Genomic DNA, 72,089 nt, shown 5'->3' with positions numbered 1-72,089 from the left:
CTGTTACCCTTCTACTTATAAATGGGGTCAAACAGCCCTCCATTCATTTTCCTCCCTTGCCTTCTCGTCTTCTTCTTCCTCTCGCGTCTCCTCTGCCGCCTCGAGCTTTGCCGCCGCCATCCTCTGACTATTGCACCAACTCTGTCGGCGTTCTGCGAATGGGGGTCCCCAGACTTGCCTGCCTGCGGATTGCGGCGTGGCTCAAGTGGAGGCCCAGTGCAGCCCAACTTCATCAGCTCAAGCTGAAGACCCTCGCGAGGGGCCAAGCCTCACAGGGCGGATGACAAGAAGCTTCCTCAGGAGCAGCCTCATCAGGTGGGCTCACGAGGAGGCGGAGATATCAAGGCAGGGGTAGCTCGCGAGGTGCCCGTGACGCAAGCCATGACGACCAAAGCCAGGCAGGCGCCAGGCGGGCGCCGGCCTGCGCAGAGTCCTTGTTTCCCCATCAGTGCAAAGGGGGCAAGCACAGGCCAAGGCATCACACAAAGGTTACCGTTTTGGTGCAACAAGACCAAGACCAGCGGAACGGCAAGATGTAGGTCACCGTGGAGCCCAAGACAGCGTCTCTATAAATGTCTTTGGCAGTCAAAGACCAACTTTAGTCAGGATAAGTGTACTAGATGTTCCCCTTCAAAATGGCCAATTGTTGGCGCCCTTCCCGCTCAATATTTGGGAAGAGGACCAGGGCCTCTCTCTATATATAGGACTAGCCACCACAGTAGGGGGGGCGAACGAAGAAGAAACCCAACCCTTCTGAAGAGGCAACACCACCACAAGAAGATCCCTCACGAGGCTGTTATTCCTTTGTATTGTTCATCATCAGCCCTTGAGGCAATCCACCACACCACACACTGGAGTAGGGTATTACACCACAATGGTGGCCTGAACGAGTATAAACCTCGTGTCCCCTGTGTGCTCTTCTTCCTAGCCTAGATTCCTTGCGAGGCTTCAAGACGTGAGTTGGTAGGAGAGAGATCTTCGCGCGCACCCTAGAGTTCGAACCTCAAGGGTCTGCCGGAACCCGAAATCCGAGATTTGGCGCGCCAGGTAGGGGTGCACCGTGGCTCTCCCTTTCATCGACCCGTTCCCCACCGACACCGCGCTCTACCTTCATGGCGGTCAGCGCACCGCCCCCTCGAGCCATCAGCGCCGGCGCGGAGACCAGGGGGCTCCGAGCCCTGGTCGACGCCTTGCGACAGGTGCAGTGGCCGCGCGAGGTCAAGCCGAACATGCCGCCGTGCTACGGCGGCATGGCCGACCCGCAGGCCTTCCTGCTAGCGTATGAAGAAGCCGTCCTCAAGGCCGGGGGCGACGATAAGGCCATGGCGAACTGGTTGCCCATGGACCTCACCGGCGTCTCGCGCATGTGGCTGCTCCACCTGCCAGCGGCTTCTGTGGCCTCCTGGGAGGAGTTACGCGACCTCTTCCTTGCCCGCCATGCCGCGCCGGCACCCCCAGTCGTCGTAGCCATCCTGGGTGGATCACAGGCACCACCTTCGAGCCGCCATGTCAAGCCGTTCGCCCGCCAGATCGGCGCCGCCTTCAAGCACCAAGAAGCCCCCTCGGGCTGGGTGGCACCCAATGCCGATCTGACCTTCAGCTCGGATGATCACCCCTCCAACCCCGCCTGTTCGGGCGCGCTCCCGATGCTATGCACCCCCACCATCTACCAAGTGGCTGTCACCAGGACCCTCATCAAAGGTGGTGCCGGCCTCAACGTGCTCTCGGTGGAGGCCTTCAGCCTCCTCCACGTGTCGCTAGAATGGCTTCAGCCCAGCAGGCCCTTGTCGGGCATCGGAGGCGATTCCACCGGCCCCTTGGGATAGATCCGCCTCCCGGTGACCTTCGGCACTCACGACAACTTCCACACGGATCTGGTCGACTTCGACATCGCCCCCATCGGCCTCCTATACAACGCCATCCCCGGCTACCCAGCCTTGGCCCAGTTCATGGCAGCGACTCACCCGGCATACAACCTCATGAAGATGCCCGGGAGCAACGGCATCCTTACCATGTCCGGAGACATCGGGGATGCATTGCAGGCGCTCAAGCTTGATTTCAAGACGGCCGCGGTGGCGCAGCCCGCCAGCGCAGATGTCCTCGAGCACAAGGGGGCTGCGCCAGCTAAGAAGAAACAACTATTCAACCAAGACAAGGCGGAGACCAAGCAGGTACCGGTCGACGAGGATGGATCTGCTGGCGCCGCCTTCACCATAGGTGCCAACCTTGAGCCTGCGCAGGAGAAGGCCTTGATCAGGTTCCTGCGCGCTAACAAGGAGGTGTTTGCGTGGGAGCCTGATCAGCTGGCAGGAGTCCCAAGGGATGTGATTGAACATCATCTCAACGTATGCCCCAACGTGCGCCCCATGAAGCAGAAGGCAAGGCGGCAGTCCACTGAAAAGCAAGCTTTCATCATCCAAGAGACCCGCAAGTTAGAGGCAGCAGGGGTTATTCGTGACGTCCGCTACCCAGATTGGTTGGCCAACCCGGTTGTCGTGCCGAAAAAGGGAGGAAAGGAACGCATGTGTGTCGACTTCACCAACCTCAACAAGGCTTGCCCGCAGGATCCATTTCTACTCCCTCGCATCGACCAGATCGTCGACTCTACCGCTGAGTGTGACCTATTGTGCTTCTTGGATGCCTTCTTGGGCTATCATCAGATCAAGATGGTAGTAGAAGACGTGAAGAAAATGACTTTCCCGACCCCATGCGGAGTGTACTGCTACACCTGCATGCCGTTTGGGCTGCGCAACGCAGGAGCGACCTTTCAGCGGCTGATGCACATCGCCTTGGGCTGGCAGCTCGGGAGAAACGCTGAAGCTTACGTCGATGACATTGTGGTGAAGTTTCGGGAGGCGAAAACCCTGATACAGGACCTGGAAGAAACCTTCGCGAGCCTCCGTGAGGTAAATCTGCGGCTCAATCCGGAGAAGTGTGTATTTGGGGTCCCTTCGGGAAAGCTCTTCGGCTTCCTCGTGTGCCACACGGGCATCGAAGCCAACCTAGAGAAGGTCAATGAAGTCGAAGACATGATCCCTCCGAAGACCCTCAAAGAAATGCAGAAGCTCACCGGGTGTGTAACCGCACTAGGACGCTTCATCTCCAGGTTGGGGGAGCGGTCACTGCCCTTCTTCAAGCTGGTTGAAGAAGAAGGGCCCGTTCGAGTGGACTGAAGAGGCCGACAGGGCATTCCAAGATCTCAAGAAGTACCTTACCAGCCCTCCGGTGATGGTGGTTCCACGGCCTCGGGAGCCCCTCGTGCTTTACCTTGCAGCCACCCCCTATTCCGCCAGCGCAGCCCTTGTGGTGGTTAGAGAGGAGCGCAGGACCAAGGCCGCAGCCGTCGTCCCATTCGAAGCAGAGCAAGGGCAAGAAGGCCTCGCGGAGACCATGACCTCAGCAGAAAAGGATCAACCTCAGCAAGGGAGCACACCCAGAGCGGAAGAGGCCTCTCCAAGTGACTGAGCGCTGGGGGCTCGTCGCCTCAGGAGGCACCTCAACCCCTGAAGGACACGGGCGGTGCCAGCACCCTCAACCTCGTCGAGCACCCTATCTACTTCGTGAGCACGGTGCTACGGGACGCGAGGGCACGGTACCCCATGCCCCAAAAGCTCCTCGTCGCACTGTTAGTGGCCTCGCGCAAGCTGCGGCACTACTTTCAAGGCCATCCCATCAAGGTCATCTCGGCATATCCCTTGGAAAGGGTACTCAGGAGCCCCAACTCAGCTGGGAGGGTCGCTGAATGGAACATCGAACTACAAGCGTTTCAGCTAGAATTCAGCACGACTAGGGTCATCAAGGGAGCCGCACTTGCAGATTTCGTGGCGGAGTGGACAGAGGCACCGGGGCTCAAAACGGGCAAGGACCGGTCGCTCTCCCCGGGAAGTGAAGCACCGGACGGCTGGGTCATGTACTTCGATAGAGCGTTCTCACGACAGGGCACGGGGGCTGGCGCAGTGCTCATATCTCCCACTCAGGACAAGCTCTACTATGTTGTCCAGCTCTGCTTCCAGCATGCAGAGAAGGTCTCCAACAACATAGCGGAGTACGAAGGCCTGATAGCGGGCTTGAAAGCTGCAGTCACCTTGGGGGTAAAGCGCCTCATCATCAAGGGCGATTCACAACTCCTCGTCAATTTCTCCAACAAAGTATACGAGCCAAAGGACGAGCACATGGAAGCGTATCTCGCGAAGGTCCGCAGGATGGAGAAACAGTTTTGGGGGCTGGAGTTGCAACACGTGCCTCGCGGCACCAATCAAGAGGCTGATGACATCGCCAAGAGGTCATCTAGGCGGCTGCCTCAGGAGCCTGGCGTCTTCGAGGAGCGACTCTTCAAACCCTTGGCGGCGCCATCACTATCAAGCACGGCACAGCCTAGGGAGGAGCTCCCTCAGCCGCCTGCCTCAGGAGCCCCAGCCTGTGGCCCAACCTCAGGGGCACGCTTGCTCCTGGCGCTGGAACCTCAGGAGGGATGTTGGACCGTAGAGTTCAAGGATTACTTGGCGCAAGGGACCCTGCCGGAGAAAGAGGAGGGCACGAAGCACGGCAGGCCACAACCTACTGCATCCAAGACGGAGAGCTCTACCCGAAGCGACCAAGCGACGTGTCCCTACGTTGCATTTCTAGGGAGCAAGGGAAGGAGCTGTTGGCAGACATACACGGTGGAGACTGTGGGCACCACTCATCATCACGAACCCTCGTTGGCAAGGCGTTCTGCAGCGGGTTCTATTGGCCCACTGCACTCAACGACGCCGTCGAGCTGGTGAAGGCTTGTGAAGCCTGCCAATTCCATGCCAAGCAGATCCATCAACCGACACAGGGCCTGCAGACCATACCCCTCTCATGGCCATTCGCGGTTTGGGGGCTGGACATTCTGGGCCCGTTTCCTCAGGCGCCAGGGGGCTATCGCTACCTCTACATTGACGTGGACAAATTCACCAAGTGGGCTGAGGTGGAAGCAATCCGCACCATCCCAGCGGGCTCCGTGGTCAAGTTCATCAGGGGCCTCGTGAGACGATTCGGGGTGCATAACCACATCATCACCGACAATGGTTCGCAATTCACTAGCAATCTCTTCAAAACATATTGTGCTAACCTTAGAACGCAGATATGCTATGCTTCGGTAGCACACCCCCAGAGCAATGGCCAGGCTGAGCGAGCCAACGCGGAGGTCCTGAGGGGCCTCAAAACCAGGACCTTCAAGAAGAAGCTGGAGGCCTGCGGCAGGGGCTGGTACGACAAGCTCCAGTCTGTGTTGTGGTCTATCCGCACGATCGCGACCAAGTCGACTGGTGAAACCCTGTTCTTCCTCGTCTACGGAGCTAAGGCCTTCCTCCCTCACGAGGTCAGACGTCGTTCCGCGCGGGTCCTAGCGTTCGATGAGGCGCAGTAGGACGCCATTCGGGGGCCGAATCTCATGCTGGGGGAGGAATGCCGTCGAGAGGCCGCGCTGCGGGCGGCAAGATATCAACAGGCGCTGCGACCATACCACTGCCGCAACATCCGCCCAAGAACTCTTGAGGTAGGAGACCTCGTGCTCAGACGGGTCCTCTCCAAGGAGGGGCTGCACAAGCTCTCTCCCATGTGGGAGGGCCCATTCAAGGTTGTTCATGTTTCCAGGCCCGGCTCCGCGCGCTTGGAGACCCAGGAGGGGGTGCCCATCTCGAACGCGTGGAACATTCAACACCTCCGGAGGTTCTACCCTTGAGCGAGGCCCAGTGCCTATGAAAAGGCCCGAAGCCTGTGAAGAAGGCCAATGCCTGTGAAGCTTGCCACTTTTGGGAAAAGGCCCGGTGCCTGTGAAGCTCGCTCCCCCCTCAAGAAAAGGCCCGGTGCCTGTGAAGAAGGCCAATGCCTATGAAGCTTGCCGCCCGTGACACTCTCACGTAATAATGAGTGGGGTTGTACACGCCCCGGAGTCTCCGGAGTGCCGCCCCTGGGCCTCAGGGGCTCCCGCCCACGCCCAGTGGCAGCACTTAGCTCCGCGCTGGTGAGAAGACGTCGAAGACTAGATTAGGTGTCGGATGCAGCTTTTCATTCGCTTTCTGCAGTTGGTTAGTTCTTCTTTGTTCGAAGCTTTAGTTGGAGTTGCTTTCAGTGCTGTGCGGTGCCCAGCCCGTTTTTTCTGTCTTTGCCCTTCGCTTGAACCTGCTTTCCTTTCGTGACCCTCGCGAGGGAGGCTGCGCGGGCACCCTCGCGAGCGTCGCCTGGTTTAATTTCGCGAGGTTCCCCGGCCTAGGTTCGCAGCGGGAGCACTCCTCCCAGTCAATTTCCCTCGGGCATCACGATGCGAATGCCGGGCTCAAGCTGGCCACCCCCGCGGCCGGGGGCTGAAACCTAACCATCCAACAAGTTTCTTCTTACAGGCCTCGAAGACCCATGACAAGGCCTCCGGCCGAAGCCTCCCGAGGCTAGCGCCACAACGAGTCCCTCCTACCGAGCTAAGATGTTCGTACGCATGAGCATGCAGCACCATAGCATGGCACGAAGATAGAAGGAACAACATGATAATTAAAAGCAATAGTCTAGCACGCCCCCGCGGGGCTCCATACTTCTCTCCCTATGTAGATGAAGCAAAATAGGCACGGCCCGACCGTCTACAGCATGAAGAAGAAGATCTGTGTCATCTTACGGAGCTGAGGTGGTCTCCTCTTCACGCTTCACCTAGGCACGGTGGTGGGACGATCCACCTCCCCCCTTGAAGCGAGCACGACGGCGCGGTGGCTGGTCACGGCCACCGCTGGAGGAGCTGCCATCGGAAGGAGAGTCGCCGAAGCTTGAAGAGCTGCAGGCGCCACCGGGCGCATGCCCGACCTCGTCTTCGCCGTTGTCGTCGCCAAGGATGAGCAGTCGGCCATCGTCGTCACCTTCGGGGCAGCACCCAGTGCGGCGGTCATCTCCTCCGAACACCCTCATGAAGAGGGTGGCGTCGCCGTCAAACTTGAAGTGGAGAGTGTATCGCTGGCCAAGACCACACGCGCGGGCAAATGTCTGCCAGCCGCGAGTCAACGGCATGTTCCCGGCAACGGAAACTTCCACCGCCACCCAAGAGGCCCTGCTGCAGCAGCCATCCTCCTGGAGCCAGAGCCCGCTCGTGGCACCAGCTGGCAGCTTGCCGGCGAAGAAGCGAGGGAGCTGAAGCCAAGTACCAGCCGGATCCTTCGACCAGACGATGAACTCCAACAACACCTCCGCAGAATGGAATCGAGGGCGGGGAGGCCGCGCAGCCACGACGCATCTCCCCCCACCGATCAAGCGGCCTCTGCCGAGGCCTCGGGTAGTCTTCGCGGGAGTCACGGGATGCTTGCGGGGGCGGCCCCGGCCGCGCTTGGCTGGAGGAGAGTCAGGCCCCTCCCGGCGGGCCTTCCCCTTCTCCGTGGCCGAAAACCTCTTCGTGGGCGCCATGGGGCACGACGAGCAAAGGGGGAGAGGTGAAGAAGAAGAGGCAGAGCAGGGAGAGATGGACTGGAAGGGCTCACGCCATTCCATACTTATAGCCGGAGGAGGCCAACCGTCGGCCTCCATGATCACAGGTAATCATGACCCATTTTGCATGCAGGGACTAGTCACGTTGGGACGATTGCCGAGGCGTCATGGGGAAGCGGAGACGCCCACGTCCAATCAATCGCCACGCGGCACCCAAGGCCGCAGGCTATTGGGGCCCGCGGCGCTTCGCACTTGCCCCTTCACTTCTCTACTAAGCCAAGTCCGGGCGCGCCTTGGGCCCGGGGGCTACTGTCGGTGTTCTGGGAATGGGGGTCCACAGACTTGCCTACCTGCGGCTTGCGGGGTGGCTCAAGCGGAGGCCCAGTGCAGCCCAGCTTCATCAGCTCAAGCTCAAGACCCTCGCGAGGGGCCAAGCCTCGCGGGGCGGATGATAGGAAGCTTCCTCACGAGCAGCCTCATCAGGCGGGCTCGCGAGGAGGCGGAGAGATCAAGGCAGGGGTACCTCGTGAGGTGCCCTGACGCAAGCCATGACGACCAAAGCCAGGCGGGCGCCAGCCTGTGCAGAGTCCTTGTTTCCCCTTCGGTAAAAAAGGGGGCAAGCACAGGCCAAGGCATCAGGCAAAGGTTACCGTTTTGGTGCAACAAGACCAAGACCAGTGGGACGACGGGATGGAGGTCACCATGGAGCCCAAGACAGCGTCACCGTCAGAGTCTTTGGCAGTCGAAGACCAACTTTAGTCAGGATAAGTGTACTAGATGTTCCCCTTCAAAATGGCCAATTGTTGGCACCCTTCCCGCTCAATATTTGGGAAGAGGACCATGGCCTCTCTCTATATATAGGACTAGCCACCACAATAGGGGGGGCGGGGCGGACGAAGAAGAAACCCAACCCTTCCGAAGAGGCAACACCACCACAAGAACATCCCTCATGAGACTGTTCTTCCTTTGTATTGTTCATCATCAGCAACTGAGGCAATCCACCACACCACACACTGGAGTAGGGTATTACACCACAATGGTGGCCTGAACCAGTATAAACCTCGTGTCCCCTGTGTGTTCTTCTTCCTAGCCTAGGTTCCTTGCGAGGCTTCGAGACGTGAGTTGGTAGGAGAGAGATCTTCACGCGCACCCCAGAGTTCGAACCTCAAGGGTCTGCCGGAACCCGAATTCTGACAAACTCAGGCTGCTGCATCAACCTGATTGGTCCAGAAAACATCGGCGGTCCACCACAGTCCATCTGCATATGTAAGTGTTCATCTCCCTCTGTGTCAGATCTGCATTAGGGTTAGCCTTGTTCTTCATTGTTCTTCACTGTACCTCTAGTCAGTCCTTGGTTAGATCCAAATATGTCCTTTAAGACGCGCGGAATCTGTTTCTACTCCTTCTCTTATCACAAAACTTGCTCATAGATGCAGAAATCTTGCCCTTGTGCTAGTTCCTCTGCTACTGCAATATTTAGGTTTTAATTTATTTTCTTTTTTCACACAACGCTAGATCCAAATCACCTGCTCCAGTCTGTAAAAGCCTGTTTTTTCAACACTTACCATATTTCACTCTTGATAGATATCAATCTGGTCATGGCGGCTTACATCACCAGTTCTAACTAGTCATATACCATTAGGCCCCTTTTAATCCGCCATTCTGAATATATACTGTAGCGTTTTACTTCCGGCTTAACGAATGAACTTAAACCGGCAAAAATGTTCTTTCTTTTAGGCTTCTTTCTTCACAATCCCGCCGAAGACATCCACTTCCTGTAATTGGGTTCCCTCCATTGTCACTGAGGACAAACTCAAAGACTTTGTCAAAACCGACTATTTACCAGAAAAAACTGTCATGCATTATCACGCCCCCAATCCAGAAGAAGAAAGACCTCAGCCAAATGATGATGAGGTCATTGTTTTTACTGATCACATGAATCGGGGCTTCTCACCGCCCGATTCTAAATTTTCCGAGATGTTTTGCACTTCTTTCAGCTTCATCCTCAAGACATCAGACTCAATTCCATGTCAAGCATCTGCAACTTTCAAGTTTCCTGCAAAGTATACCTTCAAGTGGAGCCCAGTGTTGAACTGTTTAGGGAATATTTTTATTTGAACTGCCAAAATGAGTTTACGAATGGACTCAGCTTGGAACTTGGCGGAATGTCAATTCAACGAAGAAGAGATGCCATCTTCCCCTATGCTTGCTTGCCGAGTCACCCCAAAGATTGGAACCAAACATGGTTTTATTGCAAAGATACCTCTCCGGCTAATGAGAATCCACTGTCGGGTTATCGTGCCCAGTGTCTTGACCGAAAACATCATCTTCTGAAAAGCTCACCACTGTTGAACGTGCAAAGCTTGCCCCCACCATTTCAAAGGTCAAGGCTCTGCTGGAAAACGGTTTAACTGGCATTGAGTTGGTTTGATGCTAGGTTTCTTGGCGAATCATACCCTTGAGTCGCCGCTCCGGCTTAATGTGCACTTAAACAGGTGGTAAAAAGGATCCACTATGTCACAACTCCGCGTGTTTAACTGATGAGGCAATCAACGAAATGACAAAGAGCCTTCTGAATGAAGACACGAAAGACTGCAACAAAGTGGGTCTGAACCCTTTCTGCAAATGAACTCGCCACCAGATGTGAGTCTTTAAATTACTTACTTTTACCTTCATCACTCCAATATTCTATTAACTCAACTTTGGTGACTTTCACAGCCTGATTCTGATTTTTGGAAGAAGAAATATAACCATGAAGCTACCAAAAAGGCCAGGGCTGCCAAGAAAGCCGGCAAGAAAACCACCACGAAGAATAAAAAGAAATCCAGTACTTCTTAGCTGTTTGAACTGGCCGACAGCTCTGAGTCAGAGGTAGCTCTTGATTCTCATGGCTCCTTTTTCAACTATCTTTTTGACATTGATTATTATCAGGATGACATGGTGGCCAATCAAGCTGGCGAGGATGAGGTAACTATCATTTCCTCCAACTTCGAGCCTTTGCCAAGACAAAAAATTCGAAGAGTAACCCGGAAAATAAGCTTTTCACACCCCTTAGCTCATATGGATCCTCACTTTCTTTAGAAGCAACAGCAGCACGAGAGCCGGTGACAGACTCGGACCAGTGGAGGTGAAGAAATATTTTCCGTCTTACCGAACACTCCAAGAAACGTCGAAACGAGGTCATCCCCGATTTAAACTCTTCTTATCCTCTAGCGGGTCTCATCCGCCGACCACTTAATTCTTCCGATTCAAATTATCAGGAGACCTCTCGCTCCTCTTCAGGCGACTCATCAAAGTCTCATCTGCCGGTTTCAAAACTGCTCCTGGGTAACTACAATTACTTATTATTTGCTTCCTCCTCAGGTTCTTATCTTTGTACTGACTTCTCATAACTCATGCAGTGGAAAAGCAAAAACTAGCAAGAAGGCAAAGGTGACTAAGCTGGTCGAAGACCCCAAAGTCCATGAACTCCGCACCACAGCAAGAAGAATCTGTTCTTGACATTCCACCAGAAATTCCTGACTCTTCTGTTGACCAGACAAATAATCCTTTGAATACTGAATCATCAAGCCCAATTAAACCGGCTGAAACACATGCCGATGACGTGATGATTACTGGCGCCGGCTTTAGAGAGCCGGGAAGACCTACCGTCTTGGCCAAGCACTCCGCCAAACAAGAATATATTGAGAGGCGAAAAGTGAGATTTTATGTTGCCAACTACTCTCAATTGAGTGTTAGTGAAGTATTCTCTGGCTATCTCAATCAAGTGCACACCAACCGAGATCTTGAAGTTGACATGGTGAAGCAAATGCACCAGAAATATGAGGTATGAACTCCTTCTCTAATGAGTTATGCATATCTTGTCAGCCCCCAAGTCTATTGTGTATGATGGAATTGAATATGATGTAGACTTAGAATGACCATGAGTATAAATAGTACCCTTGATAGAATCTTTCGAAATCCGGTTTACACCATCCGAGTTAAAGTAGATCTTTAACACTGCATCTGTAGCCCCCAAGGGCCGGTTTAATCAGCATGAATGAGTCGGTCCTGTTCACCATAGATCAAAGCTTACTTGTGTAGCCCCCATGAACCGGTTGTGATCGTTTGCGGCACAAACGGGTCATCATAAAGTAGTAAGAAGATACAAGCGCTATGCATTAGCCCCCAAGTGCCAAGTACTCTTACTTGCAAATAGCTTGGGACTTATTCACATAAGCCGTTGTATGGGTAATTTTTTTGGCAGGCATTAGCCCCGAAGTGTCAAGTGTTGTTGCTTGCAAAAGGCTTGGGACTTCATTTCTGTAACCCACATAATTTTGAACCGGTGTATGTACAGGATACCACTGCTCAACTTCAATCGCAATTGACGGATGTGAAGACCCGACTAGAGCACCAAGAATCTGAGACCTGGAAAGCAGACTCAAAATTACAATTTAGCTTGGCTGAAACGGAAAAACTGAAGACCAGCTTTGAGGTTGAAAGAAACGCCTGGGCTGAAGAAAAACCTGCCTTGATACAGCGGGCTGAAAAGGCGGAGGCGGCTCTTCAGGAGGTGACCAATGAGCTGACTGGTTTAAAACACCGTGTAACCTAGATGGTTTCTGCTATCTTTGGTGAGTCGTCTTGTTAGTAGCAAATTTGAATATCTTCCTTGATGGTATAAACCACCTCTAACCAATCCATAATTATGATGCAGGTCCTAGGAGTAACAATCTGAGTCAGGAGATTCTTGTGAAGCTCAAGGTTGTTTATACACTTGTTGAACAGTTATATACTGGAACTCAGCGCACACTGGCCACAATTTCTCTGACTAATGAAGCACCTACTCTCTTGAGTGATGTCTTGAAAAAGCTTTATGTTCTGCCTGAGAGGACTATGAGATGAAGCGATCATCTGCAAGAGCCGGTGCTGCGACAGCTTTAAGCCGGGCCAAGGCATGGCTAGCAGAGCTAGACCCGACCGATTTAGCTACTGGGTATCCAAGCTTAAAGGAAGATGGAACTCCCTTTGAGAAGAAAGACTCTGCTGCCTGCGTGAAGGAGATACGTCCCCTGGCCAGCTTGATTGCCAATGAAACAGATCTTTCAAGATATCAACCAGCTTATGACATGGAGAATCAGAAGATGCCCACGCCGGCTTAAAAAGTGATGGATCTAATTCCCCCAATCTGTAAGCACACTTTCGCTCCTGAAGTTGAACCGCCGAGCTTATAAACGATGAAGCTGAATGATACGTCTCCAACGTATTTATAATTTTTTATTGTTCCATGCTATTATATTACCCGTTTTGGATGTTTATGGGCTTTACTTTACACTTTTATATCATTTTTGGGACTAACCTACAAACCGGAGGCCCAGCCCGAATTGTTGTTTTTGCCTATTTCAGTGTTTCAAAGAAAAGGAATATCAAACGGAGTCCAAACGGAATGAAACCTTTGGGAGCGATCTTTTTGGAACAAACGTGATCCAGGGGACTTGGATTGGACGTCAAGCAACAAAGGAGGTGGCCACGAGGGTGCCCGACGCGCCCCCCACCCTCTTGGGCCCCTCGAGCATCCACCGACCTACTTCTTCCTCCTATATATACCCATGTACCCCGAAAACATCCAGGAGCACCACGAAAACCTAATTCCACCGCCGCAACCTTCTGTATCCGCGAGATCCCATCTTGGAGCCTTTATCAGTGCTCCACCGGAGGGGGAATCGACCACGGAGGGCCTCTACATCATCTCCAAGGCCTCTCTGATGAGTTGTGAGTATTTTACCACAGACCTTCGGGTCCATAGCTATTAGCTAGATGGCTTCTTCTCACTCTCTTTGAATCTCAATACAAAGTTCTCCTCGATCTTCTTGGAGATCTATTCGATGTAACCCTTTTGCGGTGTGTTTGTCGAGATCCGATGAACTGTGGGTTTATGATCAAGTTTATCTATGAGAAATATTTTAATCTCCTATGAATTATTTTATGTGTGATTAAGTAATCTTTGCAAGTCTCTTTGAATTATCAGTTTGGTTTGGCCTACTAGATTGATCTTTTCGTGCAATGGGAGAAGTGCTTAGCTTTGGGTTCAATCTTGCGGTGACCTTTCGCAATGACAGCAGGGGCAGCAAGGCACGTATTGTATTGTTGCCATCGAGGATAAAAAGATGGGGTTTATATCATATTGCATGTGTTTATCCCTCTACATCATGTCATCTTTCTTAATGCGTTACTCTGTTCTTCATGAACTATATACTCTAGATGCAGACAGGAGTCGGTCGATGTGTGGAGTAATAGTAGTAGATGCAGAATCATTTCAATCTACTTGTTGCGGACGTGATGCATATATACATGAACATGCCTAGATAATATCATAACTATGCGCTTTTCTATCAATTGCTCGGCAGTAATTTGTTCACCCACCATAATACTTATGCTATCTTGAGAGAAGCCACTAGGGAAACCTATGGCCCCCGGGTCTATCTTTTATCATATAAGTTTACTATCAACTTTTATTTGCATCTTTACTTTTCCAATCTATATCATAAAAATACCAAAAATATTTATCTTACCATATTATCTCTGGCAGATCTCACTTTTGCAAGTGGCTGTGAAGGGATTGACAACCCCTTTATTGCGTTGGTTGTGAGTTTCTTGTTTGTTTGTGTAGGTGTGTGGGACTTCTGAGGAGCCTCCTACTGGATTTGATACCTTGGTTCTGAAAAACTGAGGGAAATACTTACGCTACTTTGCTACATCACCCTTTCCTCTTCATGGAAAACCAACGCAAGCTCAAGACGTAGCAAGAAAGATTTCTGGCACTATTGTCGTGGAGGTCTTCGCTCAAGTCAAGATATACCAAGTACCCATCACAAACTCATCTCCCTCGCATTACAATATTTGCCATTTGCCTCTCGTTTTCCTCTCCCCCACTTCACCCTTGCCGTTTTATTTGCCCTTCTTCTATTCGATCTTGTATTACCATGTGCCTTCTTTTTGCTTGCATCTTTGCTTGCTAAGATCTATGGATCCTCGTCCGCTTGCTAATCTTTTTAAGAGATCCAATTATGATGAACCAATTTCTATTGATTTGAGTGCACTAGATTTTTTTTCTGAGGTTTTGCTTGAAATTCGTGAATCTAAAAATTGTGATGAAGAAATTTATGAAGAGATTCATGATAGCTCCTTGAATAAAAAGCATTATTGCAATGATTTTACAATGAATTCTCTTGATGTCAATTGTGCTAATAATATGCAAAACCCTAAGCGTGAGGATGCTAGTTTTGCTTTGTCTATTACTTGTTGCAATGATCATGATTGGGGTGATTCTCCTTATCTTGAAAATTTATTTAAGCCACATGATGAATATGAGATTGATAATAGTGTTTGCAATAATATTGAAAGTGGGTTTGGAAGAGTGTCAACTTTATCTCCCACATATTTGGAGTATGTTCAATCTTATAATATTTTTGATAAAAGTGGGTTTAGAGAGGTCATGACTTTAGTTAATGTTAATCCCACTATCTTGGAAGAGTGTCAACTTTGCATGCATGTGGATCGTGTTAAGAATATGTTATGTGATAGCTATTTTGTTGAATTTGCCTATGATCCTACGTGTAATTATTATGAGAGAGGAAAATATGGTTGTAGAAATTTTTATCTTACTAAATTACCTCTCGTCATGTTGAGATTGCTATTGTCTCTTTCTTATTCCTTGCGTATGCTAGTTTTTTCTTGCCTTGCAAATTTGTTTGCTTATAATATGCCTATACATAGGAAGTATGTTAGACTTAGATGTGTTTGTCATGTGTTTCATGATGCTCTCTTTGCGCTTCAGTTCTTGTCTTTCATGTGAGCATCATTAAAATTATCAATGCCTAGCTAAAAGGCTTTAAAGAAAAGCGCTTGTTGGGAGACAACCCAATATTTTTCCTTGTTGTTATTCAATAAATATTTCATCTAGCCTCTGTTTAGATGTGTTTTCAAGCTTTAATTAGTGTTTGTGCCAAGTGGAACCAGAAGGATAACCTACGGTGATAGTTAATTTGATTCTGCTAAAAAAATAGAAACTTTTGCACGCAGGAAAATAATTTTAGTAATTCACAGAAACGTGTTTTTGCGTTGATTCTTTTCTCTGTAGATCAACAGACAAATTTCCCAGGACTTTCTATTTTGGTAGGATTTTTAGAGTTCCAGAAGTATTCAAGACTTACAGATTGCTATAGACTGTTCTGTTTTTGACAGATTCTTTTTTTCGTGTGTTGTTTGCTTATTTTGATGCATCTATGGATAGTATCAAGGGGTATGAACCATAGATAAGTTGGAATACAGTAGGTTTAACACCAATATAAATAAAGAATGAGTTCATTACAGTACCTTATGTGGTGGTTTTTCTTTCTTGCACTAACGGAGCTTATGAGATTTCCTGTTGAGTTTTGTGTTGTGAAGTTTTCAAGTTTTGGGTAAAGATTTGATGGACTATGGAATAAGGAGTGGCAAGAGCCTAAGCTTGGGGATGCCCATGGAACCCCAAGATATTCAAGGATAACCAAAAGCCTAAGCTTGGGGATGCCCCGGAAGGCATCCCCTCTTTCGTCTTCGTCTATCGGTAACTTTACTTGGAGCTTTATTTTTATTTGCCACATGATATGTGTTTTCCTTGGAGCATCTTGTATGATATTAGTCTTTGCTTTTTAGATTACCACAATCATCCTTTCTGTACACACCATTTGGGAGAATCCCACTTGATTTAGAATTTATTAGAATACTCTATGTGCTTCACTTATATCTTTTGAGCTAGATAATTTTTGCTCTAAGTGCTTCACTTATATCTTTTAGAGCACGACGGTGGCTTAATTTTGTAAAAATTGTTGATCTATCATGCTTCACTTATATTATTTTGACAGTCTCTTAGAACAACATGGTATTTTCTATGGTTATAAAATTGGTCCTAGAACGATGGGCATCCAAGTTGGGTATAATAAAAACTATCATAGAAAGTGAATTGGATGCTATGATCAATTTGATACTTGATAATTGTTTTGAGATATAGAGGTGGTGATATTAGAGTCATGCTAGTTGGGTAATCGTGAATTTAAATAATAATTGTGTCGAAGTTTGTGATTCCCATAGCATGCACGTATGGTGAACCGCTTTGTGATGAAGTTGGAGCATAATTTTATTTATTGATTGTCTTCCTTATGAGTGGCGGTCGGGGACGAGCGATGGTCTTTTCCTACCAATCTACCCCCCTAGGAGCATGCACGTAGTACTTTTTTTTCAAAGGCTTGTAGATTTTTGCAATAAGTATATGAGTTCTTTATGACTAATGTTGAGTCCATGGATTATACGCACTCTCACGCTTTCACCATTGCTAGCCTCTCTTGTGCCACGCAACTTTCTCCGATACCATACACCCACCATATACCTTCCTCAAAACAGCCACCATACCTACCTATTATGGCATTTTCATAGCCATTCGAAGATATATTGCCATGCAACTTTCCATTGTTCCATTTATTATGACACACATCATCATTGTCATATTGCTTTTGCATGATCATGTAGTTGACATCGTATTTGTGGCATAGCCACCTTCATAATTTTTCATACATGTCACTCTTGATTCATTGCATATCCCGGTACACCGTCATAGGCATTCACATAGAGTCATATCTTGTTCTAAGTATCGAGTTGTAATCTTGAGTTGTAAGTAAATAAAAGTGTGATGATCTTCATTATTAGAGCATTGTCCCAAGTGAGGAAAGGATGATGGAGACTATGATTCCCCCACAAGTCGGGATGAGACTTCGGACTTTATAAAAAAAGGACAAATAAAAAAATAGAAAGTCCAACTAAAAAATAAAAAAATGACAGAAAAAGAGAGAAGGGACAATGCTACTATCCTTTTTACCACATTTGTGCTTCAAAGTAGCACCATGATCTTCATGATAGAGAGTCTCCTATGTTGTCACTTTCATATACTAGTGGGAATTTTTCATTATAGAACTTGGCTTGTATATTCCAATGATGGGCTTACTCAAAATGCCCTAGGTCTTCGTGAGGAAGCAAGTTGGATGCACCCCCACTTAGTTTCTTTTGTTGAGCTTTCATACATTCATAGCTCTAGTGCATCCGTTGCATGGAAATCCCTACTCACTCACATTGATATCTATTAATGGGCATCTCCATAGCCCGTTGATACACCTAGTTGATGTGAGACTATCTTTCTCCTTTTTTGTCTTCTCCACAACCACCATTCTATTCCACATATAGTACTATGTCCATGGCTCACGCTCATGTATTGCGTGAAAGTTGAAAAGTTTGATATTACTAAAGTATGAAACAATTGCTTGGCTTGTCATCTGGGTTGTGCATGATTAAATACTTTGTGTGATGAAGATAGAGCAACAGCCAGACTATATGATTTTGTAGGGATAACTTCCTTTAGCCATGTTATTTTGAGAAGACATGATTGCTTAGTTAGTATGCTTGAAGTATTACTATTTCTTATGTCAATATGAATTTTTATTTTGAATCATTTGGATCTGAACATTTATTGCACAATAAATAAAATTACATTGAGAACTATGCTAGGTAGCATTCCACATCAAAAATTCTATTTTTATCATTTACCTACGCGAGGACGAGCTGGAATTAAGCTTGGGGATGCTTGATACGTCTCCAACATATCTATAATTTTTGATTGTTCCATGCTATTATATTACCCGTTTTGGATGTTTACGGGCTTTACTTTACACTTTTATATCATTTTTGGGACTAACCTACTAACCGGAGGCCCAGCCCGAATTGCTGGTTTTTTGCCTATTTTAGTGTTTCAAAGAAAAGGAATATCAAACAGAGTCCAAACGGAATGAAACTGAGGGAGTCCCGGATTAGGGGGTGTCCGGATAGCCGGACTATAGCCTTTGGCCGGACTCCTGGACTATGAAGATACAAGATTGAAGACTTCGTCCCGTGTCCGGATGGGACTTTCCTTGGCGTGGAAGGCAAGCTTGGCGATACGGATATGTAGATCTCCTCCCATTGTAACTGACTCGGTGTAACCCTAGCCCTCTCCGGTGTCTATATAAACCGGAGGGTTTTAGTCCGTAGGACGAACAACAATCATACCATAGGCTAGCTTCTAGGGTTTAGCCTCTCTGATCTCGTGGTAGATCTACTCTTGTACTACCCATATCATCAATGTTAATCAAACAGGAGTAGGGTTTTACCTCCATCGAGAGGGCCCGAACCTGGGTAAAAACATCGTGTCCCTTGTCTCCTGTTACCATCCGCCTAGACGCACAGGTCGGGACCCCCTACCCGAGATCCGCCGGTTTTGACACCGACATTGGTGCTTTCATTGAGAGTTTCATTGTGCCATCGCCATCAGGAAGGATGCCTCATCCCGTCTTTAAAGACGGCACTATTGCTAAAGGAGCTTTGGCTATCGGCCAAACTCTCCGGCTAGGCGGTTTTCTTATGACCGCCTGTTCGGCCACCGCGCCGATGATGACTTCTCGGGTCATCGAAAGCAATCTCCACGTCAACTCGGAACTCGCCGAGCAGCTAGATCCGATGGAGCTCTCTTCCTTAAACGAGCTCTTGGATCGCATCGCCGCCCTGGGAGTCGCTATAGGCTATGATCAGATTGGGCTTAAACCCGATCTGAGAGAGATTAACTCTCCCCAGGTCACCCACCACGTTGCAGTGGTGGAGGAACAATGTGGCAAGCCTTCATCTATCTTAAGGACTAGTTATGTCCGGATTCCTGATCCCTCCAAGCCGGATACCCGCGGAGGGGAGGACGTCACTCAAGCCCTGAACCTAAAGTCAGGCAGCGGGCTAGATTCATTGGACGATATCCAAGAACCCAAGCTTCTGAGTTCGGAAACTCCTTGGCCCCTGAGTCTCAGATTGGGCGAGGTTCCGGATTTAATTCCACCCGCCCACCCAAATATAAGGCATTTATCCGAAATTCGGCAAGAGCCCGCAAAAACAGTACACCATTACTGGGCCAGATTCCTCCTCGTTATGAACAGGATAGAGGACAGCCGCGAGGAGGATGCAATTTCATTCTTCTGCAATAATTGCATGGACAAGGGAAACCTCAATGCCATAAGTCGCCGTGAAATCACACGCTTCGCCGACTTGGCATCCATAGTACGAAAGTACTGTGCGATGGAAAGCGCATGGAAAACCGAAATAAAATTTTGGGACAATCCGACCCTGAATACAACCCCTGTCCGAAATAAAACAGTGCATTATCGCCAGGCACCTGGGTTAAACACCAAAAAGCAAAAACCCTCTATAGGGCATGGAACCATACTGGAGGGATGGCTCAATGGACCCTGTAAAATTCATAGTATAGAGGGCGCCACACCAACTCATAGCCTTAGAGCATGTTGGATACTCCGGCAGGTGGCCAGAAGTGGCGAGGAGCTTCTAACTCCAAAATTCACAGAGCACCAGCCCAGGGATGCCAGTACGATACTAACAGTCTTCGAGACTTTCGCATGAAATAATATGCGGAAAAGAACACTCAACAGCCTTGCCGAAGTCTACAAAGTAGCAACAATAAACCCATGGAGTGACACGGCTATTACCTTTAATGCCAGTGATGAACCTAAATTCCGAACAGCCCGGGCACCAGCCGCATTGGTCCTCAGTCCAATAGTGGACGGCTTTCAACTTACCAAGGTACTCATGGACGGTGGCAGCGGATTGAACCTCAGTTATGAGGAAACCCTTCGAAAAATGGAAATAGACTGGAGCCGCATTGAGCGAAGCAACAAACCTTTAGAGGAATAATTCCCAGTCGGGAAGCGTGCTGTATAGGAAAAATCAGACTGGATGTGGTGTTCGGCACGCTGGATAATTACAGGTCCGAGGAGGTCACGTTTCAAGTGGCCCCGTTCAGCAGCAGATACCACGCTCTATTAGGGCGAGAGGCATTCACAATTTTTCAAGCTATACCCCATTACGGGTACATGAAGCTCAAAATGCCCGAACCCAATGGAATCATCACTCTTGCTAGTGACCTGGACATAGCACTCCGCGCCGAAAACAAGACAGCTGCACTAGCCCTTGAGGCACTATCCGAAGCCCTAGCGGCCGAAGAACTGACTGCGCTGCGCTCCACGGTGAACAGGGACGACATGATACTCGATAAAAGATCCAAGTCCACCTCCTTTAAACCGGCGGACGAAATAGTCAAATTCCAAGTCCATCCAACGGACCCTACAAAAACGGCCTCCATCGGGGCACAATTAAACCCTGATGTAGACGCCGCACTACGAGAATTCCTACGCAGAAATTGGGACATTTTTGCCTGGTACCCTTCAGACATGCCAGGAATCCCACGCAGGCTGGCCGAGTACAGCCTAACCATCCTAAAAGGATTCAAGCCTGTCAAGCAGGCTCTTCGGCGTTTCTCCGAACCTAAGAGACAAGCCTTGGGAGAGGAGCTAGACAACTACTGGAGGCCAGATTCATCAGAGATATAAAACATCCGGACTGGCTAGCAAACCTGGTGATGGTACCAAAGAAGGACAAATCCTGGCGCCTATGCGTCAATTTCAAGGACCTAAACAAGGCTTTCCCAAAGGATCCCTTCCCCCTCCCACGCATCGATGAAATTATCGATGCCACCGCAGGACACGATTCATTGTGTTTCCTCGGCGCATACTCCGGCTACCATCAAATTAAGATGGCAGAACCAGACCAAGCCGCAACGGCATTCATCACCCCATACGGCCCATTCTGCTTCAACACAATGCCCTTCGGGCTCAAAAACACCAGCGCAACATATCATCACATGATTCAGACATGTCTGGCAAACCAGATCGGCAAAACAGTGGAGGCATACGTAGATGACGTGGTCATCAAAACCAAGCATTTCAAAACTCTAGTAGACGACTTGAGGATCACATTCGATAACCTCCGGACATATGACATCAAGCTTAACCCAGAAAAATGCGTTTTCGGCGTACCAGCCGGAAAGCTCTTGGGCTTCATTGTATCCGGTAGAGGAATTGAAGCAAACCCAGCAAGGATCCGAGCTCTGTCACAATTGGAGATTCCAAAGGACCTCAAACAAATACAAAAATAGACTGGATGCGTGGCGGCTCTAAGCCGCTTCATCTCCCGCTTAGGAGAAAAGGCATTACCCCTTTATCGCCTCCTCCGGCGCACCGAACACTTCGAGTGGACGGATGCTACCCCGGCCAGACTCGAAGAAATAAAAGCCATATTGGCAACATACCCGGTCCTGGCCGTGCCTAACATCGGTGAACCAATGCTATTATACATTGCGGCAACTCACCAAGTTGTAAGCGTAGTAGTCGTCGTCGAACGAGAAACGGACGGACACAAATTCCCCCTTCAAAAACCAGTTTACTACATGTTCACTGTCCTCACTCCATGCAAGTCACGGTACCCGCATTATCAAAAGATAGCGTACGCGGTGTCTATGGCATCCCGGAAGCTACAACACTACTTTCAAGAGTGTTCGATAACGGTAGCCTCCGAAGTACCGCTTAACAACATTATAAATAACCGCGACGCAACGGGCCGGATTGCCAAATGGGCCATTGAGCTCCTCCCGTTTGACATAACCTATAAGCCATGGCGAGCTATCAAGTCGCAAGTTTTGGCCGACTTTGTCGCTGAATGGACTGAAGCCGAACTCCCTAAAGAATACGGCACATATTCCAACTGGATCATGCACTTTGACGGCTCCAAAATGTTAGCGGGTCTGGGGGCTGGCATCGTTTTGACGTCCCCAACAAGAGATACAGTTCAATATGTACTCCAGATAATGTATACGGACTCTAACAATGCAGCCGAATACGAGGCCCTTCTACATGGTCTCCGGATGGCAGTCTCCATGGGCATCCAATGCCTAGAGTTGCTGGGGATTCGAACCTTGTGATATCCCAAATAAATGGAGACTTTGATACCAAGGATCCGAAAATGGCAGCTTATCACAATGCCATCCTAAAAATGTCAGCTCGGTTCGAGGGGCTCAAATTTCACGATATAGCCCGGGAAAACAATCAGGTAGCAGACGTCTTGGCACGCATCGGCGCAAAGCACGATGTAGTCCCCCCCAACATTTTCTTGGAGAGGCTATTCAAGCCATCCGTATCATGGGAAGGGGAGTCCGAAAATAAAAGCCCGGACCCAGCCGCACCGCCCAACACCGAACATTCTGACACAACGGGAGGCTATGCCAACGAAGTAACATCCTCAGCCCACGTAATAATGGTAGTCGTTGCCCCGTGGACAGAACCATTCCTAGCCTACCTAACTAGGCAGGAACTTCCCGAGGACCAAAACGAGGCACGATGCATAGTGCGGCGATCTAAAGCCTATAAAGTCCATCAAGGAGAGCTTTATAAGAAAAGCACCACCGGAGTCCTTCAAAGGTGTATCTCCGAAGAGGAAGGGCGGAATCTTCTGGCCGAAATTCATGCCGGACTCGGTGGGCACCACGCCGCAGCCCGGGCCCTTGTAAGCAAGGCCTTCCGTACAGGATTTTATTGGCCGACGACCCGGGCAGATGCTCAGGACTTAGTCCAACGATGCGTCGGTTGCCAACACTTTGCTAACCAAAGCCATATGCCACCCACCACCCTCCAAACTATACCCATCACCTGGCCCTTTGCGGTATGGGGGCTTGACATGGTTGGACCCCTTAAAGGAGGAACCCAAAAGCAAAAATACTTACTGGTCATGGTGGACAAATTCACCAAATGGATAGAGGCCAAGCCTGTTAAGACGGCCGAATCCAGACTAGTGATAGACTTCATATCAGGGGTCGTACACCGTTACGGCGTCCCCCACAGCATCATCACTGATAACGGCACGAACTTTACGGCCGACAAGGTCAAACTCTGGTGCAAAAACATGGGCATCAAGCTCGACTACGCTTCAGTCTATCACCCACAAACTAACGGTCAAGTCGAACGAGCAAATGGTCTAATCATGAGCAGCATCAAACCCAGGTTAGTGCAATCCTTCAAGGAATCTAATATGCACTAGGTAGAGGAGCTCAACTCCATACTCTGGGGGCTGCGGACCACGCCAAATCGTACCACCGGATTCACACCATTTTTTATGGTATACGGCGTAGAGGCAGTTCTGCCCTGCGACATAATTCATGACTCACCTCGCATGCGCATGTACAAAGAAAGAGAAGCCGAACTCGATCGGCAGGACAGTTTGGACGCCTTGGAGGAGGAGCGTAACGTGGCAAAAGCCCGTTCCGCATTCTATCAACAGCAGGCTCGAAGATATCAAAGCAGAGAAGTACGAGCCAAAACTTACAATGTTGGCGAGTTAGTTCTACGCCTGCCGGACAAGAAAAAGGACAAACTCAAGCCCAAATGGGAAGGTCCCTTCATAATTGACCAAGTCCTGACTGGTGGAGTGTACCGTCTGCGAGATGCATTGGATAACCGACTCGAGTCGAACCCATGGAAAGCAGCCCGTCTATGAAGATTCTACGCCTAGCGCCAGACTCTGTGTTCTTCTCCTTCCCCTGTCTATTTTTTACACATTAGATGTCTTATATTTCTCTCCTTCTCCCTCCTTTTCTCTTATAGCCTTTAAGGGCTCGTTTGTGCCTTGTTCGCACACAATTGACGCGCTATCCGCGCTCATAATACCTGGGGGCTTCTCTAACAAAAGCTTGTTTATACGGGCCTCATGCCCAACACATGTGTCACACTTCCGCATGTACCTTTTATTCACCATTATATGCATCGATATGACTTAAGTTTTGGCCAAGCTGGGTTGCCTGGCTCCTGTGCTTACCCCTACGTTCCCTATTGTTCGGCTAGGTGGTAAAGGGAGCACCTCTGCAATGGTTACTGCCGGGTCAGCCGGATGTGTACCTCAGACTGGGTGAAGCCGAAAGCTAGCGTTCTTAAGGTAATATTCGGCCGGTGAACTAAAGATGATTTCCCACTTTTTTATTTATCCGCCCCCAGATGCTTTTCTGCTTTTTTCACAGTCCGGACATGCACTTTAGGGCATGCCTCCCAGGGAAAGGAACCCCTAACGGAACTATTCTCCCTGGAAGATGTTTCTTACTAACCATGTAATATAACATAACTAGTTGGGCACTTGTCTGTTCAAGCACTAATGACCCCTACGCCTAGTCTCCATGCATGCCCCGATTCTTGCATAACCGTGAGGGTATTTGGACACACTCCAGACTCTCGGGTCCCGAGGTTGAAGCGAAAAGGTCCGCCATGACAAACGATCTACAATCCGGCTAGAAGGCATTTTACATGTCATCTTAAATTACATAGTCAATTTGACTGGGTATATTCCTCTTCAATACCATCCAGCAGGCTGTCTAGTTTACAGTCCTATTGGGAATATTTGGCGGCCAACTCTACCTGGCCGTACACTAAACTCACAGGTATCTCCTTCCCATCGGGCCCCACAGGTCCGACCTCGGCCATGTGGTTTGGGTCAGCCTTTGTGTACCGCGTCTTCAACATGGCCCAGGCTTCCCTGGCGCCTTGACGGCAGGCCGATATCTTCCATAACTGGAAGCCCCGCTGCGCTCCCTTCAGCTTCTCTGCAGCCTCTCCAAGGCCTTCGGGCATGGAGACGGACGGCCACAAGGCCTGGGCGATGTCTTGCATTACCTGCCGAACTCGTTCGTGAAGTGGTGAGAGCTCGGGAAGAAGGTCACCCATAGAACCGGGCATTTCCTCTGCAGGCCGACCTGTCAGCATACCTACAGACACAACTCTGTCAATCGACTTCCTCGCCGAACTCTTTCTCCAAGTTCGTTCAAGCACTTACTAAAAATGCCGCATCGAAGCCGCCGATTCTCCTTCACGGAGTCCGACAGCTGAGCACGAACATCCTTTAGTTCCTTGCCCAGCTGGGTGTTTGCATCTTGGAGATTATTCTTCTCTTGCCTTACCCTGATAAGCACGCTCTCGCCGGCCTTTAACCTGCGCAAGAGTTGTTGCTTGTCCGGATCCACTCCGGCGCCATCTGCAATATTATAGTTCGATTTGCACACATGCCGCACTTCACAAACATACTTCTCTTTCGAAGCATATATTACCAGAGGGGGTCTCCTTGGCCTCCCCTGCCGCGGCTAGTGCGGCCTCAAGTTGGGCTTTGCACTCTTCCAGCTCCTGGGACAGTTGGGTATTCTTTTCTGTAAGATCATGCATAACAAATGATCCTTGCATCAGTTATTCTAACTGTTTCAAGTCTCGGGGGCTACTGACATATATAACCATCAAATTTTCTCACCCGTATGTCTTTTACATACTGCTCTGTGGCTCTGGCTAGACCATTTTGAGCGGCACGGAGGTACGCATCTCCCGTATTGAAGGCATCTAACGCCTCTTGGGAGAAACACGCGTCACGAAGAACTGTCCGCCGACGCATGTGGTTCATGGCACTCTCCACCTCGGAATTGGTGGCAGACAGCCCGTCCGCATCCTCTGTCAGAGGAGCGTCTGGTGTGCGCTTCGTGCTCGCCTCCGCTTCCGGACCCGGCCTTGGAGCCTGGCTGGTGGAGGCGCGATTGGCGACCTCTCTGGATATAGTCCGGTGAGCGCTCTTTTTCCTGAAGAGAGCACGAGCATTAGTACGCCACGAGGGAATAAATACTGGGAATAAAATGGCACGCCATACCGTTGCGCCGGCATCTCAATCCGGACCGCACTTCTTTTCAGCCTGCCGGGCCTTGATGCCCCTTGTTGGCTAGCCACCATAGGCTTGGCCCTCCGCCTCAAGGACTTCCCCTGCAAAAACGCCATCGGTATACAGTGACCAAAAATAAGCACAGATGGATCATTTTAAAAATGTTGGGACTTCGGTCTCGGTTACTTGAGAGGCTAGAAGTAGTCCGGGATAATCAGCCGTAATGCCCACCAAGGCATTGTCCTTGCTCAATTGATGAAACACCCCATCGATCAGCTCCACAGATAAGTCCGGGTCCTCTTGGGAGTCCAGGTCGAAGGACCGTTCCGGGTCCTCGGGTTGTGGAGGGGGGCTGTTTATCTCCTTTACAGCCTGGTGTAGCTCCTGCGCTGAAATTGCTAGACTGAATACTTAACTATGGGAATATGAAACGGATGGGCGAGCGAAAGTGTCCGCTTACCCAGCTTGGAGGATTGTACATAGAAAATCTGCCCCGTGGGTTCACGCGGAGGAATTCCTCCTCTTCTCCCTTGTACAAAGCGGACAAGGTCTTTACTAGAGCGGCAGCCGAATCCGGCCCCTTGCGGCCGCACCGGGTGGCGTCGTCCTCCCCGTTAAAATCCCACATGGGGTGGCCTCTATACTGAAGCGGCTGCACCCCCCGCATAATGCATGTGGCCATGACCTCGATCATGGTCAGTCCGAAATGAGCTAACAACCTTATCCGATTCATCAGGTAAAGGACATCCTTGTCATATTCCTTCTGAGGGCTCCATGGACGCCAACTTAGGTGCTTCTTCAAAGGAGCATTATCGAACTCAGGGAGGCCGGTCCGAACAAGGTCAGGCAGGGGGACATCTTCTATATAAAACCATTCTGAAGGCCAGTCTTCAGACGCCTTCTTTGTGGTTCCGGATAGATATCCGCTCTCGGCGATGCGCCATAGTTCGGCTCCGCCCACTTGATATATCGATCCCTCCTAAGAACGGGGCACAAGGCAGAACAACTTCTTCCACAGCGCGAAATGAGCCTCGATGCCCAAAAACAGCTCGCAAAGGGCTACGAAGCCCGCAATATGCAATATGGAGGCAGGTGTAAGGTTGTGCAACTGGAGGCCGTAGAACTCCAGGAGCCCCCGGAGAAACGGATGAATTGGAAATCCGAGCCCTCTTATCAATAAGGGACAAGGCATACCCACTCTCCTTTGGAGGGACTGGGGATGCTCTCCGCTTGCTCTCCGCCATTATAGGTGGCGAGCCCGGCTCGAACCCGGACCATGTAGGCTGGGGGGAGAAACCCCTTGGCTTGGAGCGCCACTAGCTCGCTGTGCGGGATAGAGCATCTCTCCCAATCTCCAGGCTGAGGACCGGGGGGCGAGAGGGGGAGCTGCTTCGACCGGCCATGATGGAATGGATCTCTGTCGAATGCGCTCCGATGAATGCTTGTGAAGGGAAGATGGTGTGATTCGGATCTAAATCCCCGTCTCTTTTATAGGCAGCTCATTTGCGCACTGGGGGTAAATGAAAAAACACCCTGGCTTTTCACATTCGTTTAACACGTGGAAGATGGCCATTATTGGGCACGGAAGCCAAGGAGCGCAACATTCACCAGAAGCCGGACACTATTCAACAGGTATATGGAGTTTGGAGAAGAACCCACCTTGCAATGCCGAAGACAAATCTGCGCGCCGGACTCATCGTCATTGAAGCCTGGTTCGGGGGCTACTGAGGGAGTCCCGGATTAGGGGGTGTCCGGATAGTCGGACTATAGCCTTTGGCCGGACTCCTGGACTATGAAGATACAAGATTGAAGACTTTGTCCCGTGTCCGGATGGGACTTTCCTTGGCGTGGAAGGCAAGCTTGGCGATACGGATATGTAGATCTCCTCCCATTGTAACCGACTCGGTGTAACCCTAGCCCTGTCCGGTGTCTATATAAACCGGAGGGTTTTAGTCCATAGGATGAACAACAATCATACCATAGGCTAGTTTCTAGGGTTTAGCCTCTCTGATCTCGTGGTAGATCTACTCTTGTACTACCCATATCATCAATATTAATCAAGCAGGAGTAGGGTTTTACCTCCATCGAGAGGGCCCAAACCTGGGTAAAAACATCGTGTCCCTGGTCTCCTGTTACCATCCGCCTAGACGCACAATTCGGGACTCCCTACCCGAGATCCGCCGATTTTGACACCGACAGAAACCTTTGGGAGCGATCTTTTTGGAACAAACGTGATCCAGGGGACTTGGAGTGGACGTCAAGCAACACAGGAGGCGGCCATGAGAGTGCCCGGCGCGCCCCCTAGGGGTGGGCGTGCCCCCCACCCTCGTTGGCCCCTCAAGCTTCCACCGACCTACTTCTTCCTCCTATATATACCCATGTACCTCGAAAACATCCAGGAGCACCATGAAAACCTAATTCCACCGCGGCAACCTTCTGTATCCGCGAGATCCCATCTTGGAGCCTTTGCTAGCGCTTTGTCGGAAGGGGAATCAACCATGGAGGGCCTCTACATCATCTCCAAGGCCTCTCCGATGAGTTGTGAGTAGTTTACCACAGACCTTCGGGTCCATAGTTATTAGCTAGATGGCTTCTTCTCTCTCTTTGAATCTCAATACAAAGTTCTCCTCGATCTTCTTGGAGATCTATTCGATGTAACTCTTTTTGCGGTGTGTTTGTCGAGATCCGATGAATTGTGGGTTTATGATCAAGTTTATGTATGAGAAATATTTGAATCTCCTCTGAATTCTTTTATGTGTGATTAAGTTATCCTTGCAAGTCTCTTCGAATTATCAGTTTGGTTTGGCCTACTAGATTGATCTTTCTTGCAATGGGAGAAGTGCTTAGCTTTGGGTTCAATCTTGTGGTAACCTTTCCTAGTGACAGCAGGGGCAGCAAGGCATATATTGTATTGTTGCCATTGAGGATAAAAAGATGGGGTTTATATCACATTGCATGAGTTTATCCCTCTACATGATGTCATATTTCTTAATGTGTTACTCTGTTCTTCATGAACTTAATACTCTAGATGCAGGCAGGAGTCGGTCGATGTGTGGAGTAATAGTAGTAGATGCAGAATCATTTCATCTACTTGTTGCGGACGTGATGCCTATATACATGATCATGCCTAGATAATCTCATAACTATGTGCTTTTCTATCAATTGCTCGGCAGTAATTTGTTCACCCATCGTAATACTTATGCTATCTTGAGTGAAGCCACTAGTGAAACCTATGGCCCCCGGGTCTATCTTTTAACATATAAGTTTACTATCTACTTTTATTTGCATCTTTAATTTTCCAATCTATATCATAAAAATTCCAAAAATATTTATCTTATCATATTATCTCTATTAGATCTCACTTTCACAAGTGGACGTGAAGGGATTGACAACCCCTCTATTGCATTGGTTGCGAGGTTCTTGTTTGTTTGTGTAGGTGTGTGGCACTTCTGAGGAGCCTCCTACCGGATTGATACCTTGGTTCTGAAAAACTGAGGGAAATACTTACGCTACTTTGCTGCATCACTCTTTCCTCTTCAAGGAAAACCAACGCAAGCTCAAGACATAACACTGAATTCCAAGCCTTGTGTGGCATTGATTGGTCATCACCGAACTTCTAGGAAGCAGAGGAGGATGAAGAACCGGAAAAGGATGATCTAGAAGCTTAAAGCCATCAAGGCCAAGAAGATTGATCTGCTGGGCGGTTCATATATTTGATCTTCTGAAAACACTTAATCATTTTGGCTCCTTGAGTCATGTAATAGGCTAGTAAAAACTTTGCTCAGTCGTGCCATCGTGCACGTTTGTGTTTTGCCTTACACTGTTTGATCCGCCATTTGGAAACTATCATTATATCCTTATGATGACGTTGATTTATGCAGATGAGATTTAGACTTATCCTGCACACAAGTAGATCACAAGAGCCCTGGCGGTTAACCGCAGGGCAGGTCATAATACCCCATATAAACCACTGGTGACTAAAATAGTTCATGACTAGGGATGGTTTAAACATAATCATGTATAATTATAAAAAATATCATACCTGTGATATTGAATCGTACTGCCGGCTTATGATGCCAATGTAGTAAGGGTTACAACCCAAAGAGTGAGAGCAGAACGCCTTGTTCAATTGATTTATACCGCTGTCTTATCACGCCATATGCAGCAAGGGGTAATATTCCAAATCTTTAGAGCACAGCGCTCTAAGCACATAAGATCATTATACACTGGAGACTTAACGTCCAAAGCTAGCTCTTGATGGTAGTAACGCTATGTTCTCTTTGGTGAATACACCTATGTTTGAACAAGAAGCCCCCACATGCTTTGTAATCATGGCATATGAGCCGGACCAAGAGGGTTATTTCACAGCTATGCTCAATGAGCAGGAAGCTCCCGAGTGGTTTGTCTCATTGAGCCGATCAAGAGGGATATTCACAGCTATGCTTCAAATATGAGCAGGAAGCCCCCAAGTGACCATAAGTTTTGGCATTGCGCTGATCAAAAGGGATATTCACAGCTGTGCTTGAAATATGAGCAGGAAGCCCCCAAGTTACCATAAGTTTTGGCATTGCGCCGGTCAAAAGGGATATTCACAGTTGTGCTTCAAATATGAGCAGGAAGCCCCCAAGTGACCATAAGTTTTGGCATTGCGCCGATCAAGAGGGATATTCACAGCTATGCTTCAAATATGAGCGGGAAGCCCCCAAATAACCATAGTTTTGGCATTGCGCCGATCAAGAGGGATATTCACAACTATGCTTCAAATATGAGCAGGAAGCCCCCAAATGACCATTGAAATTGTGATGAAAAAGACTCATTTTTCTTGGAGATGAAACGACAGAGGCCCTGCTTTATCAAGGATGCCGGCTTTATTATAAACATCATAATATATACATTGTCAAAATATGTACACCATAAGAGCCGGTGGCTCAAGTGTAGTAAGGCCGGAGATGAGCAATATTCCATGGCCGGCGGGTCTCCTCCTCCGACTGACGTGAGTCCTTGTGGTCTCGAACATCGATAAGGTAGTATAATCCATTGTTCAAATTCTTACTGACCACAAAGGGTCCTTCCCAAGGTGGGGATAGCTTGTGCATATCAGTCTGATCCTGGATAAGCCGGAGCACCAAGTCACCTTCTTGAAAGGTTCTGGTCTTAACCCGACAGCTATGATAACGGTGTAGATCTTGTTGGTAAGTCATCGAGCGAGCCACCGCAAAGTCGCGCTCCTCATCTAACAGGTCAAGTGCATCCTGACATGCTTTTTCATTATCAGCCTCAACATAAGCCGCCACGCGGGGTGAGTCAGGACGGATGTCACTAGGGACAACCGCCTCTGCTCCGTAAACCATGAAGAAATGTGTGTAACCCATAGAACTATTGGGGGTAGTATTGATACTCCATAGCACTAAAGGTAACTCCTCCACCCAACAACCTGACGTCCTCTGCAAAGGAACCATAAGCCGGGGCTTGATGCCTATCAGTGGGAATGCAACCTATGGGATCACGGGAATCCCTACTACGGTTGCGGGGCGCAGGGTCGTGAGAAGAGCGGGATCAGCAATCAGCACAAGCACATGAGTTGTTTACCCAGGTTCGGGCCGCAAGGATGCGTATTACCCTAGTCCTGATTTGATGTGTATATCAGTGTTCTTGGAGTTCTTGAGCTAGCTAGGATGAGTGTAACTTGTCCAAGGGTTCGAATCCTTCTACTGGATGCCTTGGCCTCCTTTTATAACCAAGGGGATCGCCACAGTGGCACACAGGAGGTGGCATCGGTGTACGGTGGCTAAGCTTATCGCTTAGCCATTATGGAACAAGACGCATTTAATGCACCCCTTAGGTGTCCCTCTCACTTTATCAAGGACGGAATCCAGCCCCCGTCCCATCCATCGCCGCCCCACCTCACTCCGACATGCGTCCAGGCCAGCGGTGCGCATGGTGCCATGTAGACTGGCAAGCTGCTGAGGTGGCGCGGTGGTAGGGCCATCATGAATATTTGCATGCCACCACGTAGGCACGCGCTGAGTTGGCCTAGAAGCCTCATGTCGACACACAGGTGCCTGCCTAGCTAGTGGGCTGGCAGCTGCATGGGAGTGGCAGTGGAACCTTGGCGGATGTGGGCCTAGCTGTGGCTCCGCGGATGCCCTCAGCAAGGGACTTGCCGTGGCACCATGGTCATCCCCGGCAAGGATCTTGCCGGAGGTCTCGTGGATGCCCTCGACAAGGGTTTTATCGAGGCTCATCGTCTTCTAATCCTCATCCAAATCTGCGTGCTTCTTGTCTTCACAAAGATCTGCATGCCATCATGGAGGTGCCTCCCAAGCTTTGGTCCCAACGTGGTTGTCGGAAACCTTGGGCTCGATGGTGGCGTGCTCCGTTGGGGTTGGGCAAGCTGTCCTGGCAAGGTCCTTGCCGGGGCCGTGGAGGTCGCCCCGGCAAGGGTCTTGCTAGGGGAACCCACCTCTCCCTCTTGCACTTTGTCTCTGTCTTGGCGTTGTTTTGCTCGTCTTGTGGCCTCGGCCTCCTTCCCTTGCCTTGCCAAGTGTGGCCTTGGGCGTGGATCTAACTGCCCTACACAGGTAGACGGGTGCAGAGTAGAAGCCCTACTTCTATACACCGACAGGAGCCCCCGGGCCTAGGCCACACATAAGCGCGATGCGTTGCTGGGCTAGGCCCAGAATGGTGCGCGGGCAGGCAGGGCCGGTTTTGACCGTGGTAATCCTTCATCTGCTGCGCTTCCCCAAGATTCGCGTTGAATGCGTAACGTGGGGATCACGCGTGGGGTGAGCGAAGCGTGCTTGCGTCATCCTGCGGTGCATAGTAAAGAGGCGCCTTGCGTGTCCCTTTAATATCACGGGGCCGCTGCTCATTTACACTTTCTGCTCTGGAATCGTTGCTCCACGCGTCCCACTACGACGCCCCTTGAGCCACATACGCCGCACGCACGGCGCAGGGCGGGTGACAGGCGCGTGGAATATGGGAAGACGTGTGCGCGTGGGTCGATACCCACGCGCCTTCAATTGGGCGGGGAGGGCGGTCAACGGCCTCGCCCGCTGTCATCTTAATGAGCTGGGTTGGCTGAGAGGGGCGGCCGAGCCCTGACCCCGCCCCTTTATAAGGAGAGGAGCAGGAGGGATGCCACCCTTCAGTCTTTTGCCATCCGCCTCCTCCCATCTTTGCTTCTTCCTCCCCTCTGCCATGGCGAGAGGGCGTGCTGACGCTTCGATGGTGGTGGCAAGGGTCTCTGCTCGACAACGTGCCGCTCCTCCCCAAGAGCCCGTGGCAGAGGAGCCGGCCGTGAGGGGAAGGGGAGGGCAAGGCCAAGTCCGCTGTGGCGCTCGGGGAAGCAGAGGACGGGGCGGCGCATCGGCCTCGCCTCCGCCAGAGGTCCTTCCCCCAATGGAGGGCCACGTCGGGGACCAGCCCCTCAAGTTCTTCATCAGGCTGCGCCGGCCGGCACGTTGTTGTCTTTGTCTCCCTACTCCATTCGCTCGGGAGATGGAGCTCGACCCGCCGCAAGCGCTGAGACTGCATATGAGGGGCTGTGGGAATAGCGGCACATGGGTCAATGTCGATTTCCCAACACCTCATGTCATGTATCTCTGCCGCGGATAGAAAACCTTCGCTCGCATCCACAGCCTGACGGCGGGCCTCATTCTCTACTTCAAGCTAATGGAGAATGGCCTCCTCTCCGTCAAGGTCTTCGGCGACTTCGGAACTCGCCTGAAGCGCTGCATGGAGAGCTCCTCCGATGACGAAGACTCTTCCTCGAGCGAGAGTGATGAGTAGGACAGCGACAGCGGTGATGACGACAGTAGGCAGGAGGATGACGGGTCCGACTAGGCGTCGGACCCGCCGTCCTCGGGCGGTGCCGGCAGCAGCAACATCTGCACCGGGCCCCTTCTCCCGGTGGATCCAGCTCCTTGAAATTCTTGAAGGAAATATGCCCTAGAGGCAGTAATAAAGTTGTTATTTATATTTCCTTATATCATGATAAATGATTATTATTCATGCTATAATTGTATTAACCATAAACTTAGTACATGTGTGAATACATAGACAAACATAATGTCACTAGAATGAATCTACTTGACTAGCTTGTTCAATCAAAGATGGTTAAGTTTCCTAGCCATAGACATGAGTTGCCATTTGTTTAACGAGATCACATCATTAGAGAATGATGTGATTGACTTGACCCATTCCGTTAGCTTAGCACTTGATCGTTTAGTTTGTTGCTATTGCTTTCTTCATGACTTATACATGTTCCGATGACTATGAGATTATGCAACTCCCGAATACCGGAGGAACACTTTGTGTGATACCAAACATCACAACATAACTGGGTGATTATAAAGGTTCTCTACAGGTGTCCTCGATGGTGTTTGTTGAGTTGGCATAGATCAAGATAAGGATTTGTCACTCTGATTGTCGGAGAGGTATCTCTGGGCCCTCTCGGTAATGCACATCACTATAAGCCTTGCAAGCAATGTGACTAATAAGTTAGTTGCGGGATGATGCATTACAGAACGAGTAAAGAGACTTGCCGGTAACGAGATTGAGCTAGGTATTCAGATACCGACGATCAAATCTCGGGCAAGTAACATATCGATGACAAAGGGAACAATGTATGTTGTTATGCGGTTTGACCGATAAAGATCTTCGTAGAATATGTAGGAGCCAATATGAGCATCCAGGTTCCGCTATTGGTTATTGACCGGAGACGTGTCTCGGTCATGTCTACATAGTTCTCGAACCCGTAGGGTCCGCACGCTTAACGTTCGGTAACGATTGGTATTATGAGTTTATGTGTTTTGATGTACCGAAGGTAGTTCGGAGTCCCAAATTGTCGATACATAAAGATTGATATATTGGATGACTATGTTTAGACTTCGGAAGTGTTCCGGGCAAGTTTGGGCATATACACGAGTACCGGGGGGTTACCGGAACCCCCCCGAGGAGTATAATGGGCGTATTGGGCCCTAGTGGAGAAGAGGAGGGGAGGCCAAGGCAGGGCCGCACACCCCCTCCCCCTCTAGTCCAAATTGGACAAGGAGGGGGGCGGCGCACCCCTTTCCTTTCCCCCTTCTCCTACTCCTAGAAGGAAAGGAGGACCCCTAGTCGCGGTGGGAGTAGGACTCCCCTCTTGGCGCGCCCTCCTCCTGGCCTGCAGCCTCCCCCCTAGCTCCTTTATATACGGGGGCGGGGGGCACCCCAAGACACACAAGTTGATAATTGATCTTTTAGCCGTGTGCGGTGCCCCCCTCCACCATAATCCACCTCGGTCATATCATAGCGGCGCTTAGGCGAAGCCCTGCATCGGTAGCTTCATCAACATTGTCATCACGCCATCGTGCTGACGGAACTCTCCATCGAAGCTCTACTGGGTTGTGAGTTCGTGGGACGTCACCGAGCTGAACGTGTGCAGATCACGGAGGTGCCTTACGTTCGGTACTAGGATCGGTCGATCGTGAAGACGTACGACTACATCAACCGCGTTGTCATAACACTTCCGCTTACGGTCTATGAGAGTACATGGACGACACTCTTCCCTCTTGTTGCTATGCATCACCATGATCATGCGTGTGCATAGGATTTTTTTTTGAAATTACTACGTTTCCCAACAGTGGCATCCGAGCCAGGTTTATGTGTAGATGTTATATGCACGAGTGGAACACAAGTGAGTTGTGGGCGATACAAGTCATCCTGCTTACTAGCATGTCATACTTTTATTCGGCGGTATTGTTGGATGAAGCGGCCCGGACCGACATTACATGTACGCTTACGCGAGACTGGTTCTACCAACGTGCTTTGCACACAGGTGGCTGGCGGGTGTCAGTTTCTCCAACTTTAGTTGAATCGAGTGTGGCTACGCCGAGTCCTTGTTGAAGGCTAAAACAACACTAACTTGACGAAATATCATTGTGGTTTTGATGCGTAGGTAAGAACGGTTCTTGCTCAGCCCTTAGCAGCCATGTAAAACTTGCAACAACAAAGTAGAGGACGTCTAACTTGTTTTTATATGGCATGTTGTGATGTGATATGGTCAAGACATGATGCTAAATTTTATTGTATGAGATGATCATGTTTTGTAACAAACTTATCGACAACTAGCAGGAGCCATATGGTTGTCGCTTTATTGTATGCAATGCAATCGCCCTGTAATTGCTTTACTTTATCACTAAGCAGTAGTGGTAGTCATAGAAGCAATAGTTGGCGAGACGACAACGATGCTACGATGAAGATCAAGGTGTCGCGCCGGTGACTATGGTGATCATGACGGTGCTTTGAAGATGGAGATCAAAGGCCAAGATGATGATGGCTATATCATACCACTTATATTGATTGCATGTGATGTTTATTTTGCTTTGATTGATGGTAGCATTATAAGATGATCTCTCACTAAATTTCAAGGTATAAGTGTTCTCCCTGAGTATGCACCTTTGCCAAAGTTCGTCGTGTCGAGACACCACGCGATAATCGGGTGTGATAAGCTCAACGTTCACATACAATGGGTGCAAACTAGTTTTGCACACGCAGAAATACTCGGGTTAAACTTGACGAGCCTAGCATATGCAGATATGGCCTCGGAACACTGAGACCGAAAGGTCGAACATGAATCATACAGTAGATATGATCAACATAGTGATGTTCACCATTGAAAACTACGCCATCTCATGTGATGATCGGTTTTTGTCGGATTTCGGGTTCCGGCAGACCCTTGAGGTTCGAACACTGTGGTGCGCGCGAAGATCTCTCCCCTGCCGGCTCACGTCTCGCCGCTTTGCAAAGGATCTAGGCTGCATGAAGAACAACACAAGGGACGCAAGGTTTATACTGGTTCAGGCCACCATTGTGGTGTAATACCCTACTCCAGTATGTGGTGTGTGGATTGCCTCAGGGGCTGATGATGAACAATACAAAGGAAGAATAGCCTCGTGAGGGGAGGAGTTCTTGTGTTGGTGTGGGTGGTTCTGGCTCAGGTTCGATTGGTCGATCTGTCCTCCTACCTCAAGAATGGCTAGTCCTATTTATAGAGCGAGGCCCTGGTCCTCTTCCCAAATATTGAGCGGTAAGGGCGCCAACAATTGGCCATTTTGAAGGGGAACATCTAGTACACTTATCCTGACTAAAGTTGGTCTTCGACTTCCAAAGGCTCTGACGATGACGCCGTCCTGGGCTCCATGATGACCTCCATCCTGCCGCTCTACTGGTCTTGGTCTTGTTGCACCGAAACGGTAACCTTTGACTGATGCCTTGGCCTGTGCTTGCCCCCTTTGCACCGAAGGGGAAACAAGGACACTTCCCAGGACTGCGCCCGCCTGGCTCCCGCCTGGCTTCAGTCGTCATGGCTTGCATCATGGGCACCTCGTGAGGTACCCCACCTTGATCTCTCCGCCTCCTCGCGAGCCATCCTGACGAGGCTGCGCCTGAGGAAGCTTCCTGTCGTCCGCCCCGTGAGGCTTGGTCCCTCGCGAGGGTCTTGAGCTTGTGTTGACGAAGATGGGCCATACTGGGCCACTCCTTGAGCCACGCTGCAGGCCGCAGGCAGGCAAGTTTGGGCACTCCCATTCCCAGAACACCGATAGTAGCCCCCGGGCCCAAGGCGCGCCCGGACTTGGCTTAGCAGAGAAGCGAAGGGGGAAGTGCGAAGCGCCGCAGGCCCCAACAGCCTGCGGCCTTGGGCGCCGTGTGACGGTTGATTGGAAATGGGCGTCCCTGCTTCCCACGATGCTCGGCAACTATTTGCCTGACAAAAGGGCAGCCCTGGGCCAGGCTTACCTTCTTTGCCTTCACCAGTCATTGCACCAGATCCCCTTTCTCGCTCTCCTCCTTCTTGCTTCCGAAATCCTCCAGATCTAATTCAATCCCGCACCTTCGGCAAGCCATGGCGCCTCGCAAGACTCCGGCTGGGGCCTGGTACTCACTCGCTTTGGATCCTCCGAACGTGTCGGAGAAGAACCTCGCCGTCATGCGCCAGATGATGGTGGCGCAAGGCAACGAGGGGGCGGCTGTGCTCAAGGTCGGCTCCGCCCTGCCTGAAGACAAGGGGAGCACCTTCTACCCGCTCTTCGTGAGCGCCATCTTCGCCGGTCTGGTGCCTCCCTTTTCCGAGTTCTTCCTTGATGTTCTTCGCCAATACAACTTGCAAGCTCTGCACCTCCACCCCAACTCTGTTCTTCTTCTAGCAATTTTCGCCTATTATTGTGAGGCCCACGTTGGGGTAAAGCCCTCGGCGACCTTGCTGCACAATTACTTTTACCTTCGGGTTTCTCGCGGCCCCATCACCGCATGCACGAGCTTTATCGCATACTCCAGCTCCAATGCCATCTCGAAGCCTGGGAAGAGGATCGAAGGCTTACGGAACAAGTGGGTCATGCTAGACGTTGGGCGCATCCACCCTCGGCTGGTGCTGCCTACGGGGCAGCCTGAGGCCGTTGACACTTGGTCCTACACAGAGCTCGTCGATCCCTGCGCGAAGCCGATGCTGAAGAGGATGAACGCGGACCTGAGGCCAGGCAACCTGGCGACGGCGAAGCTGACCGGGGCGACGCTCCTGAGGGAGTTCCTGGAGCACCGGGTGGCTCCGCTTCGGGAACAATCGCTCCCATTGTAGAGGCTCAGGGAGGCAGATGCCGCCCTTCGCCTAAGCCCCGAGGCCCTGGCCGACGAAGATCTGGTCGCGGCTCTCCACTCATTGGTTGGAGGAGATGTGATGAGACCGGAGGGTGCTCTTGTACCCCTGTTCCTTCGTGGTGACCGGGAGCAAGTGGTGAACTCCATGCCCACCTTCAATGGGGAGGGGCTAGTGCCTGCGAAAGTTCCCGAAGATCTGGCGGCTCTGGCGACGGTGAACTTATCTTCCAGCGACTCCGGCAGGGAGGAGGAAGAAGAAGAGGAGGAAGAAGAGTCCGACTCTGAGGCAACCAATGGAGGATCGGGGAAGTTCTTCCCTCGGCGCAGGTCCTACGCCCTCCACCTCAGGCCGGACAACAACGAGGCCGGCGACGAGCGAGGCAGGGAGAGCTCACCCCCGGTCCCGAGGAAGGACATGACGGGGTTGGTTCCCCGCGGGTCTGCTCCGGCTCCAAGGCGGCCTGAAGCCAGCTTCAACTCTTCTGACGTGCCCCCTGCTTCCGAGTCTCCTGAGGCTGACCCCAGCAGTCGGCTATCGGGCTTCAAGTTCGGTCGGAGGCTGCTTGAGTCCGCGAACGATGACCAGTAAGTGCTTGATTTTGGTTTCGCTTCCTGCTTCTGTTGCCGGGGCTTGACGTCCGCATCCTTTGGCTAGGCCGGTGCCTGCAGCGAGAAGGCTGAAAGGGGCCTTAGAGGCCTCGCCTGGGGCAATGCCTCCATCCGCGGGGGAAGGAGGTGGCGGGGCTCGAGCCTCTCCTGCCCGGTCATCCTCGCGAGGCCAGGTGGGGCGCGCTTTTGTGGGCCCAGCCCCCGTGGCCCAGGCGACTCCCGAGGCGTCCATGCCCGATGCTACTGCTGCGGCCACCGGGGCTCAGAAGGTCCAGACGCCTAATGTTGTGATCACGCTGTCGTCTTCTCCTCCTACTCCTCCAACCGCCGTTTCCCCGACTCCTTCCGCTGTCTTGGATCATGCTGCCGCTGAGCTGGACCGGCTGTGAGAAGATCTCCAGGGCGCCGACCCCCGCCTGGTGGCCGGGCGCCTGGAGTTGGCCTCTGGCTGGGTCCGCTCTGACGCCTCCGTTCGAGCGGCACTGAGCCGGGCCGTGACGTCCTACGATGAGGAGAAGTAGGCCATCCTCCAAGCCAAGGCCGCTCGCGACACTGCCTTGGGTGAGGCTACGGATGTCCGGGGCCGCTGCAAGGTGCTCGAGAGCGAGCTGCAAGGCTTGCGCGACGAGCTCGCCCAGGAGGTCCGTGACCGCTAGGAGAAGGAGAAGGAGATGAAGACTCGAGAAGCTGTTGTCAGGGACCGGGACGCCAAGCTTGATGAACGTCGTGGCCAGTTGGAGACGCTGGAGCAGGCGTTGGAGGCGGAGAGGATCAAGCTAGACGGCAAGGCGAGGGTTCTGGCCGAGGACCGAGTAGCCTTCGCGTAGCTGGAGGAGAGGGCTCTCGCCTCGCTGAAGACAATTTATGATGGCGGCCTGGAAAAGCCGCTAGCTAGCGCCGAGGATGGCCCCGCCAAGTTGCTTCCCTTCCTGGTCCGCGCACTTGAAGATGTCGCGGACGGCCTTGGCCCCATGGCCGAGGCCAAGGCGCGTGTCCTTTCTTCTGCAGCGCTGGCGCGTGTCCTCACCCAACTCTATCTTCGCGACCCCAATGTCGACCTTGACAGCCTGCTGGAGCCTGCGAGCGGCGAGCTTGCCGCTGCCACTGCTGAGGCAGTGAAGGGTCAAGCGGAAGCCCTGCTGGCGAGGTTCCGCACCTTCAACACCAGGCCAAGGCGAGATGCTGCCAACCCTGGGGCTTTGGGAGGTGGAGCCGCCCAGCACAACTCCACCGCCAGCAATGGCACCGCCGGAAAGTGACCCCTTCGCGGCTTCTGTCCTATTTTAGTTCCTGCAACATGCATCATGCCTCATGGAGGTGTTTAAACTTGTGTTTGGTGTTGTGAAAACAACCTATGGATTGTAATATTTTCTTTTGAATTCCTTGAGATTTGTGTTTTCCCTTCCTACTTGCTTGTGTTCTACGTCGGCAGGGCCCGGCCCCGTGCATACCTCAGCCGCCGTTAGCCCCGACCGGAGACCAGGACGGGACCAAGGTGTGAGGGGCTACGTGACCAGTTAGGCTCCTGAGTCGCGATGCTCAAGAGTCCCCCTTGACGCGCGAACAGCAAGTAGGGAGGGGAGGCATAGGAGTGGATCTACCATTCTACATCGGCAGGGCCCGGCCCCGCGCATACCTCAACCGCCATTAGCCTCGACCGGAAACCAGGACGGGACCAAGGAGCGAGGGGCTACGTGACCAGTTAGGCTCCTGAGTCGTGATGCTCAGGAGTCCCCCTTTACGTTCAAACGGCCTTCGTACCTTGGCTCCGCTCGGGGAGGGGCGCGTGACGAACCAGGCCCGAGGGGCCTTACTGGGTGGCGTGCGCCTGGGCGTGGCCCGGGTGTAGCCCCCGTGTCCAGCCCCCTTGGGTGGCACTCCCGAGGGGAGGCGTTACGATAGGGCCGGACACTGAGCTCTGGGCTCCCTGAGGTTGATGCGGCCATGGGCCGCCCTTAGTTTTTTATCACCAGCGCGGAGCATAGCGCTTCCGTATGTGTACGGGCATAGCCGCTCCTCGGCAGTGTCGTTAGCCAGCGCGGAGCATGGTGCTTCCACTGGTGCGTGGGAGGGGATCCCCTCCGGGAGGAGCCCCTGGGGCGTGTACAACCCCGCCCTGACACGTGGCTGGCATAGTAGGGCTTGATGAGGTGTATCTGGGCACCCGTGAGCCAGCGCGGGACTCACGGGGCCCTACCTCAAGGCGGGTTGCGCCTGGCTCTGGGCCGTTGTTTGTAATGTGCTCCTGCAAAACTGGTTAGATGCCAACGCTCTACAACCTCAGGTCCCGGACCTCGAGCGAGCTCAGCCGTCGATGGTATGCCAGGTCACGATGTCGTGGACAAGGCCAGGAGGTGAGGGCTAGAGAGCCAGTAAGTGCCCGTGAGTCGCGACGCTCAGGTACCCCCCCTTTTAACGTGCAAGCGGCTAGCATGAGGGAAGAAGGGCACCGTCACAGGCATCAAGTAATAATGATGGCGGGTCAAATGCACGACCTGAATAGATGCGAGAAAGATACATGCCGCTGGGTCAGGCCCGAGTAGCTTGGGGATAATGCAGCCCGAGGGGCGCCCCCTGTCGGTGTCAAAACCGGCGGATCTCGGGTAGGGGGTCCCGAACTGTGCGTCTAGGCGGATGGTAACAGGAGACAAGGGACACGATGTTTTTACCCAGGTTCGGGCCCTCTCGGTGGAGGTAAAACCCTACTCCTGCTTGATTAATATTGATGATATGGGTAGTACAAGAGTTGATATACCACGAGATCAGAGAGGCTAAACCCTAGAAGCTAGCCTATGGTATGATTGTTGTATATCTGATCTATCGACTAGCCTGGCCCTGGTTTATATAATGCACTAGAGGCCTAGGATAACAAGAGTCCTAGCCGAATACGCCGGTGGGGAGGAGTCCTTGTCTTGATCGCCAAGTCTTGTGGAATCTTCCTTGTATGCGGCAGCTGTCAGGACTGGCCCATGAGTATACGGCCATGGGGGTCCTCGGCCCAATCTAACAGATCGGGAGATGACGTGGTGAGTACCCCCTAGTCCAGGACACTGTCAGTAGCCCCCTGAACCGGTCTTCAAGTTTAGGGACGCTCCTCGATTCTTCTGAACCGTTCTTCATCCTCAGTCGTCGGTCTTGAAAACCGGTTCAAAAAATCTTCTCATCTTCGATCTTGAGGATCGCCGAAATGCATTCGACGAGTTTACACGTCGGGTATCCAAGGAGCCCCTTTAAGTTTGCGGCCTTTATCAATGCCTTGTTATTTTTATGCCACACCTCGGGTTTGAAGTTGTTCCTGGGCGGCAACGTCCTCTTGCATCCGAGCTCCAACGCCAGACTGGATTTGAGGTATCTTTTGCAGCCTAGCACCAATGTCGTACTGCTTCCCAGCTCTAACGCCGGACTATGTATCTGAGCTCCAACACCGAACTGTATCTGAGGTGTCGTAAATCACCTTGGTTCAAAGAAGTTTGAAGGAGTTTAGCTGAGCTTAACACCGGAAATGCCCTCTATGGAGCCAGCCACTAGCGCCCGAGCTTTATGCCGGACTGCTTCCGAGGTGGTTAAGCACCTTGGTCATGGGATGATTTTTGGTCAATGTTTTTAATTGATGCAATTTATTCTCGGACGACATATATAGCCAGTAGCCCTCAAGGTGTGTATCGGTCTAAAACCCGAGATGCACCTGAAGGATGACATAAGACCGCTGATCCCAGTAACCGCTGAGACTCAGGTTGATTTGCAAAATCGGCCTGAGGATCAAGTCCTAGCTCGGCAAAATACTTCGGGACACAAAAGCGGCGTGCTCAGTCCTCGAGACTCAGGTTGGGTGCGGCCGACCAACCTGAGGATCAAAATCTCCTCGGAAACTGTATTGCACTTAAAATTTTCTGCATAGAACAGGCAATGCAGTAGCCCCCGAGACACTGGTCGGGTGGCAACACCAGATCATGGGATCGATGTGCCCCTTTAATATTTGTAAATAATAAGCCCGAAGCCCAGTAGCCCCCGAGCCTTAATGCGGGCACGGCTGGCCGAGTTAAGGATCTATATCCATAGTAAAATCACAAATTATGTGTAATGAATCTATGTATCCAAGTACTTTATGTGATTAATGCTCGGATCCGCATTGTACAAAACTTTGTTGACCGACCATCGGCTTCAACCTCCTCGGCCAGTAGCTGAGGAGTGTTTGTTCTACTTTATAAAGCCTTTATGAGGGCAAATATTTACGACAAACAAGGCAATCTGGCCATACGGTTTTATAAACAAAGGTACGCAAAGAGATATGTTATATTACTGTTTAACAGAAGAAATGTCTTCCAAAGAAAATAGTCCCGCTATCGGTTCCTTTCTTTGGGTTGTCATGCTAAGCATGATCATGAAACCTCAGCTCCAATGTAAGAGCAAAATATCGAGGATTTAGTTTGGGAGGCCAGTTACTAGCCCCCGGTAGTGTTCGGTGACAGTTGAGGTCAAGCCGTAAACACTTCGGCCATTGTTATGAATGGCCCGTCGTTTAACACCGTCATCGGATTGCTGACCAGTTTACGCTTATTGTGACAGTCAGTTTTCGGCTTTCTTCACTGAGGTGCTTAACCATGTGAGCTAGAAGCACAATCGCAGTGGTTCTCCCTTTGCACACCTAGCCGAACAAAGCGGAGTGTAGGGGGCAAGTGCAGGAGCTGGGCAACCCAACTATTGACCGAAGACACAATTCGAAACCGATGCATATAGAGCAATGTCCGAGAATGTTTTTGCCGAATCTCTAAAGGTGTCCGGCGTTGCACTGCGAGACTTGTGCTGAAAACACACAAATAGTTGAAAAGGTGCCATGGGCTCGAAAAGCCGAAAAACTTATTCAAAAGGTTAATGTCCGAACTAAATCAAGTGTTCGGTGCCAATCCGAAAATTGGACTTTAGAAAAAAAAAGGTGCTTCTTCCGTGCTTTAACATGACACATCCTATCTCAAAACTTCAAGTAGGTCAGCCTACGGCTTCAACCTCCTATCCCAAAGGTGGAGTACTTTTTACTAGGCCAGTTTAGCAAACCAAACTCTAGCGGCTTTGAGAGAGAAATTAGGCTCCCCGGCTAGTGACCGCACACTTGTGTCAAAAAAAGGAATGATAGATAATAATAATAATAATAAAACTTTGCAATGACTAAGAAGAAGAACACTTATCATAAAACTGCTCATGTAAATTTAAGAGCCCCCAAGTGACTTGGGTAAAAGAATGATTGCATGTACCGAAGTACTTATATCATATCTATGTTCAACCGAACTTTAAACGCGTCTTAACCGACCGTCGGCTTCTCCCTCTTCGGTCAAGGACCGAAAAGTGTTATGTACTCCATCTCTCGAGAATATCAACGGTGTTTCCAATAACCAGGCAATCAGGCCATAAGGCTGTAACAGACAAAGTGCGCTCAAGGAACTTATGCTATATTACTGCGAAGTGTAAGAAGCATCTTCGAAGAAAATAGTACCCTCATCGATACCTTTCTTCGGTGCTCATTGTTATTATGAGACTTATGCAATAGATTTTTTTGTACTCATGAGTTCTGTTGTGTGCCGACCATGATTGAAAACAATAAGAGCGCTAGCTTTCGGCTTCACCCAGTCTGAGGTCCAGCTCGGGTGACCCGATCGTGACAATCGCAGAGGTGCTCCCTTTACTCCCTAGCCGAACAATCGGGAACGTAGGGGTAAGCACAGGAGCCAGGCAACCCAGCTTGCAAATCGCTTAAGTCAATATGGTGCATATTGTGGCATAATACACGAACAAGGAACGAAGCCGTACAAGTATAATCATATGCAAGAGGAAAAGCTTCATGAAGGAAGCCCCCAAATGAATTGGGTATTTGAATTTATGCGTCACCAACAAAGTTTGGACAAGAAATTTTTTACAAGCAACATTTTTCCAAAAAAGTATGATGCTTGGTTGAACCGAACACAAGTTAAAAATTTAAACCGTTGAACATGAAGGCAACTTAGCTGGTTAATGTGTTCGGTATTGATGACACGGTCCGAGCTTGATGCGGGACAAGGTTCCATCCCCCAAGCCGGTCCCAAGGTGCCGGAGCAAAGAGCTCGGCACTCCGAAGTGGTGACATAGCACGGTTAATGCAGGACGGCAGGGTGATGCCGAAGTCCCCGGCATGGGGTAATGAATTGTTGACGAAGCCCCCCATCCAGCCGAGGTGACGCCAAAGGATATAGTCCGGCTGGATCATTTTCCTCTGCACAAAAAATAGTGCAAACCGGAGATAATAGTAATAATAATAAAAAATTCGTGCATAACAAATAATTTATGCAAAGTGAGTAATAAAAGAAATATGGCCTGGCGCCGAAGTCAATGTCGATGCAGGGCGGCGGCGTGATGCGGTAAAGGCATGGCAAGGCCTGAATTCACAGGTCGGTTCGAGTTCAGGATGCGGCGTTCGTCGGACTATGTACGGAAATTGACTGGACCATCATGCGACCGTCGTTAATGCGGCCACCATTTGATAGACCTGTGTACATATAATTGACAAACCAGAGTAATAATTCGTTGGAAAAAATGAACCCAAACAAGCAAAAAATACTAGGATTAATAGCACCTGGCTTATTTGTTGTAGCAATCCGAAGAAAGGTGATTCCCAAAATTAGGACTCGATCCGCACACCTATCGCCTGATGGGCGATAAAGCAACGGCATGGTGATGCTGGCAAAGGTTGGCTCGTCGAGGCAAAGCCCTCGGTCCAGCTAACGTGACGGAGCTGGTCGGCCAGCGACGCCAAAGTCTCCGGAGTAGGTTGATGAAGAGATGATAAAGCCCCCGGTCCAGCTAACGTGATGAAGTCTCGGTGTCAGCCGATGAGTCGAAGTAGGTCGGCGTGATGGACACTAGCTTGAAAAAGCAACAGTGCGGCCCTGCCGATGCAGGTCGTGACGTGGTCGATGCCGGCTCGATGAAGTGACCGTGTGGCGATGCAGGTGTGCCAGCTCTGTGTAATCTGTGGGGCAGCGATGTTGGTGATTATTTATCCTTCGCAATGCCGGACTCTTGTTTGGCTTGCCAAGATGATGACCCAAAGAAGTTGGGCGCGGCTCAACAAAGCGACGACTTGTCTAGCGCAGGTCGGCAGCCGTGGAGCAATATTGCCAGACTGGTTTGACACCAGCATGACGTTGAAGATCATGTTCAAAAGATTTTAAGGCTAGCGGGATGTGTTCGGGAACAAAACACGATACCCCATTCAAAACTTCCTTCAAAAAGGATGTCGGAATTCCCGTTCATAAAAAAGACGAACTCGGGTCGGATTTGTTTTCGTGCAGCAAACAGATCCGAAAAGTGATGCACTAATCGGAAGGTTCCCGGAGTTTGGACGGTCGGATCGAGCTGAAATTTTGGGAGGTGGTCGATACAGGATTTCTTTAGCCGATCAATGGTTGGATCTTCCAAAGGACGTCCGAGCTAGAAGCCGGACACCACTCCCTAAACTTGTCCATATTCTCGTCCAGATTTGACAGGGCTCCGGTATATCATAGATTGTCGGAGATTCCTCCATCGGAACTCAACGAAAATTTAGCGTGGCTGTTGTAGACGTAATTCTGAACTATTCCACCGAAGCAATCGTCAAACCAATGCTCAAGGAGGCGGTGACGGCGGATACAACTTTGATGTCTAGAAAAACAGCACGGTCGCCCGAGGGCAATGTTGACGTTGAGCACCCGGGCTCCCTGGATGATTCCTACGTGATCTTGATAGAGATCGGAGCTGATGTTGATGAAGGCCCTCAACCGAACATGACGATCGGAGGTAGGGTGCAGTCCTTGGTCGAACCAAGGTGACCAGTCGAGCTGGTGACGAAGATGCCGAGGTCGCAGTTGATCTGCAGGCGAGCCATCGACCTTTTGCCGAACACACAACGGAACTCTCAATGAAAGTACCAATGTCGGTGTCAAAACCGGCGGATCTCGGGTAGGGGGTCCCGAACTGTGCGTCTAGGCGGATGGTAATAGGAGACAATGGACACGATGTTTTTACCCAGGTTCGGGCCCTCTCGGTGGAGGTAAAACCCTACTCCTGCTTGATTAATATTGATGATTTGGGTAGTACAAGAGTTGATCTACCATGAGATCAGAGAGGCTAAACCCTAGAAGCTAGCCTATGGTATGATTGTTGTATATCTGATCTATCGACTAGCCTGGCCTTGGTTTATATAGTGCACCAGAGGCCTAGGATAACAAGAGTCCTAGCCGAATACGCCAGTGGGAAGGAGTCCTTGTCTTGATCGCCAAGTCTTGTGGAATCTTCCTTGTATGCGTAAGCTGTCCGGACTGGCTCATGAGTATACGACCATGGGGGTCCTCGGCCCAATCTAACAGATCGGGAGATGACGTGGTGAGTACCCCCTAGTCCAGGACACCATCACCCCCAACAAAGCAACCTAAAGGCATGAACAAAAGGGATACATGCCGCAGGGACGGACCCACGCGGCCTGGAATGATACAGCCCTGGGGGCGCTCCCAGCTGAAAATGAGACTCGAAGGATGTCACTTGATGATGTTGGAGATGAAGGAATGCTGAAGTAGCGGATGAAGTGCGCTGCGGAAGCCGATCCTCACGAGCCCCCAGGCCCAGGAGCCTCGGGAGGCTCCGCGGGCGCAGGCGGCTCTTCAAGGGCCATCTCCACCTCTGCCAGGACTACAGAATGCCTGACCTCCTGAGCCTCCAGAATGCTCCTCATAAGATGCTGACGCGCGGCAGCCGCGTTCGGTAGGCCAAAACGCATGCGAACATAGCTGTGGGGTGGACCCTCGCAGCGTCCCACGCACGCGGGCCAGAGGAGCTCCTGAGAGGCGGCTCGGTTGAGCCCTGGTACATCGATGCAGATGCGCAGCCCACCATCCTCGCCTGGATGGGGAGCTACGACGGGTATGCGGCGGCTGTCACTCATGACTCTTGACTCCTGTAGCTCCTGAATGATCTCGCTGATGAACTCTCGAGGGTTTGGCCCTCCTTGCCTCGTTCCTTCCTGAGGGAAACATGCTTTGAAGCACGCCTCCAAGTGGTGCCCGAGCGCCTCCCTCATGACCTTGCCAAAGTCGGTGGCCCTCTAGGAGAGAGCCCCCCCAGCCTTGCCCGAGGAGGGCGTCGGGCGCGCCTTCCTATGCGATAGAAGGACGCGCTATCGGCATTCTGGGAATGGGGGTCCCCAGACTTGCCTGCCTGCGGCCTGCGGTGTGGCTCAAGGGGCGGCCCAGCACGGCCCATCTTCATCAGCACGAGCTCAAGACCCTCGCGAGGGGCCAAGCCTCGCGGGGTGGACGACAGGAAGCTTCCTCAGGCACGGCCTCGTCAGGCTGGCCCGCGAGGAGGCGGAGAGATCAAGGCAGGGTACCTCACGAGGTGCCCATGACGCAAGCCATGACGACCAAGGGCGCCAGGCGGGCGCCAGCCCACGCAGTGTCCTCCTTTCCTCTTTGGTGCAAAGGGAGCAAGCGCAGGCGCGAGCATCAAGCAAAGGCATCCATTTCGGTGCAACAAGACCAAGACCATCGCAATGGCAGGAAGGAAGTCATTGTGGAGCCCAAGCCGGCGTCACCACCAGAGCCTTTGATAGGCGAGGACCAACTTTAGTCAGGATAAGTGTCCTAGATGTTCCCCTTCAAAATGGCCAATTGTTGGCACCCTTCCCGCTCAATATTTGGGAAGAGGCCCAAGGCCTTTGCCTATAAATAGGACTAGCCACCCACAAGGTAGAGGCATCTTGAAACCAGCAGGAAGAGCGACTGAACTCCCCCTAGCAGTTCATCGCACCAGCCAAGAACAGACCCTCGCGAGGCTGTTCTTCCTTGTATTGTTCATCATCAGCCCAACAGGCAATCCACCACACCACAAACTAGAGTAGGGTATTACACCACAATGGTGGCCCGAACTAGTATAAACCCTGTGTCTCTTGTGTAGTTCCTTTCATAGCTTAGATCCTAGCGAGGCGGCGAGATGCAGGTAGGTAGAGGGCGAGATCTCCGCACGCACCCCTGTGTTCGAACCTAGAGGGTCTGTCGGAACCCGAAATCCGACATTTGGCGCGCCAGGTAGGGGTGCGCCAGAGCTTTCCCTTCCTCCGACCCGCTCTCCGCCGACACCGCGACTCGCCCTGCGATGAGCAGCGCGCCGCCCGCTCCGGTCCCCAGCGCTAGTGCGGGGGCCAGGGGGCTCCGAGCCTTGGCCCCAGCCTTGCGACAGGCGCGATGGCCGGACAAGTTCAAGCCGGCGGCGCCGTCGCGCTACAATGGCACAACTGATCTGCTGGCCTTCCTGCTGGTGTACGAGGAGGCCATCCTCGAAGCAGGAGGCGACGACGGGGCCATGGGAAGCCTCACCGACGCCCCGCGCATGTGGCTGCTCCACCTGCCGGCGGCTTCCGTGGCCCCTTGGGAAGAGCTGCGCAACCTCTTCCTCGCCCAGCACGCTACGCCGGCGCTCCCGGTCGTCGCGGCCCTCCTGGGCGGCTCGCAGGCGCCACCTTCAAGCCACCACGTCAAGCCATTCGTCCGCCAGGTCGGCGCTGCCTCCATGCAGCAGGGGGCTCCCTCAGGTCGGTCAGCACCCAAGGCCGATCTGGCCTTCAGCTCGGAGGACCACCCCTCCAACTCAGCCTACTCGGGTGCGCTCCCTATGCTGTGCACCGCCACCATCTGCCAGGTGGCCGTCACTAGGACTCTCATCGACGGCGGCGCGGGCCTCAGCGTGCTCTCGATTGAAGCCTTCAGCCTCCTTCACATACCACAGGAGCGGCTTCAGCCCAGCCGGCCCTTCTTGGGCATCGGGGGTGGGTCATCCAGCTCCCTGGGGCAGATCCATCTCCCGGTAACCTTCGGCACCTACGACAACTTCCGCACGGAGCTAATCGACTTCGACATCGCCCCCATCAGCCTCCCATACAACGCCATCCTTGGCTACCCAGCACTGGACCGATTCATGGCCGCGACTCACCCAGCGTACAACCTCATGAAAATGTCCGGGAGCAGCGGCGTCCTCATCGTGTACGGAGACACCGGGGATGCGTTGCAAGTGCTCAAGCTCGCCTTCAAGGCGGTGGCATCAGTGCAGCCTGCCGACTCGGACGCCCCTGAGCCCAAGGGGGCTGCGCCGGCCAAGAAGAAGCAGTTGTTCACCCAAGACAAGGCAGAAACTAAGCAGATACTGGTCAACAAGGACGGATCCACTGATGCCACCTTCCCCATAGGTGCCAACTCGAGCCCGAGCAGGAGGAGGCCCTGGTCAGGTTCCTGCGCGCGAACAAGAAGGTATTCGCATGGGAGCCAGATCAGCTGGCGGGGATCCCTAGAGGCGTAATCGAGCACCACCTCAACATGTGCCCCAATGTCCGCCCCGTGAAGCAGAAGGCAAGGCGGCAGTCCATGGAAAAGCAGGCTTTCATCGTCCAAGAGACCCGCAAGTTGGAAGCTGCAGGGGTCATTCGCGAGGTCCGATACCCGGATTGGTTGGCCAACCCAGTCGTCGTGACAAAGAAAGGGGGGAAGGAACGTATGTGTGTCGACTTCACCAACCTCAACAAAGCCTGCCCGCAAGATCCGTTTCCACTCCCCCGCATCGATCAGATCGTCGATTCCACCGCCGAGTGCGACCTGTTATGTTTCTTGGATGCCTTCTCTAGGTATCACCAGATCAAGATGGCGGTACAAGATGTGGAAAAAACGGCTTTCCTAACCCCGTGTGGGGTGTACTGCTACACATGCATGCCGTTCGGGCTGCGCAACACAGGGGCAACCTTTCAGCGGCTGATGCACATCACCTTGGGCCCGGAGCTCGGGAAGAATGTTGAGGCTTACGTCTATGATATAGTGGTGAAGTCTCGCGAGGCCAAGACCCTGATACAAGACCTGGAGGAAACCTTCACAAGCATCAATGTTGTAAGCTTCCGGCTCAACCCAGAGAAGTGTGTGTTTGGGGTCCCCTCAGGCAAGCTCTTGGGCTTCCTCGTGTCCCACCGAGGCATCGAAGCTAACCCAGGAAAGGTCAAGGCGGTCGAGGACATGAGCCCGCCAAAGACCCTCAGAGAAATGCAGAAGCTCACTGGGCGCGTGACAGCACTAGGACGCTTCATCTCCAAGTTGGGGAAGCGAGCGCTGCCTTTCTTCTAGCTGATGAAGAAAAAGGGACCCTTTGAATGGACTGAAGAGGCCAACAAGGCATTCCAAGATCTCAAGAGGTACCTAACCAGCCCTCCGGTAATGGTGGCCCCGCGCCCTCAGGAACCCCTGGTGCTCTACCTCGCAGCCACTCCCTACTCCGGCAGCGCAGCCCTGGTGGCGGTTAGGGAGGAGCGTCGGACCAAAGCCGCGATGGCTTCCCGGGTCGAGGCGAAGCATGATCAAGGAAGACCCACAGAGACCACTACCACAGCCAAGAAGGATCAGCCACCGCAGGGGAACACACTCGGGACAGCGGAGACCCCTCCCCCTAGCGACCAGCCGCTGGAGGCTCCCCTGTCTCGGGAGGCGCCACGGTCTCTGGAGGGCGCCATCGACACTAGCACTCCCAACCTCGTTGAACACCCTGTGTACTTCGTCAGCACAGTGTTACGTGATGCGAGGGTGCGGTACCCCATGCCTAAGAAACTCCTCCTCGCGCTATTGGTGACCTTGCGCAAGCTGCGACATTATATCCAGGGCCACCCCATCAAGGTTGACTCAGCGTACCCTTTGGAAAGGGTGCTCAGGAGCCCTAACTCAGCTAGAAGAGTCGCTGAGTGGAACATTGAACTGCAAGCATTTCAGCTCAAATTCAGCACAACCAGAGTCATCAAGGGGGCCGCCTTGGCAGATTTTGTGGCAGAATGGACGGAGGCGCCGGGCCTCAAGGCTGATGAGGATCGATCCCACTCCCTGGGAAGTGAGGCACCGGACGGTTGGGTCATGTACTTTGACGGGGCATTCTCCAGGCTCGGCGCGGGGGCTGGTGCGGTGCTTATATCTCGTACTCAAGACAAGCTCTACTACACCATGCAGCTCTGTTTCCAGCATGGAGAAAAGGTCTCCAACAACATAGCAGAATATGAAGGCCGCGGCTGCCCTAGGAGTGAAGCGCCTTACCATCAAGGGCGATTCACAACTCCTCGTCAACTTCTCCAACAAAGTATATGAGCCGAGGGATGAGCACATGGAAGCTTACCTTGCGGAGGTCCGTAGGATGGAAAAGCAGTTCTGGGGGCTAGAGTTGCAGCATGTGCCCCGTGGCACCAATCAGGAAGCTGACGACATTGCCAAACGAGCATCCAGGCGGCTACCTCAGGAGCCTGGCATCTTCGAGGAGCGGCTCTTCAAGCCCTCGGCCATGCCATCACTGCCAAGCGCGGTGCAGCCTCGGGAGGAGCTCCCCCAGCCGCCTGCCTCGGGAGCCCCGGTCTGTGGCACGGCCTCAGGAGCGTGCCTGCTCTTGACAATGGAGCCTCAAGAGGGGTGCTGGATCACGGAGCTCCGGAGCTACTTGACGCAAGGGACCTTGCCGGAGAAGGAGGAGGAAGCGGAGTGCGTGGCGTGGCAAGCCACAGCATACTGCATCAGGGATGGAGAGCTCTACCGGAGGCGACCGAATGATGTGTCCCTGCGCTGCATCTCTAGGGAGCAAGGGAAGGAACTGCTGGCGGATACACACGGTGGAGACTGTGGGCATCATTCATCGTCGCGGACCCTCATTGGCAAGGTGTTCCGCAGCGGATTCTATTGGCCCACTGCGCTCAATGATGCCATCGAACTGGTGAAGGCTTGCGAGGCCTGCTAATTCCATGCCAAGCAGATCCACCCGCCGGCGGGAGGTCTGCAAACTATACCCCTCTCATGGCCATTTGCAGTCTGTGGGCTGGATATCCTGGGCCCATTTCCTCGGGCGCCAGGGGGCTATCGCTACCTCTACGTCGCCGTGGACAAGTTCACCAAGTGGGCTGAAGTGGAAGTCGTCCGCACCATCCCCGCAGGTTCTGCGGTCAAGTTCATCAAGGGCTTCGTGAGCCGGTTCGGGGTGTCGAACCGCATCATCACCGACAACGGTTCGCAGTTCACCAGTAACCTCTTCAAAACATACTGTACTAACCATGGAACGGAGATATGCCACACTTCAGTGGCGCACCCCCGGAGCACCGGTCAGGCCGAGCGGGCAAACACGGAGGTCCTGAGAGGCCTCAAGACTAGGACATTCAAGAAGAAGTTGGAGGCCTGAGGCCGAGGTTGGTACGACGAGCTTCAGTCCGTGTTGTGGTCCATCCGCATGACCGCGACCAAGCCAACTGGCTAGACCCCATTCTTCCTGGTCTATGGAGCTGAAGCGGTCCTCCCTCACGAGGTCAGACGTCGTTCCACACGGGTCCTGGTGTTCGACGAGGCGCAGCACGACGCCATGCGGGGGACGGACCTCGTGCTGCGGGAGGAGCGTCATTGGGAAGCTGCGCTCTGAGCGGCAAGATACCAACAAGCGCTGCGGCGATACCACTGCCCCAACATCCGCCCCAGGACTCTCGAGGTAGGGGACCTCGTGCTCAGGCGGGTTCTCTCCAGGGAGGGACTGCATAAGCTCTCTCCCATGTGGGAGGGCCCGTTCAAGGTTGTTCATGCTTCCAGGCCCGGCTCCGCGCGCTTGGAGACACAGGAGGGGGTACCCGTCCAGAACGCGTGGAACATCCAGCACCTCCGGAGGTTTTACCCCTAAAAAGGCCCAGAGGCTGTGAAGAAGGCGAACGCCTATGAAGCTGTCGCGTTTTGGAAAAGGCCCAAAGCCTGTGAAGAAGGCGAACGCCTGTGAAGCTGTCGCGTTTGGAAAAGGCCCAGAGCCTGTGAAGAAGGCGAACACCTGTGAAGCTGTCGCGTTTTGGAAAAGGCCCAGAGCCTGTGAAGAAGGCGAACGCCTGTGGAGATGTCGCATTTTGGAAAAGGCCCAGAGCCTGTGAAGAAGGCGAATGCCTGTGAAGCTGTCGTGTTTTGGAAAAGGCCCGGTGCCTGTGAAGAAGGCGAACGCCTGTGAAGTTTATCTTTCCAAGAAAGGCCCGGAGCCTGTGAAGAAGGCCAACGCATGTGAAGCTTGCCGCCCGTGACACTCTCACGTAATAATGAGTTGGGGCTGTACACGCCCCGGAGTCTCAGGAGCGCCGGCCTCAGGCCCTGGGGCTCCCTCCCACGCTCAGTGGCAGCACTTAGCTCCGCGCCGGTGAGAAGACGTCGAAGACTAGATTAGGTGCCGGACGCGGCTTTTCTCATTTGCTTTCTGCAGTTGGCTTGTTCATCCCCATTCGAGGTTTTATTGAAGTTGTTGTCGTCTTTGGCTTGTGACTCTTTGCCTTTTTCGCTCTCCTACTCCGATTTCTCTCGCGCAAGTCTCTCGAGGGAGCAACGCAGGCACCCTCGCGAGTGTTTTCTGCCCTTATCATTCAAGGCTTCCCTACCCGGGTCCACTACAGGAGCACCCCTCCAGTCCGTGCCCCATGGGCACCGTGACACGAACACAGGACCTAGGTCGGTCACCTCCATAGCTGAGGCCGGGAGCTACCTCTCCAGACTAACCCTCGCAGGGCGTGAAGTGTTCGACGAGGCCTCGGCCTCGGGAAGCAAAGGTCATGACAGCCCCCCCCCCCCCGAGCTAAGTAATTTCTATGCGTAGGCGTGCGTCACAAAGGCACAATACCGGAATAGCGGAAGCAGTACGATAATTAACAGCAATAGTCCAAGCACGCCCCTGCGGGGCCCTACACTACTGTCTCTTTGCGCAGGAAAAGGGGAAAAGAACAAAACAGGAGCGACTCGCCCGACACCAACTCGAGGAGGAGACTCGAACTGCCTCCGGAGCTCAGGAGGACTCCATCTCGCGCTTCACCGAGGCGCGACGGCGGGCAGACCCGCTACCTCCCTCCAGGCGGGCGCGGCGGCGCGGAGGCTGATCGCGGCCACCGCTGGAGGAGCCGCTGCCCGAAGAAGAGTCGTCGAAGCTCGATGAACCCCAAGCGCCGCCGACCACGCGCGTGCTGTCGTCTTCATTGTTGTTGGGGCTGGACCCACGGCAGCGGTCGTCGTTCTCAGGGCAGCACCCAGCGCGGCGACCATCTTCCCCGAACACCCACACATAGAGGGTGGCATCGCCGTCGAACTTGAAGTGCAGGGTGCACCGCCGGCTCAGACCACGCGCGCGGGCAAATGTTTGCCAGCCGCGGGTCAGGGCCAGGCTCTCGGCTGCAGAGACCTCTAGCGAAGCCCAAGAGGCCCGGCTGCAGCAACCATCCACCTGAAGCCAGAGGCCGCCCGGGGCGCCAGCCGGAAGCTCACCTAGGAGGAAGCGAGGAAGTTGAAGCCGGGTGCTGGCTGGTTCCGCCGACCACACAACAAACTCTGGCAGTACCTCTGCCGAGTGGGAGCGCGGCCTAGGGGGTCACGCAGCCATAGCGTGCCCCCCAGCGGCAGCCTGCCGCCCGTCACCACGCGGAAGATCGCCTCCACGGCCGTGAGGAGCCACCACGGGGGTCGCAGGGTGTTTGCGAGGACGGCCTCGACCGCGCTTGGGCGGGGGAGAGTCAGGCTCCACCTGGCGGGCCTTTCCTTTCTACGCAGTCGAGAACCTCTTTGGCGGAGCCATGAAGAAGAAGGAGAAGCAAGAGGGGATGGACCGGAAGGGCAAGCGCCGTCCCGTACTTATAGCAAGAGGAGGCCAACCGTCGGCCTACACGATCATAGGTAATCATGACCCGCTTTGCATGCAGGGACTTGTTAGTTCGTGCAGTTGCCGAGGCGTCGTGGGGGAGCGGAGCCGCCCACGTCTAATCAACCACCACGCGGCGCCCAAGGCCGTAGGCTGTTAGGGCCCGCGGCGCTTCGCACTTACCCCTTCGCTTCTATGCTCAGCCAAATCCGGGCGCGCCTTGGGCCCGGGGGCTACTGTCGGTGTTCTGGGAACGGGGGTCCCCAGACTTGCCTGCCTGCGGCCTACGGCGTGGCTCAAGGGATGGCCCAGCATGACCCATCTTCATCAGCAGGAGCTCAAGACCCTCGCGAGTGGCCAAGCCTCGCGGGGTGGACGACATGAAGCTACCTCAGGCACGACCTCGTCAGGCTGGCTCGCGAGGAGGCAGAGAGATCAAGGCGGGGTACCTCACGAGGTGCTCATGATGCAAGCCATGATGACCAAGGCGCCAGGCGGGCGCCAGCCTGCGCAGTGTCCTCATTTCCTCTTTGGTGCAAAGGGAGCAAGCGCAGGCGAGAGCATCAAGCAAAGGCATCCGTTTCGGTGCAACAAGACCAAGACCATCACAACGGCAGGAAGGAAGTCATTGTGGAGCCCAAGCCGGCGTCGCCACCAGAGCCTTTGACAGGCGAGGGCCAACTTTAGTCAGGATAAGTGTACTAGATGTCCCCCTTCAAAATGGCCAATTGTTGGCGCCCTTCCCGCTCAATATTTGGGAAGAGGCCCAAGGCCTTTGCCTATAAATAGGACTAGCCACCCACAAGGTAGAGGCATCTTGAAACCAGCAGGAAGAGTGACTGAACCCCCCCTAGCAGTTCATCGCACCAGCCAAGAACAGACCCTCGCGAGGCTGTTCTTCCTTGTATTGTTCATCATCATCCCAAGAGGCAATCCACCACACCACAAACTAGAGTAGGGTATTACACCACAATGGTGGCCCGAACTAGTATAAACCCTGTGTCTCTTGTGTAGTTCCTTTCATAGCTTAGATCCTGGTGAGGCGGCGAGATGCAGGTAGGTAGAGGGCGAGACCTCCGTGCGCACCCCTGTGTTCGAACCTAGAGGGTCTGTCGGAACCCGAAATCTGACAGGCGCCCCTTGAACAGGCGCGGATCCTGACACAACGCCACTGGAGGGGCCTGCCTCCGGGGGTTCGGACCAGGTGATGCCTTCTTCTTCTTAGGGACTGCCTCGTGAAGTCTTCCGCTCCTGTGATCTGGGTCTTCAATTGTCACGGCTTGAAAAGCACGCTCAAGAGAACACACTACATCCCTCTCCTCACAAGGCACCGTGATGACTCCACCGCTTCCTGGCATCTTGAGGACATTGTAGCCGTGATGAGTGACTGCCATGAACTTGGCCAGGGCTGGGTACCCGAGGATGGCATTGTACGGCAGGCGAATGTGGGCGACATCGAGGTCAATGAGCTCGATGCGGTAGTTGTTGCGCTGCCCAAAGGTGACAGGAAGGCGAACTTGCCCTATTGGAACGGTGGAACCATCAGTGACTCCTGAGAAAGGCTTGGTTGGCTGAAGTTGATCGTATGGCACTTGGAGATTGTTGAATGTCTTGATGGACATGACGTTGAGTCCCGCTCCGCCATCGATGAGGGTCCTGGTGACTTGCACATTGCTGATGACTGGGGAGCAAAGCATCGGGAGGACTCCGGCCGTGGCTGCGCACGTGAGCTGATCCGCTGAGCTGAACGTGATAGCGCACGCTGACCACCTGAGAGGGCGCGTGGCCTCAAGCTTGGGGAGGACTGCATTCACCTCGCGAGCAAACTGTTTGAAGATGCACTGAGAGGCTGGGGCCTGAGCGCCGCCCAGGATGCAAGCGATTGCGCGCGGCTCCTGGAAGCCCCCAACCCCTTCGTCCTAATGATGGTCTTCATTCCTCCTCGGCGGTGGTGGCAAAGGAGAGAGGCCTGTGTTGCCTTGAGGGCGATCCTCACGAGGCTGATCCCTCCAGCCTCCCTCGCGAGGCTGGTCCTGCCAGCGGTCCTCGCGAGGTCGGTCACACCACCCTTGGCGAGGGACACGGTCTTCCCGTCGTCCTCCACCTCTTCCTCCTCCTCGGCCATAGCCCCGGTCGTTGCGCTCGGGGCGTCGGCCGACGCTCCCATCTCGCACAGCCCCGAGCTCTTGGCATTTGTTGGTGTTGTGGGTGTGGAGGTCGTGGTACACGCAGTACCGGCTGCCCTTGGATGACTCAGGCTGATCCCTGCCTCGTTTGGTGTCTGGCTCTTTGGAAAGCACATCAGCCCCCTTGCGCTTCACGTCCTTGATCTTGGGCTTCTTCTCTTCTGGATCGGCAGCCGGAATCTCAAGGAGGGAGAGGCGCCCTTCCTCAGCCCTGGCGCACTTGGTCGCCAAGTTGAACAGCTCCAGGGATGTGCACAGGTATTCATGGATTGCTAGCTCCTCTTTCATCTTGATGTCACGCACGCCGTCAGAGAAGGCTGAGATGATGGCTTCCTCAGTCACCCTGGGGATCTTGAGGCGAGCGTTGTTGAAGTGCTGGATGTACTTCTGCAGGGTCTCTCCTGGCTGTTGCTTGATGCGGCGCGGGTCGCTCATGGCCGGGGGCCGGTCGCGAGTGCCTTGGAAGTTGGCGATGAAGCGAGTGCGCATCTCATCCCAGGAGGAAATCGTGCCAGGAGCCAGGTTCAGGAGCCAGGTGCGGACACCGTCCTTGAGCGACATGGGAAACTAGTTCACCATGACCTTCTCGTCCCCGTTGGCGGCTTCGAGGCCCAGCTCATAGAGCTGGAGGAACTCCCCAGGGTCAGCCGTGCCATCGTAGCACGGAGGCAGATCGGGCTTGAACTTGCCCGGCCAAGCTACGCTGCGCAGCTCGGCGGTGAAGGCATGGCAGCCTGCAGTGGCCACAGGAGGCCTTTGGTGACGAAGGGCTTGATCTTGGAGGTCTCTGCGCGCTGCCGCCAGGAGCAGCGCAGGCTCTTGGCGCGCTGGAGCAGGAGCGCGGTCATGATGTGCCGGTGCGGGGAGCACACGGGCAGCTTTTTGGGGATGAGGGATCTCTTGGCAGCTCTTTTGTTGTCGCGCGGGCACCGGACGCGGTGGGTCTCGTCCCGGGGCCGCGCACCGTGGAGCCAAGGCGCCTTCTTGGGGAGGAGGTGGTGGAGGCACCTCCTGATCCACGCCTCCTGCGCGGGATGGAGGGCGAGGCAGCAAGAGAGAGGGCATATGAGAGCCCCCTGCAGCACTGACGAGCTCGGTGATGCAGGTGAGCTAGTCCTCGTAGAGGTCGTCGACGGGATGGTAGTGCAGGAGCTCTCGCGCCAGGAACAGCACGGCATGCGCGTCCGCGGGGGCGCGACGGGCGTGGGACGATGAACCGGCTGGAGTCAGCGACGGGGTGGCGGTGCGGCCTTCTCGCCGCACCAAAGGATACAGGGATGAGGCCTGCTGCTTGTTCCCCGCCGGGCCGGTGGCGGCGTTGGCGGCAGGCAACGGGGAACGACGGGGGTGTCCGCCGACGGGCGCCATCTGGGCGACGCGGGTGGCGAGAGCAGCCCGACGCTCGGCGCGAGCCCGACGAGCGTCAGCCATGAATATGACGGAAGATCACACGCGACCAATGGAAGAAAGATTTCGGCGCACCCCTACCTGGCGCGCCAAATGTCAGATTTCGGGTTCTGGCAGACCCTTGAGGTTCGAACACTGGAATGCGCGTGAAGATCTCTCCCCTACAGGCTCACGTCTCGTCGCTTCACAAAGGATCTAGGCTGCACGAAGAACAACACAAGGGACGCAAGGTTTATACTGGTCCAGGCCACCATTATGGTGTAATACCCTACTCTAGTGTGTGGTGTGTGGATTGCCTCAGGGGCTGATGATGAACAATACAAAGGAAGAACAGCCTCGCGAGGGGACGAGTTCTTGTGTTGGTGTGGGTGGTTCTGGCTCAGATTCAATTGGTCGATCCGTCCTCCTGCCTCGAGAATGGCTAGTCCTATTTATAGAGCGAGGCCCTGGTCCTCTTCCCAAATATTGAGCGGGAAGGGCGCCAACAATTGGCCATTTTGAAGGGGAACATCTAGTACACTTATCCTGACTAAAGTTGGTCTTCGACTTCCAAAGGCTCTGACGATGATGCCGTCCTGGGCTCCACGATGACCTCCATCCTGTCGCTCTGCTGGTCTTGGTCTTGTTGCACTGAAACGGTAACCTTTGCCTGATGCCTTGGCCTGTGCTTGCCCCCTTTGCACCGAAGGGGAAACAAGGACACTGCCTAGGCCGGTGCCCGCCTGGCGCCCGCCTGGCTTCGGTCGTCATGGCTTGCGTCACGGGCACCTTGTGAGCTACCCCGCCTTGATCTCTCCGCCTCCTCGCGAGCCAGCCTGACGAGGTTGCGCCTGAGGAAGCTTCCTGTCGTCCGCCCCGCGAGGCTTGGCCCCTCGCGAGGGTCTTGAGCTTGTGTTGACGAAGATGGGTCGTACTGGGCCACTCCTTGAGCCACGCTGCAGGCCGCAGGCAGGCAAGTCTGGGTACCCCTGTTCCCAGAACGCCGACAGTTTTGGTTTAGTTGATTTGGATCACGTGATCACTTAGATGATTAGAGGGATGTCTATCTAAGTGGGAGTTCTTAAGTAATATGATTAATTGAACTTTAATTTATCATGATCTTAGTCCTGATAGTATTTTTCAAATAATGTTGTAGATCAATAGCTCGCGTTGTTGCTTCCCTTTATTTTTGATATGTTTTAGAGAAAAATAAGTTGAAAAATGATAGTAGCGATGATACGGACTGGGTCCATGATTTGAGGTTTATCCTCATTGCTGCACAGAAGAATTATGTTCTTGATGCACCGCTTGGTGACAGACCTATTTCAGGAGCAAACGCAGACGTTATGAACGTTTGGCTAGCTCAATATGATGACTACTTGATAGCTTAGTGCACCATGCTTTATGGCATAGAATCGGGACTTCAAAGACGTTTTGAACGTCATGGACCATATGAGATGTTCCAAGAGTTAAAGTTAATATTTCAATCAAATACCCGAGTTGAGAGATATGAAGTCTCTAACAAGTTCTATAGCTAAACGATGGAGGATAATAGCTCAAGCAGTGAGCATGTGCTCAGATTGTCTGGGTACTACAATCGCTTGAATCAAGTTGGAGTTAATCTTCGAGATAAGATAGTGATTGACAAAGTTCTCTAGTCACCATCACACGAGTTGCTCACATCACTATAAGCCTTGCAAGCAATGTGACTAATAAGTTAGTTGTGGGATGATGCATTACAGAACGAGTAAAGAGACTTGACGGTAACGAGATTGAGCTAGGTATTGAGATACCGACGATCGAATCTCGTGCAAGTAACATATCGATGACAAAGGGAACAACGTATGTTGTTATGCGGCTTAACCGATAAAGATCTTCATAGAATATGTAGGAGTCAATATGAGCATCTAGGTTCCGCTATTGGTTATTAACCGGAGACGTGTCTCGGTCATGTCTACATAGTTCTCGAACCCGTAGGATCCGCATGCTTAATGTTCGGTGATGATCGGTATTATGAGTTTATGTGTTTTGATGTACCAAAAGGTAGTTCGGAGTCCCGGATATGATCACGGACATGACGAGGAGTCTCGAAATGGTCGAGACATAAAGATCGATATATTGGATGACTATGTTTGGACTTCGGATTCCGGGAAAGTTCGGGCATATACCGAAGTACCGGGGGGTTACCGGAACCCCCCGGGGAGTATAATGGGCCTATTGGGCCCTAGTGGAGAAGAGGAGGGGCGGCCAAGGCAGGGCCGCGTGCCCCCTCCCCCTCTAGTCCGAATTAGACAAGGGGGGCGGCGTCCACCCTTTCCTTTCCCCCTCTCTCCTCCTTCCCCTTCTCCTACTCCTACTAGGAAAGGAGTCATACACGTGGTGGGAGTAGGGCTCCCCCCTTGGCGTGCCCTCCTCCTGGCCGGCCGCCTCCCCCTAGCTCCTTTATATACGGGGGCGGAGGGGGGGGGCACCCCAAGACACACAAGTTGATCATTGATCTTTTAGCCATGTGTGGTGCCCCCCTCCACCATAATCCACCTAGGTCATATCGTAGCGGTGCTTAGGCAAAGCCCTGCGTCGGTAGCTTCATCAACACCATCATCACGCTGCCGTGCTGATGGAACTCTCCCTCTAAGCTCTATTGGATCATGAGTTCATGGGACGTCACCGAGCTGAACGTGTGCAGATCACGGAGGTGTCGCACGTTCGGTACTAGCATCGGTCGATCGTGAAGACGTACGACTACATCAACCGCGTTGTCATAACGCTTCCGCTTACAGTCTATGAGGGTACGTGGACGACACTCTTCCCTCTCGTTGCTATGCATCACCATGATCTTGCATGTGCGTAGGATTTTTTTTTTGAAATTACTACGTTCCCCAACACTTCTCGGGGTCGCCTCCTTGGGCGGCTGGCGTGGGAAGGCCGGAGAAGGCGAAGAAGGTGGGTGGCGGGCCGTCAAGTCGGAGTACGATGGCACCGATGCCTTCGTAGCGTATTGATGGACAATTGCCTCATCTTCCAGCTCTCCTCCAAGCACCGTCCTCACCAGCCCTCCCCTAGGTGGCCGCCAACATGTTCTCTTGGCGCCTTCTGCTGCTCGTACCTCGCCTAGGCGCTCCTCCTGCCCTCTTGTCTTCTTGTTCTGTTTCCTGTGTGGGGTGTATTAACGAAAAAGGGTGTTTGCTGAGTTCTTTTGTGCGTGAGCAAAGCCCATACCAAGGAACGAATCCTTGTTACTTTTAACGTAAACATCGTCACCCGGCAATAGGCCTTGCAGCTCCCTTTCTTCATTTGACCATACTTGCGCTCTTGGCGGAGACAGTGGTGAAGTAGGGTTAAGCCCTATGCTTGCTTCCTCGCCACCGCGGCTACAACCAGACCCCGACCCAAGAAATAATCCTCGGGTACGGGCAGGGGGAGCATAGTAACTTAGGAGCGAAACAAGGTTTCACATGCCCCAACCCACACGCAAATGTAGGACAGGGGAAGGAAAAACTTATCTAAATCTGCAGCCCCCTGATACGTCCCTTTTTGCATCATGCTTTTATATCAATATTTATTGCATTATGGGTTGTGTTTACACTTTATATCTCAATAATTATGGCTATTCTCTCTTATTTTACAAGGTTTACCATGAAGAGGGGGAATGCCGGCAACTGGAATTCTGGCTGGAAAAGGAGCAAACATTGGAAACCTATTATACACAGCTCCAAAAGTCCTGAAAACTCCACGAAACATCTTTTTGGAATTAATAAGAATTTTTGGGCAAAAGAAATACACCAGGGGGCCCACACCTCATCCAGGAGAGTGCCCCCCCTACTGGGCGCCCCCTGTCTCGTGGGCCCCCTTGTGGGCCCCCAGTGTTCATCTTCTGCTATATCAGAGCTTTTACCCTGAAAAAATCGTGGGCAAGCTTACGGGACGAAACTCCGCCGCCACGAGGCAGAACCTTGGCGGAGCCAATCTAGGGCTCTGGCGGAGCTGTTCTGCCGGGGACACTTCCCTCCGGGAGGGGGAAATCATCACCAATGTCATCACCAACGATCCTCTCATCGAGAGGGGGTCAATCTCCATCAACATCTTCACCAGCACCATGTCCTCTCAAAACCCTAGTTCATCTCTTGTATCCAATCTTGTATCAAAACCACAAATTGGTACTTGTGGGTTGCTAGTAGTGTGGATTACTCCTTGTAGTTGATGCTAATTGGTTTACTTGGTGGAAGATCATATGTTCAGATCCTTTATGCATATTATTACTCCTATGATTATGAACATGAATATGCTTTGTGAGTGGTTACGCTTGTTCCTGAGGACATGCACTACAAAAAAAAGACACATCCGTGACATTTTGGGCCGAACGAAAAAAAAATTGTCATACATATGACACTTCTATGACGATAATTGTGACAAAACCCGATATCATCATATATGTGGTGGGCTCCTACTTCTATGACAAAAAATCATGACGGAAATGGGCTTTTCGTCCTGGGCGGGCCAGAGACTCAACTGCATGACATTCTTTGGGCCGTCCATGAGGGAAAAAACCATGGTAGAAGCGAGGGGGAGGAAAATTTTGGGGAGTTGCCGGTAATAGTGGGAGGTCGGGGGCCGAGCAATGCACGTTTCTCTCGTACACGTACGCGCGTGCGTGCGAGGCATTGGCTCTAATTGAACCCGAGCGTGGCGTTGGGCTCTAACTAAACCCGAGCGATTGCACTGCAGGCTACGCGTTACTGAACCCGAGCGATCGATTCCTTCGCTACTGCTGCTAACTGAAGCCGATCGATGCTGCCTCTCTGGATGAACAGTGAGCATTGCCCGGGGGGGTGGATGAATAGTGAGCGGTGGGAGTGGATGAACAGGACCCGTGGCGTTGCCTCTGGATGAATAGGACCCCGATCGATCGAGCCGGTTGGGGCTGGATGAACAGGACCCCGTGGAGGGCTGGATGAAGAGGATGAACCCGTAGAGGGCTGGATGAACAGTAGATGATGGAGGGGTGGATGAACAGTAGCCCGTGGAGGGGTGGTTGAACAGGAGCCCGTGGAGAGGGGTGATTGAACAGTAGCCGGTGGAGTAGCGCACGGTGGAGGCTGGATGAACAGGAGCCCGTGGATGAACAGTCGCAGGTGGAGGCTGGAGGAGGTCGACGGTGGATGAACAGTAGCCCGTGGAGGCTGGAGGAGTTGACAGTGGAGATGAATAGTATCTCGTGGAGTCCCATTTTGCGGTATGCCACACCCTCCCAATGAACAGGACCCCCGTTTCGATCGTAGCGCTCCAACACAAGTCCGTTTCATCCATTTTGCGGTACGCCACACCCCTCCCGATCAACAGGAGCCCCGTTTCGACCATAGGAGGTCTGTTTCGTCCGTTTTGTGGTACGTCACACTCCTCCCAATCAACAGGACCCCCGTTTCGGCCATAGGAGGTCCGTTTCCTCCATTTTGCAGTACGCCACACCCCTCCCAATCAAGAAGACCCCGTTCCGAACGTAGGAGGCCTCGTTTCCATCGCCTGTTCCGTCCAAGCCGTCCCGATGAACACGACCACGCATTTCGTTCCGACCCAGCCGGTTGGCTCCCCATGAACACGACGACGATGTTGTTTCTCCGTTCCGACCCAGCCATGTACACGAGCCTAGTCGTACGTATGCGCGAGTAGGTGTTCGAGATCCCGCCTGTATGTACACATACGTGGCCGTATTTTCTTTCTTGCGCACTGGCCGCTGTACGTACGTGTACATGCTACGTGCGCGCCTCTACTACGACACGTGCGCGCCTCTACTACGACACGTGTGCGCCTCTACATCGACCAGTATATATGTACGTACACGTTCGCGACTAGAATGACAACGCTACGTACGCTTCGACCAGGTGGGTCCCGACTGTCAGGCACTTCCTTGCGTGCGAAGATGTAGCTGGTGGGTCCTAGCAGTCAGGGGGGCAAATCATTTTTTTTCGAAAAAACTAATGCCCACACGTGTGGGCGTTTGCACATCACCCACACGCCTGCATCATCACTCATTTTACCACGTATGAACAAATGACATTAGCAGAAATCTTTTTGGTTTTTGGCTTAAACATATTTTATCTCCTAATTAAAAAACCAAATTAAAAATCCGTTTTCACCATTAAATCCGTCTCGACGAGATCTTCAAAACTAGACCCCATGTTGATATGTTTCGACGAAATTTTTTTTGGCCAAAGGTTGCCATGATGTTTACACTCTAGTTGCCATGGTGCTTAAACTAAAGTTGCCATGTGGCAATTTTAGTTTGTAGATCATGGCAATTTTAGTTTTTGATGATGGCAATTCCAGTACTTTGACCATGAAAATATTTTTTTGCATGAACCATGGCAATTTTAAGTGCATGTATCATGGCAATTTTAGTTTATGGTGCATGGGAAGTCTAGTTTCTTAATTCTTCATTTTATAATATGTCAAAATCTATTTTTTAATATAGAAGAAAATAGCTGAAACATAACATGGCAACTTTAGTGTAAACAACATGGCAATTCATGTGCAATAGACATGACAACTTTTAACCAAAAAAAATTCGTCGAAATATATTGATATGAGATCTAGTTTTGAAGATCTCGTCGCGAGGGATTTAATGATAAAAACGGATCTTCAATCAGAGTTTTCATTTAAGAGATAAAATATTTTAAAAACTGAAAATCCAAAAAGATTTCCACATGCATGCATGCTGTGACATGGCGTAGTCTGTATGTTATAGGGCGTGTGGGCGGGTTAGGCTCCCACCACACGTGTGGGCGTTAGCGTTGTCCTTTTTTTTGCCCGGACGCACTTCCTTGCATGCGAAGGTGTGGCTGGTGGGTCCCAGCAGTCAGGGGGGCGAATCGTTTTTTTCGGACACACTTCCTTGCGTGCGAAGATGTAGCTGGTGGGTCCCAGAAGTCAGGGGGCCGAATCGTTTTTTTTTGCCTGGACGCACTTCCTTGCATGCGAAGATGAAGCTGGTGGGTCCAAGTAGTCAGGGGGAAACATTTTTTCCGTGAAATACAGTGGCCCGTCCGGTGGGTCCCAGCGGTTAGGTGGAGGAATCATTATTTTCCGCGTAATAAGGAGGCACTTCCTTGCTGCGGCCGTGGACCCTGCTGTCAGCCTCTCCACGTACAGTCCACGTCCGATGGAAGTCGTTCCTTGACCACGTTGACCACGCCGCGCCGAGAGCACCACGGCGGTGGACGACGGCGAGTCCTAGGAAGGGGACGACGGGGAGCCGGGGAAGACGCGGCAGTGGAAGTCCGCGTGGAGAGAAGTACGAGGGTTTACTGGTTCGGCTGTGGTGTGAGGCTGCCGTCGTCGCAGGGCCTGGCCAGTGGTGGGAATAGTAGAGGGCGGTGAGGCCTCCATGGCAGCACAGCTGGCCACGGGAGGCGGGAGCATGCGGCACGACCGACGCTGCTTTGGGCGGCTGCAACAAGAAGACCAGAGTTGAAGAAGCACTACAGCCGTTGGATGGACATCGTACGATCACAGAATCATTTATATTGACTAAGTTGACAAAGCCCTTGGTTTTTTTTGAGCAAAGACAAAGCCCTTGGTACGCGTCAACTTAGTAGGCCCACAACTCGGATTTGGTAGAGAACATATAGCCCATTTGCGATTTGTAAGAATGTACAACCCATTTTTTAATTCTAACGGAATTTACTACAACCCATTTACAGTTTGTTAAAAGTACAACCCAACTTCTAGCTAGGACAACGATTAATAATTTCAAACAACCGCTCAAAATAGAATTCAAAAAAAATGCCCACATTTTGATGGGATCCGAAATATTTTTATCCGAAATTTCTAGTCTGGTTAAATATAATTTCAAAATAAAGTTGTATTACGTTAAAATCCACATTTTGATGGTTACTGTCGGTGTCAAAACCGGCGGATCTCGGGTAGGGGGTCCCGAACTGTGCATCTAGGCGGTTGGTAACAGGAGACAAGGGACACGATGTTTTACCCAGGTTCGGGCCCTCTTGATGGAGGTAAAACCCTACGTCCTGCTTGATTAATATTGATGATGTGTGTTACAAGAGTGGATCTACCACAAGATCAAGGAGGCTAAACCCTAGAAGCTAGCCTATGGTATGATTGTTGTTCGTCCTAAGGACTAAAGCCATCTGGTTTATATAGACACCGGAGAGGGCTAGGGTTACACAGAGTCGGTTACAATGGTAGGAAATCTACATATCCGTATCGCCAAGCTTGTCTTCCACGCCAAGGAAAGTCCCATCCGGACATGGGACGAAGTCTTCAATCTTGTATCTTCATAGTCTTGGAGTCCGGTCGATGATGGTAGTTCGGCTATCCGGACACCCCCTAGTCCGGAACTCCCTCAGTAGCCCCTGAACCAAGCTTCAATGACGACGAGTCCGGCGCGCATGTTGTCTTCGGCATTGCAAGGCGGGTTCTTCCTCCGAATAATTTATAGAAGATTGTGAACACCAGGATAGTGTCTGGCTCTGCAAAATAAATTCCACATACCGCCGTAGAGAGAATAATATTACACAAGTTCAATCTGCTGACGTATTTTGTGGCGTGACGTCACACCATTACCAAGCCTTTACTCGAATTGTCTTTATTGTTCCACCTCCGCGCGTTTAGCGAGGCAGTTTCCTTGGCACGTCTTGTCGAAGCAGAGATCGTGTTCCCCTTATTCCGGGATTCCCATCAATACGGACGTGGGTAACCCAACCGCGCCCATTGCCACGCCCCCTCCATTGAAGGCGGGTTCCAAACGGTCACCGGGATGGCTCTTGGTATTCTCCCTCTTTATAATGAGACCAAGGCCCGTTCTTTTCCTTCAATCCTCTATCGAATCCGCCCCTCGCCCCGAGTTCCAACACCCAGGGCTCCATATTCGGGTACCTTTGATCTTCGACAATGTCCGGCCCCGACGTACGAGGCCGGTGGATGCCCTCCTCCGTCACAGAAGAGGACGTGCTAAAGCTAAGAGACGCCAGGTACTTAACCTACGAGATTTCGCATAGGCTGCCTGCCCGAGGGCAAGTTATTCCCACTCCCGAGCTTGGTGAGAGCGTCGTGTTCATGTCTCACCTCCGTCGGGGTTTAGGCTTCCCGACGGATCCCTTCGTGAGGGGACTCATGTTTTACTATGGGCTGGAATTCCATGACTTGGCTCTAGAGTCTATCCTCCACATCTCATCATTCATTGTCGTCTGCGAAGCCTTCCTCCGCACTACCCCTCACTTCGGCTTGTGGCTCAAAACCTTCGACGTGGAGCCGAAGATGATTGAGGGGCGTCAGGTAGAGTGCGGCGTGGCGGTTATAAGTAAGAGGGCCGATGCTCCATGGCTCGAGAGCTCTTTTCAGGAGGAGCTCGGCTTGTGGCAACAAGAGTGGTTCTATATCACCGCTCCCAGGGGCAGCAGGCAGAGGCTGCCGCCCGTCTTCTATTCGGGGCCCCCACAGCGGCTGACTTCGTGGGTCAACAAGGGGCGTGACTGGGGCCGTCCAAGGACGTTCCCCTGTTTTAGGACCAGATTCGAGGCCTCCAAGAAAGGGAGATCAATCTGGCCATAGTGGTACAGGTTATGTTGATCCGGCGCCTACTGCCCTGCAAATGTCGCCCCCTTTGTCTGTGGGAATTTAATCTGGAGGGGCCACGAGCTCTTCAACACTTCATGGGTTTGACACCCGCGGAGATGTACGAGCTGTTCTTCGGATAGCAAGAGATGCGTCCGGAATTGACCGAGGATGCTGTCCTAAGATGCAATCGCCCGGATACTCAAGTAAGTAGCCCTGTATCCGGACACATCGTCCATTTATTTACTGTGGGTTTGCCTTTTAACCAGCTATCCTTTGGACAGGAGTGGATAGCGCAAGCAAAACTGATACGGTGTCCGGCCCCCCTCCCTGAGACCACGCAGGATCCCGCGTTAATCAAAATGTTAGAGGTTGCACCTTCGGAGGAGGGTGAAGAAGGGCATAGGGGACATACCACCTCCGCCACAGAGGCTTTCAGTAAGGGAGGAATCGAGAGTCCCTCCTTCCAGTGGGAGAAGAGGACCACTTCCGAAGACCCGGAGGCCAAGGCCTCAAAGCGGGGAAAGAAATCTGCACCGGAAGGTCACGGGCCGGGAAGAGCCCCGGCCGAACTGTCTCCTCGGAGGAATCAGCCCACTAGAGAGCCGTAAGTAAAAGGGGGAATTTTGTAATAGTGGACATCCCTGTTTAATTTCTAAGGCTAACCGAAGTTTTCACCTTGTAGTTCGGACCTCAGCCCATCTCAGCACAACTCATCTTCGGGAGACCTTCGTCTGGAGATGATGGAGAGCGAAACGCCTCCATCTGCCGCCCCGTCGCGCGGGGCGGACGACCCTGAGGTGTCGTCGCGGAGGGTCTCCCCGAGTCCGGCGGGGCCAGAGAGTTCAGCACCCATTGGAGTACGGCCGGTGGAGCTGCTGGATTTGCTTAAGAGGGCGTCCATCTCAGAAGATCACCGCACATTAATGGGTATGGTGATTGAAAGGATCTCATCCGCCGAAAGCGGGTTGTGTGAGGCCGTCGGAAGTTTGCTGACGGGATTTGAGGTACGCAAAAAATGACATACCTTTTGACAGTTTTGCACATGAAGTGCGCCCTGTATAGATAGTAGCCCCTGAGACTTGGTATGCTGTCGAAAGCGGCAACGTGCCGAGGATCATAATCTCAGTTATAGATTGTCGCCTTTCATGTGCAGGTGGCGGAACGTTCGGTGGCCAGCCGGACTGAAGGATTGGCCTAGCTGAAGAGGCAACTCGACGTTGCGGATGCGGACATCTCGCTGGTCAATAAACGACTCGATGAATCACAAGGTATGTGGTTGCTCTACGGTGGCCTAGTAAGGGAGCTGATGCCCATTCCTTATGATTTGTATGCCCGATGCAGATAGTGCTGCTGCTGTGGAAGGCCTTCGAGCAGAACTTGCTCAGGCCAAGGAGCAAGCCAGAAAAAGCGAGGCGGCTGCCTTGAAGGCAGTGGAAGAGCTAGAAGCCGAGAAGGCTGCTCACTGCCGAAGTAGGGAGGAGATGGCCGGAATGGCCACTAAAGTAAAAGTTGCTACCGACCGCCTGGAGGTTCTTGAAGGAGAACGCCGAGCGGAGCAAGAGGACCTGAAGAAGGCCGATGCCGAAGCCAAGGATGCCCGTAGTGCGATGCGGGCTATGAAGGAGGAACTTCGTCAGGTCGGAGACATTGTGCCCATAGTGTAGTGCGATGCTGCGTAGGAAGTTCACGGACCCGAAGTATGCTCAGCTGGGATGATTGTACAATGCGGAAGATCCTTATCTGGACTTGGCGGCAAGTGCGGCGGACGTAGTCGTGCACTTTCGAAGCCAGGAGGATCATGAAATGGAAGAGCTTTTCTGGTCTCACTTCCATAGTCCGGAGCGTCCACTTCCGTTGAGTGATCGGTTGGTTGAGTGGGCTGAGCTGAATAGATTGTCCGGACTAGCCATGATGGATGTGGTCGCTCATCTGTGGCCGAAAAGGCCCAAGACGAAGAGTTATTTTGGCTTGTTGCAGCAATTCCTTGGGGCGGTGCCGCATATTGGGGCGATGAAGCGGTCGGCATGCATAGAAGGTGCACGGATGGCTCTCGCCCATGGTAAGACATACTGGGCGGAGATGGATGCCACCGCTGTTGCATCCCGGGGTTCGAACAAAAGTCGATTCCCCACCGAGCACTATTTTGAGGAAGTCCTGCCGGGCGCTCGTATAATAGAGTCGCAGTGCTTGAAAGATGTTATGTTTGACTGACATGTATGATTTCTGAGATTATATTTATAATGCAATGACTTTTTATACTTGTGTGTTCAAGTATTGAACTATCTCCTGTGCGGCCGTATATGTATGTATAATCTGAAAGATGGCAGTCTTTGGTTTCAGCCCCCACGCACATGGTGCGGGGGTGTTTGCAAAAAGAAAAGCGCTTTTTCACACTTAATCCAACGTCTTGGTCCTTTTAAGGAGGTGATAGCGTAGCAAACTAGGCAACCGGACTATAATGCTTTATCGCTTTCACTTAGCCATAGGAGCTCGAATGTGGGGCTACTATATAGCCCCTGGTGGCACCGCTCTTCCCGAACTCGGGGCGCGTATGTGCCTGACCGGGAAGCGGTCCTTTGTCAAAGCGGAGGAATTCTAAACATTCCGATGGTCGATCAAGTGGTTGACCAGTCTCTCGCTATATCATGACAGTCAGTTTTCGGCTTTCTCTACTGAGGTGCTCGCCCGGCCGAACCAGGGCACAATCGCAGTAGTTCTCCTGGTGCCGCCTTAGCCGATGATGCGGAACGTAAGGCAGCAAAACACAGGAGCCGGGCAAACCCAACATTTGACCAAAGACATGATTCGGAGCTGATGCATATAAGGCCTAACTCGAGACGCCGAGCACTCCCTGAGGTGTTCGGTCTTTATGATACCGGGCAGAACAATGCCCTAAGCCCCTTGTGTCCAGGT

The sequence above is a fragment of the Triticum aestivum genome, chromosome 4B (assembly GCF_018294505.1).
Source record: "Triticum aestivum cultivar Chinese Spring chromosome 4B, IWGSC CS RefSeq v2.1, whole genome shotgun sequence".
Classification (NCBI taxonomy): Eukaryota; Viridiplantae; Streptophyta; class Magnoliopsida; order Poales; family Poaceae; genus Triticum; species Triticum aestivum.
Note: the sequence above shows the minus strand (reverse complement) of the source record.